The sequence below is a fragment of the Dipodomys ordii genome, unplaced genomic scaffold, assembly GCF_000151885.1.
Source record: "Dipodomys ordii isolate 6190 unplaced genomic scaffold, Dord_2.0 Scaffold186, whole genome shotgun sequence".
In the NCBI taxonomy this organism is placed as follows: Eukaryota; Metazoa; Chordata; class Mammalia; order Rodentia; family Heteromyidae; genus Dipodomys; species Dipodomys ordii.
The window spans coordinates 1,163,849-1,232,032 of NW_012267402.1; the positions used below are offsets into that span (position 1 = coordinate 1,163,849).

The window sequence follows — 68,184 nt, forward strand, 5'->3', positions numbered from 1 at the left end:
GCTGTCAACGTGGTATCTAATCAAACAAAGACTGTACAAAAAATTAAAATAACTTCACAACACAATAATCAAGAGCTTGCTCATCAATTGGAAGGTATCCAGCCAGCCCTGGGGACACTGAAATGTTGCACAGGAAATTCTAAACAGTTGTCACCATGTCCCTCTCCCCTAGTCTTAAGTGCATAGTTAAAACTGTGAGTACAGGTTGAATGTTGTGGTCATGGAATGGATTAGACAATGTGCTGGTCTGGAACTTTTCTGCATCCACTTGGGGAAGACAAGTTAAAATACTTCTGAGATCTGTTGTTGCCCACCTGGGTCTCTGGTTCCATAGCATTTTACATCCCAGTCACACAACACTCCACATAGGTCATGTCTTCTCATTGGGACTTTTTATGATAGTTCTTATATGACAGAAATCCGTATCTGTTTATAACTTAAAATAATAGAGCACTATGAATGAATTACCTAAAGTAATATATTTGTCGCTTATCTTTCACTGTTTCTACTTTGTATTAATTTTTAGCTGTTAATTTGGGAAATGGATTCTTATTAGTCACTCCCCAGTTTTTACTATTTAGTTTCCAAATTCTATTTAAATCTCCTTGATTAGAAACAATGTATCACAGTGCAACATTTAATGATAAATGGTTAAATCTGCATGCCAAATACACATGTTGACTAAAGCTCTTTTTAGTCAAAAGCTTATGTTACTCTAAACACTTGCTAGCCAGAGAATCTCCCATTGTACCATTAATGTAGTCCTGGCATCTTACTGTGCTAATTCTGTACTGTTTTCTGGGACTTAAGATTGAAGGTTAGTGAAGAATCTAGAAAGTTCTTAATTTGCTAATGGTAATGTGTATTCCTGCTGCAAGGCAAATTACCCAATTTATCAATGTATTTCAACAATTAAATGTTTTTATCTTTCAAAAAAAAAAGGAAAGAAAGCTTTATTTGAGGTCATGGTTCAGAAGTTCTACTTGATTGTCTGTAGGCCTCATGGACTTTGGACCAGTGGTGGATCTATACGTCCTGATAGGGGACACTCTGTGAAGCAAAGCTGCTTGCTAGGAAGCAAAGAGAGAGATGAAGAAGACATTGGAAGCCAACATTCTCCTTCAAGGGTACACCCCAATGACTTATCTTCCTCTCACTATGCCCCTACCAGTCAAAGTTTCCACCTATTACAACAGAGAGCTAAAACTCACATTTGTTATCTCAGCTATTCAAGATATAGAGAGCAGGAAGATGACACTTTGAGGCCAGCCTAGGGGAAAAATGAGCAAAATCCCATCTCAATCAATAAGCTGGGCATGGTTAGGCAAGCCAATTAATCCCAAGTACATCAGAGGCCAGAGGCCATAAGTAAGAAGAGTGCAACCAGAAGCCTGCCCAGGCAAAAATCTGAGACTTTATCTGAAAAATAAAAAGAGTTGGAGGCATGGCTTAAGTGGTAGAATACCTGCCTAGAAAGTGTTAGGCACTGAGTTCAAGCCCCAATACCACAGAAGGAAGGAAGGAAGAGAGGAAAGGAGGAAGGGAGGGAGGGAGGGAGGGAGGGAAGGGAGGGAGGGAGAAATTCCAATATGGTCTTTGTCCACTTCAGTGGATTCTCACATGCCCTGCAATATGTGTGCTCAGGCTTAAAGACTGACTTATAACAGAAGGATATTCCATGGTAGAAAGATAATAAGCCCCTGGAAAATTGAACAAAAGAAGGAAACACTTCCACATCTCCTGGGAAAAAAAACAAGAGCCCTAGAAAGACCTGGTAATAAAACTGCCTTCATCCATCACTCTAAATCTCCAGGTCCTTTGAGCTTAGGGAAAAAAATAAAAATGCTTGATTTCCTTCTCTATTTCTTCCAGAGGATAACACAAATCCAGCCAAACATGTATCATGCTGCTCAGTTAATCCTCGGGCTTACAGCCTCATTTAAGAAGCAATGGGACACAGTCCTGTTTTCTCGGAGTTATGCAGTTCATCAGAAGGAATGATGAATTGTTAACTGGGTCTAAGAATTTATAAAATGTTAGGATATTAAATTTACATTCGTAAGCATTCTCCCACATTCAATCTTTGTACTTAAAGATGGAGGCAGTAAATGGTCCCCACTCTGAGGTATTGCATTCCTGGCAGCAAAGAACACTTACCATCAATTAAACATGCTGTTGTGCCTTAGGTGAACATTCCTGATCTTCATGGAGCCCCTCAGGGAGATTTCATTCATCCGTTTCCACAGATGTAGAAAATTAGACTCAAAGGATTCAAGTGAATAGTCCAAGGCCATGACATCATTCAATACATAGATACAGGAGTAGAGAGGGTACTCTCTGGAGACACACTTTTTGGACATCCATCCTGACCCTTTCTTATTATTGGTATATACTATAGTATGTTTGGAATCATACTGTTTGTATAATCCTGAGCAGACTATTTACTGTCTTATTAAAGCATCTTTGCCTATAAAATGGTCAGTGGTATTGCTTACCCTTAAAGTTAAGATCAGTTCAAGTAACCAGATACCAGTGGCTCATGCCTGGTATAATCTGAGCTAGTCAGGAGGCTAAGATCTGAGGAGAAAAGCTAGAAGCCATCCCAGGCAAGGAAATCTGTGAGACTCTTATCTCCAATTAACTAGCAAAGAACCAGAAGTGGAACTGTGTTTCAAGTGGTAGAGTGCCAGCATAGAGCAACAAGGCTAAGGGATAACACCTAGACTCAAGCTCCAGTACTGGCACAAAAAAAATTAACAAATAAAAGATTAGTTTAAGTGCATAGGCCCCTGAAAACTCCTGTTGTCATATGCCGTGCTAGTATTTAATAAGTACCAGCTGTGATGATATTGATGCAGATGGTGTAAAGTGTCTAGAATATAACAAATGATCCAAATAGGTGCAGCTTGCCCCATATCAGTAATTCATATCCATAGCCCTCCTTCAGGATTAAGACTTCAATTTAAACTAAAGTAGCAGCTGATCACCCAAACTGCAAAGCATTTATATAGAAGCCTGGTGGTATTTGGATATAAGGCAATCATCTTACTCATAACCATTTTTCCAAGTCTGATCAATTCTTCCTTAAACCAGTCCATCTCAGACTTTTCTCTGAACAAAGCAACTATATTCTTTTTCTTTGGAAACCCACTTAATGCTCTGCTATAAAGGTCTGTTCTAAACAATCCAAATGCTTTAGGAACTAAAGCACCCAGCACATTTAGAGGGCTTGGTGATAAATCTTCCCAGAAAGACGCATGAAGAACCGTGATGGTGTTTCACTCCATCACTCTCTTACACCACCCACAGACACTAAGGGAAAAGGTAGTGGCAGCATTTTGTAGCACAATTTAAATATTTTGGAACCTGTTGGCTTTGCCGTGAAACATAACTTTCCTAACACTTTCACACTTGTGTTTCATGTCGTCCTATCTTGCAAAACAATAACAAAATAGTTTGAGTGAACAATAATATTTCTCATACAAGTACACCTCCTGCCTTCTCTAGTGTATGTAGGGTTCCATGCTTGGAAGAGCCAATAACCCATTATGCATCCAAGTAAATCAAAGATGTACTTATATCTTCATAATAAATCACAGCAACAGAGAGAAGCTCTCTTCATAGTGAGACCTGAAGATGGTAAAAGAAACAAATACGTGCCTTCTGAGTAAAAAATATATGTGAGAGAGAAGAGAGCAAGGGAAGGGGAGAAAGAAAGGAAAAAGGGGGAAAGAAAGAGGGACACGGCGAGGGAGAAAAGGGAAAGAGGAAAGGGAAAAGAGAAGAGAAAGGAGGGGGAGGGACAGAGTGCATCTTGGACACTATCAAAACACTCTTGTGCTTCTTTTCCTTCTTAGTGTTTTCATAAATTCATATATTTTTTATATCCCTGACTTCCCTTGAAGAAATATAGACTAATTGGTTTAATAAAAAAAAGAGAGAGATAGAGACAATGTAATAAAAAGCAGTGGCTCTCAAATTTAATTGTATCCCAAAAGCACTTGGAGCTAGTTTTGACAGATTTCTGTCTAAATCCAAAACTTTCTGTGGAAGCAGAAACTCTGCATTGTTTACAGCTAAAGCTGTTAATGCTGGTGACCAGTATGAGAAACAGTACTAAAAAAAAGATGGTCATTAACTTCCCTTGGAGTCACAGAATCAGTGTCACACCTTGACAATGCATGGTACTTGATCTCTCTGGATGAAGTATCTCAATAGTTGTGTTAGTCAACTTTTCATTGGTATGCCAAAATACCTGAAATTATCAATGTATAAGAAAGAAAGCTGGGCCGTGAGCTCTGGAGCGGGGTGGGCTGCGGGAACTCCACTGCCACCAACGCGGGCGCAGGCCGAGGCCCTACAGGAGCAGCTTAAGATATAACTGAAGAATCAGTAACAGAAGATGACAAGAGAAGAAACTATGGAGGAGTGTATGTTGGCCTGCCATCTGAAGCTGTCAACGTGGTATCTAATCAAACAAAGACTGTACAAAAAATTAAAATAACTTCACAACACAATAATCAAGAGCTTGCTCATCAATTGGAAGGTATCCAGCCAGCCCTGGGGACACTGAAATGTTGCACAGGAAATTCTAAACAGTTGTCACCATGTCCCTCTCCCCTAGTCTTAAGTGCATAGTTAAAACTGTGAGTACAGGTTGAATGTTGTGGTCATGGAATGGATTAGACAATGTGCTGGTCTGGAACTTTTCTGCATCCACTTGGGGAAGACAAGTTAAAATACTTCTGAGATCTGTTGTTGCCCACCTGGGTCTCTGGTTCCATAGCATTTTACATCCCAGTCACACAACACTCCACATAGGTCATGTCTTCTCATTGGGACTTTTTATGATAGTTCTTATATGACAGAAATCCGTATCTGTTTATAACTTAAAATAATAGAGCACTATGAATGAATTACCTAAAGTAATATATTTGTCGCTTATCTTTCACTGTTTCTACTTTGTATTAATTTTTAGCTGTTAATTTGGGAAATGGATTCTTATTAGTCACTCCCCAGTTTTTACTATTTAGTTTCCAAATTCTATTTAAATCTCCTTGATTAGAAACAATGTATCACAGTGCAACATTTAATGATAAATGGTTAAATCTGCATGCCAAATACACATGTTGACTAAAGCTCTTTTTAGTCAAAAGCTTATGTTACTCTAAACACTTGCTAGCCAGAGAATCTCCCATTGTACCATTAATGTAGTCCTGGCATCTTACTGTGCTAATTCTGTACTGTTTTCTGGGACTTAAGATTGAAGGTTAGTGAAGAATCTAGAAAGTTCTTAATTTGCTAATGGTAATGTGTATTCCTGCTGCAAGGCAAATTACCCAATTTATCAATGTATTTCAACAATTAAATGTTTTTATCTTTCAAAAAAAAAAGGAAAGAAAGCTTTATTTGAGGTCATGGTTCAGAAGTTCTACTTGATTGTCTGTAGGCCTCATGGACTTTGGACCAGTGGTGGATCTATACGTCCTGATAGGGGACACTCTGTGAAGCAAAGCTGCTTGCTAGGAAGCAAAGAGAGAGATGAAGAAGACATTGGAAGCCAACATTCTCCTTCAAGGGTACACCCCAATGACTTATCTTCCTCTCACTATGCCCCTACCAGTCAAAGTTTCCACCTATTACAACAGAGAGCTAAAACTCACATTTGTTATCTCAGCTATTCAAGATATAGAGAGCAGGAAGATGACACTTTGAGGCCAGCCTAGGGGAAAAATGAGCAAAATCCCATCTCAATCAATAAGCTGGGCATGGTTAGGCAAGCCAATTAATCCCAAGTACATCAGAGGCCAGAGGCCATAAGTAAGAAGAGTGCAACCAGAAGCCTGCCCAGGCAAAAATCTGAGACTTTATCTGAAAAATAAAAAGAGTTGGAGGCATGGCTTAAGTGGTAGAATACCTGCCTAGAAAGTGTTAGGCACTGAGTTCAAGCCCCAATACCACAGAAGGAAGGAAGGAAGAGAGGAAAGGAGGAAGGGAGGGAGGGAGGGAGGGAGCAGAGGAGAAGAGATTCAAAAGAGAATAGAGGAGATAAAATTGGTTAGAATACATTTATACATTAATAGTAATGTTATAATGTACCTCCTCGTGCTAAAAAATAAAATAAAAAAGATTTTTCCAACACTATGTGCCCCAGGGAAGGAAGGCCAGCTGGTGTGCTCCTTTTCCACCAGGCACTGGAATTCTCATGGTTTTGCAAGGCTTTTTAGAAGTAGCAAGAGCATTTAAATAGGTAGCATCCTATTTCCAAAAGTAAAATTCTAAAAGTAGTTTGCTCTTCTTCCCATGTGTAGTAGAAAGAGAAAATACACAGCGGCTTCAGCATCCTGGACCACTCTTCCTGGTGTCAGTAGCATTAATAAAAATAGTAATAATAAAAAATAAAATAAAATTTGGCATTTATCAACTATTGACACTGCAGTAAAGCATGCATAGTCATTGCTGGTTAATCTCCACACCATCCAAGTAAGGTATTAAATATTGTCAGGGTCATGTTAGGTAATGAAGACATACTCAAGGTCATGTTAGGCAAGGGAGAGCACACCTAAAGCAATTAGCACACCTGAGATGCAAATTCAATTTCATTGAAAGGTCAGTTTTATTGATTCCATGATGACAGCTGAAATTGCATAGAATGTGTGTAATTGTGAGTGTATAAAATATGTAGCAGTGATACTCACGAGACACTATGTTGAAAATGAACTATACAACTTGTGTGGGAAAGGATTGGGGAGTGGAAAAATTGGGAGAAAATGAAGGAAGAGGTGATATTGTTCAAAAAGAAATGTACTCATTACTGACTTGTGTAACTGTACCCCCTCTGCATATCTCCTTTACAATAAAAATTTCAATTGAAAATAATACAAAATCCTAAGCTACTGCAAAGACATTCAACAAAGTATTGTTCCTGAAGAAAAAATGTGCTCATTACCTAACTTATGTAACTGAAACCCCTCTATACATCACCTTTATAATAAAAAATCTAAATTTGAAACATATCTGGTTCAAGCTTTTTGGATGAGAGGCACTCAATCTGTATAGCTCACAAAAATAAATCATTCTGTATTTCTTAAAAAATAAAATAAACTTTAAGCTCATATACAAACATTATACACACATATGGATATATGTATGGGTTTTAATTGTATTTTGTACACACACACTTTTATAGTTTATAACATAAAATTATACTTGCACCCGAAGATGAAGTCTCACCAAAGGATGGGATAAAGGAGTGGGAGAAGGACAATGAGCATGAGACTATGATCTTCTCCAAAAGGATGAGATCAAGTACCAGCATCCAGTAAGGACAGGAGAAAAGCCAGAGGTCCATGACCAAGGTTTGTCATTGAAGAAATAGAAGCTGAAATCTGAGCAGATTTAAAACACAAAAGGCACAAATGCAGTTAGACTCAAACCTAAGGCAGCTCATAGATATCTGGAAAGAGGTAGGAACTGGAATGCAGTAAGAGGTGATCCAGTGTGGTTCCTGGAAGCAGACTTATTAATTCTGAAGGAGAGAACCCATTTGTCTGGAGAGGCCATCCTCAACCCAGGATCCTCACCCCAGCTTGTCACATGTGCTCCTCCTGCAACAAAATGAAGTCAGTAGTATACAGATACTATGTTAATTCTCCACAGGTTATAGTCATTCCAAATGCTGCTGAAAACTGCCCAGATTTTTAAATAATTTAACATGGAAGTCATTTTCAATACCAAATAAAATTAAATTGTTAAGTTTAGAAGACTGGAAATGACTTGCTGGAAACCTGTCCATCTGCAAAGCCCTTAGCACATTTATTACCCCTGCCAAGTCCTCCAGCATCCCAGGCTCCAGGTTTGTTAGCAACCCCCACCATTCCCTCCACTAGAACGCTAAATGGTTCCTCACACCACTTTCGGGGGGGTGCACAATTACCTGCCTTGACAGTAGAGAGTGTTTTCATTTTTAACCTCCTATGCCTCCTCAGCATAAGGATCATTTTTCACCTAGAGGCAAATTGAGATTCAGTCGCTACAAAGAAAACCCTTCCCTGAGATTCCCTCTTCTGGACAATGAGGATGCCCATAAATCAACACTCCTGGAGAACCTTTAAACACGAGATGGACATCTTTACCTCTTGATTTTTCCCCATTTTTTTTCTCTTCTCATCACCAGCTGTCCTCAGAAGCCCAAAGCCCTGTTCCTTTGTCATATCTTCTGCTGAGAGGCTGCAGGAGCCCACCTTCTTAAGCCCCTTTGAGTCACTTACCACTAAGTTCCCTCATAGATGCTCTGCACTGAATACCTTGACAATCTGTTTTTCTCTTGTGAATCTGTCCTTCATCTGTCTAATTCATAGGGTTTACTGTTCATTTCTTCTACCCTAAAATGAATGGAAGAAAACCCTTTTCATGATACTTAGGGACTGAGAAAACTCCCCCCTCATTGCCAGGCATTACTGATAGTTCACACCTGTAAACTTAGATACTCAGAGAGGCTGAGATCTGAGGATTGCAGTTCAGTCAGCCAGAGTAGCAAAGTCCACGAAACTCTTATCTCCAATCAGTCACCAAAAAGCTGGAAGTACCTCTGTGGCTCAAGTGTAGACTGCTAGCCTTAAGCAAAAAAGCTAAGGGACAGTGCCCAGGCCCTGAGTTCACATCCCAGTACCAGCACACACACACACACACACACACACAACAACAACAACAACAACAACAACAACTTCCCCCTCAAGCTGCCCTGTTGGCTTCTGAGTTACTTGACGTTCTGAGGCTTCCCTTACTTCCACAGATCGAGTCACAGATGAGTTCCTCCAAGCCCTCCCCAACGGCTCACAGATATATGAGGTTGATAGCTGTTTAAATGAATAGCTATACAGGAAGTAGAATTATGCAAAAATCTTTCTCTGAAAAACACCTGTTCTACTTTATCCCATTTTCTCCATCTCACTAGACAATCACCTAAACATTTCGTGCAATGTTTATAGTGTTTATCTAAAATTATTACCACCATACCATAAAGAAGTACAATTGTTAACTCCATTTTATCGGTGAGCAAACTGAGGAGTGGAAAAGTAACCTGTCCAAGTCTATACAGCTTAACCAAGGCAGAGCCCAGGAAATCTGGTGCCATGACCATTGTAGAAGTTAGAATCTTTTCTGTCCACACGGTTACTTGACGTAAGAACCACCATTTTAAAGATGGTCCATCATCATCTTACAAGAAGCCATATTAGGTGAGCATATCCCTTGTCTTCCTAAAAAGTTCCTGCTTTGGCCAGGTTTCTTGGTTTGGTTCATTGTTTAGAAAAACTTTTATCTTCTTTCAAACTAATCAGTTATGCAAGATTGTGAGCCTAAGTTCCAACCAATCAGAATGAGGGGCAGTTATACACTAGGGATAAATTGACTTCCTCTCAGTAGCAGAAGCAGGACCTTGCCTTACTGAGTTCAAGTTGGTGTCCTTATTCTTATACAACACTCAGACATTTCCAACACCATCATCTTGCTTGCAGTACACTATCCATCCAAACGGAAGCCCCATTATAAATGGCCAGGCCCCATCCATGGCTACTCTCTTTCTCTCCTCTCAATTCCATCAATATTCAAAATAGATTCAATGTGGACCACCTCTCACCCTCCCCTGCCATTACCCTGGGTTAAGCTACCATCCATCCTGCCTCCCTTGGGCTGTCACAAGAGCTTTCTGACCAGCCTCTCTGCTGGGTCCTGGAACCTCCTCACTGTGTTCCCAACACAGCAACCATGAACTAGACCTGGCCTCAGAACCCCGAAGTGAATGCAAGCTCAGAGACAAAGCAAGTTCTGTCCCAGAGTCCTAGTGTCCTGGAGGCTTTGTTCCTGCTCTCAACTGTTTCACAAACTGAAAATTTCCATAGCTGAAGTACACCCAATACAATGAGCCTGCCCGCTGTCCAACCTGCAGGATGCCCTGCAAGATGTCTGCGTTCCCTCATGGCTGACAGCTCATCTCCTGCTGCCTGCAATGCAACAGAGAACCTCCTCACACCTCCCTGTCCTGGAGAAAGAGCTAAATTCAAACCTCATCCTTTCTATGAATGCATATTGCTTTTGCTCTGCTCGAAAGTTGAACCATTACATTGAGATGGAGACTGATTGAGATTGCATTGCTGTCTCCTCCACTCTGCCCCCCACCTTATGCTCCACATGGACCTCTCCACCCCTCTCAAACTCACCTTCCACTCCCTAGCTACAACTAGAGAGTCTTGACCTTTTCTACCCCAGAACAAAAGCCTGAAATACTGACAGACACTGAAATTATGAGTCTTTCCCAACCCTCAGTTTTACTGAGAACTATCAAAGGACAGAACCAAGAAATAACAGCCTGGCACCATTCAAAGCAGCATCTTTAAGCCCCTCCCATGTGCTGGGAGAAAACACACCTATACTGGCTCACTCGGCCTGCGTGAGCCCAGGCATTGAGTGAGGGTGTAACTTTGTTGGTCTCCAAGTCACAGGGAACCAAACTGCTGATCTCTTTTTTGTATGTTTTTGTGTTTGTTTTTTTTTGGGGGGGGGAGGGAGGAGTGTTTAGAAGGAGTATATATTAATTGTATAAAGGAACGGTTTTCATTGTAACATTCTCTTATATGATTATGAAAAACTTTGGTCATATTCACCCACCCCTCTACTCAGTCCTCTTATTCCCTTACATGTCTCTGACAGTCCCCTTAACAATGCTAACATCTTTTTGAGTAGAGATTTCAGAGAGCAATACTTTATTTGCTGTTGAGCTTTGTTTTCTCTGTTTGATTACAAAATGCCGCCTTCCTGAGTATATGAAATCTGACTAGGAGGAAGCGACTCTGGAGCTAGCATATCCCAGAAACCAGTCCTCATTTTATTTATTTCCATCCTTTCTTTTTCTTTTCCTTTCTTTTTTGTACCAATCCTGGGGTTTGACGTCAGGGCCTGAGGTCAGTCCCTTAGCTTTTTCACTCAAGACTGGCCCTATTCCATTTCCAGCATTTTTGGTAGTTAAAGAAAGGAATTTCATGGACTTTCTTTAGATTTGTTTCCTTCTTTTCTTTTTCTGTTATCCTTAAATAGTTAGACAAAGGGGTTTCCATTCAACATGTCAGTTTGTGAGTACAATGCATTTTGATCAACATTACTCCTTCCTTCATTTCCTCCCATCTCCCCCAACACCACCAACTCAAGTTACCTGGCTCTATTTTCACATACCTCTATTGAATATAATGGCTGTGTTCATCCACTCTTCCTGTCTCCATTAGGCCACACGCACACACCCCTCCCTGACCTTGGCAAAACATGTTTCAGCATTCTCACTCTGTTGATCTTTTATTTCATGCACCAGTGTGATCAAAGCCACAACAGGATGAACCAAAAGGCTCTCAGCAGACATAGCCCTTCCATCTTAGATAAACTTCAATTGTTTATAAAGTTCCTAGTCTTTGGTGTAGTTACAAAAGCACATTGTATGTGTTTGTGACTTTAACCAACTATCACTCTCCTACAATATGGTGAAATTTGTGAAATTTATGTAATCACTTAATCTCAATAAAATTTATTCTTTAAAAAAAGCACATTGTCTCACCTACAGGGAAGAATTCAGAACAATGTTTATGCTTTGAGGTGTCAAACATCCTAAACTTTGGGTATCAGTGGCAAAGAAACCAGATGCTACCAAGTATGATTGATTCACTTTAAGTTCACACAGGTCTTTTCACGTGAGTTTTCCTCCAGTTTGAAAATCAATGGAATATAAAGGAGCACAATGCTGGTCTCAAAGGTACCAGGCACTTTCTCAAGGCCTATTGCCAAGTCAAACCAGAGGGAGAGGCAGTTTGGAGAACGATGCTGTAGTTTCTACTGAATTTCACAATGTGTATTTCATCTAACCTCTGCAGACCGACATATTATTCCCTGCACTTCGGGAATTCCTAGAAACACTTCAAGTCCTGCATAAACCAGTATGAATCTAACTTCATTGCAATCTCTGGCTTAGCTTTCCCCTGTTACTGTAAGGGAACCAAAGGACAGTGGATACACATAAAACTTCTTACTGTAGAAAGGTGATCAAATTTATGGTGTGGTGCCAAAAGACTGAGATGTTGAAACTATGAGAAAGTAGACTTGAAGCTCAATAGATTTTTTTTTTCGAACTAGCAAAACTTTCAAAATTGTAATGAAAAGTATTTGAGGTAATATCTTGATTATTTCACACTGTTTACAGTTATCAACACATTACATTTCATCCCATAAATACATATAAATTATTATCTGTCCACTAAAAATAAAGTTAATTAGCATACAGTAATTGCACAAAGGGACTTTATTATGATATTTCCATTGCTGCATATAATATACCTTGAATAAATTTACTCCCTCTATTATACTCTATTATACTCTCTTAGCTCCTTCTCTTTCTATGTTCAAAATCAATCTTTGTGAAAAACATGTTTGCCCTGAACTAGTCTGGAGACTCAGGTCTGCCACCTTACAACTGATTTCAACAACTCTTAGGCTATCATTACTTCTCTAACAGCCTAGAATCTACTGGAAACTTCTCACCTGTGACTCACATTACCACCTCATTTCTGTGCATATCTACATTAACATACAAAAAAAATAATAAAGCTTAGCCTTAAAAAAATTCAAAAAGAGGGACTGGGAAGGTGGCTAAGTGGTAGAGCGCTTGCCTTACATGCATGAGGCCCTGGGTTCGATTCCTCAGCACCACATAAGCAAAAAGAAAAAAGCCAGAAGTGGCGCTGTGGCTCAAGTGGTAGAGTGCTAGCTTTGAGCTGAAGAGCTGAGGTACAGCACTAGGCCCAGAGTTCAGGCCCCACAACCAGACCCCCCCAAAAAAAATTTTTTTTCAAAAAGAAAAATTAAAAGCTTCATACTTGCTGTGTAATTTCAGCAGTTGAATTGTTGAGGTAAACAAATTGCCATGTAACTGCAAGAACTCTAGAGAAACTGCAGACAGGCTCTTCCACTATGGATTTTGAAGTCAGCTTTTCTTCATTCTAGTGATTGCAAATTAATAAGTTGGTCTATTTACCTTTGAATTTGCACAGCCACTCAAAAGAAAAAAACTGCAAACACATGAGGAGTTATATCACACATAGTAATAAGTTATTTATTCAATTTCAAGTAATTTCTCAAAGAACACTTAAAGGAATGTTAAATGTTATAAAAGATCAACCTTTCAAAGGAAATGGAAAGACTTGGAAAAAAATCATACTAAGGGAAGTAAGCCAGACCCAAAGTAATATAGGTCCCATGGTTTGCCTTATTTGCAATAATTAGTATATGCTTAGGATAATCTTAGCAGATGAGCAGAGTAGCTCAATAGCTATGCATATGTTACCATATAAGATGATGCTAAGAGAAATGAACTCCAAGACATGGACAAAAGAGGTTTTGCTTTGTTGTTGTTTTTAATGTACTATGTGATTTTTTTTTGTTTCCTTTGTATGTTCTTCCCCCTATACTATATCCCCTGTTGTTACTGTGTTTGATTTTGGTACCCTGGTATTGTATATACATTTATTTGAATTTGGGAAGGGAAGGGGAACAACAAATGGTGAGACAAAGGACAAGGGGGAAAACAATGCAACAACAATATACACAAGACAATATGTTGAAAATGATCTGTACAACTTGGGAAGGGGTTGAGGGAGGGAAAGTAGGAGGAAAATGAGAGGAAGGGTAACATGTTTGATAAGCAATGTACTTATTACCTTACTGATGTAACTGCAATCCCTCTGTACATCACTTTGACAATAAAAATATTTATCAAAAAAAAGAAAAATTAAAGGCGCCTCCTAGTGCCCAAATTTCTGCCTTACAATAATTGGATATTGCCCTCACAAAGAAATTTTGACAATCTTTAATTTTCTAGAGGAAAAAAAAATAACAAGGTGTTATTTATTGTAAGGCAAGATCTGGAAAACTTTTCCGTGTAGGGGAGGTGTTACCAATTGTTACTGCAGAGCTTGTATAGTCTTTCTCCATATTTTCTTTTTTTAGTTTTAACAACATATTAAATTATAAAGCCCATTCTCAGTGCATTGACCATAGGAATCTAGAATTTACTGACCCCCATGAGGGATGTCTTTCACCACTGAAAACTACATAATTATTTGTTTTCATTTTTAATGTGTTTACTAATTTGTTAATTATGCATGTCTGTCCGCATATGCTTATATCATTATGCTACAATTCACCTTTAGAGGCAAATACCTATAAAGTAAAATGCCTTTTAAAAATCTTTGTTTTTAGCCTGGCACTATGGCTTATGCCTGTAATCCTAGGATTCAGGAGGCTGAAATCAGGATGATTATGGTTTGAAGCCAGCCTGGGCAGAAAAGTTCATAAGACTCTATCTCCAATTAGCCAGCAAAAATGCAGGACTGGAGGCATCACTCAAGTGATAGGACACCTGTCAAGCAAGCAAGCATACGCCCTTGCGTTCAAATTCAGATACTAGAAAAAAAGATTGTTTCTAATGTTTATGTTTAGGTTCAAACTCAAAAGGCCCCTAGAAATTTTGAAGATATTCAATTTCCAACCTCTACCCTCACCCCTGCAAGAGGTCCATGCATGTGGGATTTTGAGAGAACATAACCAACTCAAATCAGCTGCAGGGCTAGTCTTGGAATTAATTGTTGTCTGGGGCATGACACCTGGCTTGGCTCATTACCACCCTTGTTGCAGTGGGTAAGACACCAACGTTCCCTGAACTAGAGAAAAGTAGAGTGTCACAGGGTTGAATCCAGGTGCCACAATCACACTAACAGAGTTAAAATCACAATTCCAACTCCACTGCAGTTCCTTATGAGCATTTTCTCATCTATAAATAAATGTAACACTCGCATCGTATAACATGGTGCTTAACACACTTGTTGGAGAGTACACAAAATATTCAGTACAGGCTTATTGGCTCTAGTATGTCATGTAATTTGCACATGTAATTTTTCCTGGCTAGTTAACATTTCACCAAACATTGTGCAACAAGCCAGGTGTGGAGAATCACACCTGTAAACATAGCTACTCAGGAAGCTGATATTGGGAGAATTGCAATTTAAGGCTAGCCCAGGTTGGGGAGTAAGGAGGAGAGAGGAAGGAAGTCCATGACATGCAATATGAGCCAGTGAAGTTGGGTTTGGTAATATGTGTCTACCATCTCAGCTATGGTGGAAAAAAATAGATCACAGTCCTGAGAACAAATGCAAGATCCTATTCAAAAATCAACTAAAGCAGAAAGCATTGGAGACATGGCTCAAGTGATAGAATACCTACCTAGCAAGCATGAGGCCTTTAGTTCCAACTCTGATATTGAAAATTTTTCAAATCATCATCTAAAAATGTTTTTTTCAGTTTTGCCATTTTAATTTAGCAATACAATAATAACCTTTATCTCTAAATACATTAAGATTTCTTTCCAGACATACAATTACTGGGTCAATGAGCTTAAACTCACTAAGTCTCATGACATTACTCATTTGTTTTCTACAATATTTTTAACTATGACTATGTAAATGAATCTTAAACAGTATTGAGTTATAATGTTTTCTAAGTTTTTGCTAATGGGGATGGTGCATCAATCACTCTCTTTTTAAATAGCAAATACCCTCTCTTGTAATGATTTAAGATAAATGGAGAACATTTTTCAGAAATATATTTATCCGTATTACAGCTTTGAGAAGGATTCCAGGAAAAATAAGTAAATAAATAGATTTTTTTCATTTTTACTGGAATGAATTTAACCACCATCCTTGAATGGTTTCCTAGCTCTATTTAAATGGGTAGCATCATTTGCACTGAGCAATCTTTAATAGTCAGCTGAATCACTGTAAAAGAATCCATTCTAGAGCATTTCCTTCCACAGATGGCCTGAATTGCTATCATTTCTTTCTCTTTGGATTAAGAAAGAAATAATTTTTAAAATATAACTGATAAAAACTCTGAGACAATTCCAGTCATTTTACTCCTCTCCCTGTGTACAAATTATTCTAGATTAAATACATTCCTATTTAAGTACATATAATATGTATAAATAAAGATCTATGATGTAAATCCTATATAAAACATTTAATAATGGTGTTTGAAAACATTAAAATTCAAGTAGAAGAAATTACCAAATACTACTATAGATTGCATATACTAAACACAGTTTGGTTTGGTTTGGTTTGGTTTGTTGTTGGGGCTTGAACTCTGGGCTTGAACGCTGTCCCTCAGCTCTTCAGCTCAAGGCCAGCGCTCTACCACTTGAGCCACAGCACCACTTCCAGTTTTCTGAGTGGGTTATTGGAGATAAGAGTCTCACAGGCTTTCTTGCCCTGGCTGGCTTTGAACCTCGATCCTTAGATCTCAGCCTCCTGAGTAGCTAGGATTACAGGCATGATCCACCAGCCCCCAGCACTACTAAACACAGCTGTAAAAGCCAAGGATATCTTTAAATTTTTGTAATTTATATCATGCACATAGATAAGTGTGAGACTCAACTTATTAGCCTCTAGGAAAATGCACAGCAGAACCACAGCTACACACCACATCATACACAATGGGATGACTGTCATTAAAGTCACCGATGACTCATGCCTATAATCCTGCTGTGATCTGAGAATCACAAATTAGAACAAACCTAGGCAGAAAATATCACGACACATATCTTCAACTAACCAGCAAAAAGGTAAAATGACAGCTTTAAGTGAAAAAGCTAAGTGAGAACATAAGGACCTGAGTTCAAATCCCAGTTCTGACATTAATTAATTAATTAATTAAAAGTGCATGTTAGTGAGCATATGAAGGAACTTGAATCCTTATGTAATGACACCTCTGCTTCAGAAAATAATTTGGCCATTCCTCAAAATGTTAAAATATACCATATTCATATGATCCAGTAATTTCATGCCTAAGTATCTATCTAAAATAGAGGGGGGGAATTGTATGTTCAAAACCAATTTAAACACAGATGTTCACAAAAGCATTATTCATAATTGCCAAAAATTCAAACAATGCAAATGCTTAGAAAGTGATGAGTGGATGAACAAAATGGGACACACAAACATTTAGGCAGTAAAAGCAATAAAGTATTAACTGGACACCAGTTGCTCATGACTATAATCCCACCTACTCAGATCTGAAGTTGGTTTGAAACCAACCTGTGTTAAAAAAAAAAAGTCTGCTAGATTCTTATCTCCAAGTTACCAACAAAATATACAGTAGGCATGGCTAAACTAGTAGAGCACCAACCAAGAAAGCCAAGCAAAACCACAAAGCCCTAGATGAGCATGCACATGCAAACACACACACACACACACACACACATACATGTACACAAAGAAAGAAAGAAAGAAATGAAATATCCATAAATGCAAAAACATAGATGAACCATTTAAACAATATACTAAGTGAATGGAGCCCGAAAGAAAGCCCCACATATTCTGATTCTATTTGTATGAAATGTTCAAAATAGAAAAGCTGGAGAGACAATAAATGTGTGGTCTCCAGGATGAGGAGATGTGATGGTCCCCACCAAACTTAGGGTATTTGAGTTACTGTTCACTGGCAGAAATTTCCTTCTACTGTCTAGCCTCAGTTCCTCTTGCTGCAGGAAACTCACTATCTCCCCTAAGCTCCCTTCTCTTGGAAAAGGAAGATATCCATAGAAATAAAATGTGAAATCAGGCTGGGAGCCAGTGGTTCATGCCTGTAATCCTAGCTACTCAGGAGGCTGAGATCTGAGGATCGTGGTTTAAAGCCAGTCCAGGCAAGAAAAGCCGTGAAACTCTTATCTCCAATAAACCACCAGAAAACCAGAAATGGTGCTTTGGCTCAAGTGGTAGAGTGCTAGCCTTGAGCTGAAAAGCTGAGGGACAGCGCCCAGGCCCATAGTTCAAGCCCCACAACCAACAACAACAACAAAAGTGAAATCAGAATACAGAACAAAATTATCGATTAAGGGCAAAACCCCTCAGTGGAGAGAAACTCCAAGTGAAATATCTAGTAGTGATACAGGTGGACCTGTTGCAACAATGAGAAGTACAAGTTATCATGTCAAAAATGAGCTTTACAACGTTGGTGGGGGGGGGGGGGGAAGGGGGGGGGGGGGGGGGGGGGAGGCTGGGAAGGGATGTGAAGGGTAAACAAAGGAGGAGGCTACAATGCTTGATAAGAAATGTACGCATTATCCTGCCCATGTAATTGTAACCCCTCTGTACAGTTTGTTCACAAAAAAAATAAAAGAAAAGAAATATCTAGTAGTCAGCCTTAGCCTCTTACCTCCATGCTTTTTAGCTTTCCAGGCTGACAACTTTGCAATTTATCATGAATTTTGCTGAAGACTGCAGACAGCCTTGAGGTTTATCACTAACTGTGCTAAATTACTGTATCGGCCAGAAGTTTGCCCTCACCCAAGGATATGTTTTGACTTCTGTAATCAAGTATCCATAGTATTGATAGTACCAGTCACACTGTCCAAGTCAAGATTATGTTTTGTGTCTGTTGTTGCAACTCAAGGCTATATTTTGCCTCTGTAACTTTGCTTGCTTGCTTTGGCAATCACCACCTGCATATGGCTTCTCTCTATAAAAATCCCCCATGAAAAACTAACAGGGCTGCACTCTGAAACTCTGCGAGCTGCTGGCATTTGCTGAGCAGCTAATCAAAGGCTTCTAGCCCAATTGACTAAGTGCTGACATATCTTACTGGGAGACTGGAATACTACAGAGAAGTGTGTGTGTGTGTGTGTGTGTGTGTGTGTGTGTGTGTGTGTGTGTGTGGAGTGAGATATTCTGAAACTACACAGAGATAAGAACTATGTGACCCTCTGAATATCGTAAAAATTCTGAACCATATACTTTAAATGACAATTTTTAAGACACTTGTATTACTGCTGTATAATAGCAGTGACTATATTACAACAACAAACAAAGAAAAGTGATAATCCCTCAAGGAATGACTCCATTAAACCATGTAAACAGCACCTACATCAGGATGGAGAACAGTTTCATTATGCCAAAGGCAGCCAGCCTGCACTTTCTTGGGAAATACTTCCATGTTCTCTTGAAAGCATGAGCTAATCTTTAGCCATGTTGGCTTTCAGAAGGTATTATGAAGAATGTGCTCTTTTGTGTCTGACTTCAATATAATGTTGAATATGTGTGTGTGTGTAAATATATGTCAGATTCTTCCATATTGTTGTTATATGGTTGTTTTATTCATTCTCAGTGCTGAAATTTACCCCACTGCACAAATACACCAAACCATGCCTTCCCCTCTTGGTGAATATTTAGGTTGTTCCCGGAGTGACTACACACAATATTGTGGTGTCTTTATAAACACATGAGGCATTTTGTGATCAAGTGTGTGTGTGTGTGTGTGTGTGTGTGTGTGTGTATCTACTGGTTATGTTCTTGGAAATGGAATTCCTAGAGTTCAAGATCCACACATGTTCAGGTTTCATAAAAGTGGATTCAGAAATTTACGCTATGACCAGCAGTGAATGAAAATTTCAGTTATTATACATCCTTGTAATACTTTTGGGTGTTAGTAGTTCCCATTGTAGGTTTATCTGCATTTGCTTGCCAAATAATGCATATTATCTTCTACTTAACTATTCCCACTTACATATAAATCTTGGGAGCAATTCATCAATTTATAGACAAACATACACACACACACACACACACACACACACTATCTAGAGCAATTTTAATTAAGATCTCATAGCATTTGTTTCCAAAACTTGTTATCTTGGGCTGGAAACATAGAATTGCTATCTTGCCAATATTCAGTCATCAATAGTTAACCCTCCTTAATTTCTTTCAGTAATGTAACAGTTAATACTATATCTTTTATGCGTTGATTTCTAGGTGCTTAGTATTTTAAGTAATAACATTCCTTTCTGAGAGAACATATGTCTGTCAGGATTACAAAAGGAATGAGAGGGCAGACTCACCTTCAGATAAAAGAATCCGTTTACAATGTGATTAGATTTGGCAGTATAGGCAGGTTTAGGGCACCATGAAAGAACATTCAGTATCTGGCATGAAGGAATGGTTCCAGGAATCAGGTAGAAGGATTCACTATAGGAGGAGAAACCTTTAGACAAGAGATGCTGAAGGACTTCTTTTCTTGCTTCTTCATTCTAACCTCTTCCCTCATTTCATTGTCTAGCAGGTTTTGGTTTATCAACTTATTCTGCCATTTGCAAGCAGTATAGGCCACAAATCCAAGACTACCTGCTTTTCTACAAACACCTAGCACTAATGGGAGGTGATGGAGCCTTTAAGAGATGGCTCTAGCTGGAGGAAATTAGGTCATTGGAGATACCAGGACACAGGCCTCTTCCCCTTTCTCTTTGCTTCCCAGCTTCTGAGGTAAACAGCCTTCCTTCATCATGGATTCCTATCACCATTGTGCCCTGGGTCATCACAGACTCAAAGCAACTCAACCAAGGGGCCAGGGAATTAAACATCTGAAGTCAAAATAAAATTTTCCCATTTATAATTTTATTTATCAGTTGTTTTATGTCAGCAATGGAAATCTTACTGACACATTATCACTAGTTGTTAAGGAAAATAACTTAAAACCAAATGAAATACCAATTCACCTGCATTAAGGTTAGACACCATTTAAAATGTAACAAATAACGAGTACTGAGGAAGAGGTGAAGAAATTGAAAACCTGATGCCTTGCTAGTCCAGTGGACATGTAAAATGGTGCAACTGCTGTGGAAAAGAGTTTGGTAGGTCCTTGGAAGAGCAAATACAGTACTACCATATGATATAGAAATTCCACTTCTATGTGCATACCCCAAAGAATTAAAACCAAGGACTCAAACATATACCTTCATTGCAATTCATAGCAGCATTGTACACAGTAGCCAAAAGAGAAAAAAATCCAAGTATCTATCAGCATATGAATGGATAAGCAAAAGTAGTTCAACTGAAACACTACTCACTCATAAAAAGGAAGAAAGGTTGGGCACTGGTGTCTCGCACCTGTTTTCCTAGCTACTCAGGAGGCTGATATCTGAGGATCTTGGTTCAATGCTAGCCCAAGTAGAAAAGTCTCCATGAAACTCTTATTTCCAATTAACCACTCAAAACTGGAAGTGATGCTGTGGCTCAAGTGATAGAGTGCTAACATTAAGCACAAAGAGGCTTACACATAGCGCCCAGACCCTGAGTTCAAGCCCCACAACAGACAAAAAATAGAGGAAAAAAGTCCTGATACAAGCTACATGTGTAACCTTAGATAACACTACACTACATGAAATAAACCAGACCCCAAAGTACAAGGATTATATAATTTCATGTTTATGAGTTACATAAAATATTCAAATTTATAAAATAGAAAGTAGAATAAAAGTTATCTAGTAACAAAATGAGGTAATATATTTAATGCATTTAATGATGTAATTGCACACTTAAAATTGTTACAAAATTAAATGTTATTACATTTTACTACCACTTAAAAATATATGCAGTCTTCCTAACAGCCATTTTCGCTCCTGTACCTTTGCTTGCTAAAAACTCTGCTAAAACCTTGAGGAGTGGAGTGAAAGAGGCAGAAAACTGGACTGCCCTCAAAGTAAGCAAGCACTCCTGAATGAATTTATTAAAAGGCATGGAGTAACATTAATGCTTAATGTAATAGAAATTAGAAGTTATGATTACTAACCGCTCATTTTTGTTTCTGTACAAATTGCTTTGTGCTAGATGATTTTATGGTTTTTGTATGATTTTAACTGTGACTGGTTTTAGTTACTTAGTAGTGGAATGTGAGCCTGGGAGCCTAGAGTTGCTTAGTAAAAGACTTCAAAGGGTTTACAGCCCTGACCAAGGGTGCAAAATCCTCAGAATTATCCCCACAGCTGCAATGCCCCTCCTGGAGGCCGGGGCAGTAAGGCCCTAGGGAAGAAATATAATGTTTTAAGAAACCTAAGCAACTCCATTTTTGTTTAACACTCCATCTCAGTTCTGCGACTTGACTCGTGATCCACTTTAGCCCCAATGCTAGGAATTTATGACAGAAAGCCATGCACAATTCTTGGAGCCATAGATGGTGTTTGCTTAAGGCAGGTGTTAGCCCCCAAATGGTGTTGCCCCCCCCAGCCAATATATATATATATATATATATATATATATATATATATATATATATATATATATATATATATATATATATATATATATATATATGCAGTCTTTATGGTTGTTATAGCACTGCTTAAAAAAAACAATTTGAACTTTCAGAAAAATAATATTTTGCTATGTTAAGTCTTTGTCTATTCCTAAAACATACTGGTAATAATTGCATGTTGTTTTGGAATATAACAGAAAAGTCTATAGACTGTATAACTATACAATATTAGGTTGTAATTGAAGTACTGGCTTATTTAACCATGTGTGTTTCTTTTGAAATTTGTTTCCTACGGACTCTGGCCATATAGAGACAAAGTGAACTCATAAAACTATTATGCATTGTGCCAGTTATCAAGAAATTTCCCCTAGACTCTAAATTCACTCTTTCTACTTGCTCTGCAAAAATGAACCTGGATGTTTTGAATGTTTTTCCTTCAATGGCTTGCTGGTACATTGAATTGTCAGTAGAGGGCACTGGAGAGACAAGGCAGGAGGCCAGAGCTTTGCTTCCTGCTCAGGGTGTTTGCTGGCCAGGCAGCCTCAGTCCTTCTTTGCTATTGGTGTCTTCTCCAGGTCTGGCTTCTGTAGTTGATGTGGCTCCCCAATGAACAGGCCTTGCAGTGTGGGGATCCAGCAGATTCCTTAGCATCCCTCTCCCCCCTCTCTGCCTGCAGCAGCTACTCCTTGTATCTGCTATTTCTATTTCTCTGCAGTTTATTTCCCCCCCACTAGCTAATCTCCATTACTCCAAACTCTTGTTATAGTTATTAATTCTTTTTATTATATTTTACCAGTTCAAATTACTTTGATTCATCTGTCCTTTGTTAAAAGCAGAATAATACATATGTCAAGACCCTGGGTGAATATTTCCAATGTTTCTATGTGTTATTTTTTTCTCTGTGTGCATGTGTGTGTGCTGTGGTGGGGGGTGGGGGGGGTGCTAGGGCTTGAACTCAAGGCCTGGATGGTGCCCTTGAGATTTTTTTGCTCAAGGCTAGTGATGTACCACTTGAGCCACAGCTCCACTCCCAACTTTTTGGTGCTCAATTGGAGAGAAGAATCTCACAAGCTTTCCTGCCCAGGCTGGCTTTGAACTGAAATCCTCATCTGACCTCCTAAGTAGCTAGAATTACAGGTATGAGCCATCAGCACTTGGCTTCTCTTAATACTTACATAGATTTGGTCATATTTTCTAATGTCAATAAATGTATTTCACTTGAGAAGCATTTATTAAGATCATTTGCCTGTATGTTGATTGGGTTATACAAGTTTTTGACATTTATTGATCTCTTTATGTATTTGGAATTTTATTCCTGTCAGCTAAATAACTGGCAAAGATTTTTTTCTTGTTCTGTAAGTTGTCTCTCTCCTCACTCTGCTGTTTATTTCATTTGTTGTGTGTGCAGATTTTCAATTTAATAAAATTCCACTTGTCAATTCTTGCTCTTATTTCCTGAGCTATAATTGAGAAAGGGGTAACAAATTAAGAAACTTAGCTCCTTTGGTAGACCATTAGTTCAGCCCAAACCAAGTACTAAAAACAAAAACTTTCTATTTTGTTTAATGGATTAGAGTCACTTTAGACTACTACTAGTAGTGTTGCCACTAGTACTTGAACTGGAGCTTAGTGCCAGTACTAGTAGTAGTACCTGAGCCTCTCACTGGCTCTGCTGGCACTCTACCACATGACTCGTATCTCCAGCCCAGATCTTTGCTGTTTAATTGGAGATGGACTTGTAGACTTTTCTGCCTGGGCTGCCTATGAACCACAATTCTCCAAGTTACAGCCTCCTGAAAACCCAGGATTACAGCTGTTGACCAAACTTTACTCTTATTCTTAAAGTAAAAATATATAATGGGGCTAAAAGGTAATCCCTTTGCTTCCTTCTAATTAAAAAAATCTTTCTAGTCCTTTTAGACATTGGAGCTATAAGACATAGAAACTTACCTAGATATGACTTGTAATATCTTAAGATGTTAAAACTTAAAGTCCACATTCAGTTTGCCACAACAAATAATTTTAGCAAAAGTATTCTAACCTAATTTTTATGACAAATATTCAAAAGCAGGTGTACTGACCCCAATCTTTTCCCAAATGAATAAAAGGGAGGTCTGACTGAAGGTTACTGGATATAAGGTCCTGCAATGTAGCTCAGACTGGCCTTAGTCTTGCAATCTTCATGCCACAGCCTCCTAAGTGCTTAAGTTACAGACTTGCACTACGGCACCCAGCTTCAATGACTTGCCCTACTAACACCCAGTCCCCAGTCTTCCTGGGTGTCAGTCAATAATCCTAGCAACTCAGAGCCATAAGGCATCCAGAAACATGTTCTGAAAGACACATCAGTTTGGGTTATAGCATATACCCTTTCTTCAGACAGCCAACAGAGAAGAGAGCAAGTAATACAGGCCTCCCTGTGATATGGAAGGCCCCCATACTAGAACTCACCTTATTGAGCCACACACAGGTGAGTGGACACACACCTCTCCCAGGAGCAAACCAAGGCTTTGGATTTGCTAACAGACATCATACATGATCCAAAAGGGAGTTCTGAAGCAACTAATGTAAACAAACATTGACAAACTCAATCAAAATTATTTTAAAAAATTAAAAGAAAAAAATGCCAGATGTAGAGCATGAAAAGTTGTTGGTGGTTTTATGTTTATCGATTGTAATTCAAATAGACAAAGGAGTTGATGGTTTTATGTTTATTACTGGTAATTCAAATGGACAAAGGAGTTAATGGTTTTATGTTTATTATTGGTAATTCAAACTGGACAAAAGAGTGTAAGGTTTTTGTTTTGTTTTGTTTTGTTGTGGTGTTGTCGGTTGTGGGCTTGAACTTTGGGCCTGGGTGCTGTCCCTGAGCTCTTTAGCTCAAGGTTAGTGTTTTACCACTTTGAGCCATAGTGCCACTTCCAAGAGTTTAAGGTTTTATGTTTACTATTGGTAATTCAAATTAAACAAAGAAGTTGGTGGTTTTATGTTTCTTTTCCTAGGTGCTAGGGTTTTACTGAACAGGTTATGAAGAAGTTTAGTTTAAAAGTTTATCTTGTAGATGGGGATGAGAAGAAAAATCTGGGAGAAGGCAAGGGAAGGAGAGAGACATGATTCAAAAAGAATTACAATCAGCCAAGCGCTGATGGCTCACGCCTGTAATCCTAGCTACTCAGGAGGCTGAGATCTGCCAGCCCAGGCAAGAAAGTCCCTGAGATTCTTATCTCCAGTAAACCACTCACAAAACCAGAAGTGGTGTTATGGCTCAAGCAATAGAGTGCTAGCCTTGAGCTGAAAAGCTGTAAGACATCATCCAGGCCCAGAGTTCAAGCTCCACAACAAACAACAACAACAACAAAAAGAATTGTAATCATTACCTGATTCATTTTAACCATAACCCCTCTGTATATCACCTCTACAATAATAATAAAAATAAATTAAAAAAAATAAAAGTCTGTCTGGGTGCAAAAGCTCATGCCTGTAATCCTAGCAATTCAGGAAGCTGAGCTATAAGGATCATGGTTCAAAGTCAGCCCAGCAGGAAAGTCTGTGAGACTTTTTATGTTCAAGTAACCACAAAAAAACAAAAGAGGAGCTGTGGTTCAAGTGGTAGAGCACCACCCTTAAGCAAAAAAGCTAAAGGTCAGTGCCCAGGCCCTGAATTCAAGTTCCAGTACCAGCACAAAAAATAATAATAAAAAATAAAAATAAATAATTTATGGAGACATGAGATTAGAAGAAACAAAAGTTTATTAGTCTGCCATTAAAGAAAAATGGCAGAAGTCAAGCAAAGGAGGTCACCGCTGCTGTCCCCACTGCTCCTCCTCCTGCTGCACCCACATGGATCAGGAGACAGGTTTCTATAGGTTTAGAGGGAATTCTACTGATTGGCTATCTCCCTTTTTGTGGAACTTCTCTTTTTCAAACCATCGGTTGGATTTAACACATGTATAGGCACAACTTAAGAAACAGTTTTCATATCTGCTTGCTATCCAGCCTAAGTGTGCTTGGTTTACCGCTCCAACCATCATGGCTCCTGACATGGAGCCTCCTCCATAGCAATTATACTCTGTGTGTGTGCATGTGTTGGTACTGGAGCTTGAATTTAGGGCCTGGGTGCTATCCTGGAGCTATTTTGCTCAAGGCTAGCACTCTACCACTTGAGCCACAGCTCCACTTCTAGCTTTTTTGGTGCTGACTTGGAGATCAGAGTCTTACTGACATTCCTGCCCAGGTTGGCTTTGAACCAAGATCCTCAGACCTCAGCCTCCTGAGTACCTAGGATTAGAGATATGGTACCCAGGAATCATACTCAAGGTGACTATCAGATCTATTTAATATAGAAGAATACATAAATCTTTCCCTCTATCAGATATAGATTTTTAGTGTTTTATTTAATAAATTCTTGTAAGGTTCACAGTAAGGTATTTTTTCCTGTACCATGTCTTAGAGGTCTTACAGTCTTACTTTCTTTAACATTTATGTTTCAGCCTGGAGTTGGATGAATTTGTCTAATAAGGGGTTTCAACCAAAATCCTATAGCAAGCATCATCTATGAAAACTCTAAAGACCCTTTGAAGTACAGAGCAAGACCAAGGAAGCCTGCTATGCTCAAGGGGGATGGATTAAATAAGTAATCATTTTTCCAGGCAAGACAATGTGCCAAAGATTTAGTTACACAGTCATGAATTAGAAGTATTAAGAAGCCAGGTGCTGGTAGTTCAGGCCTGTAACCTTAGCAATTCTAGAGGCTAAGATCTGAAGACTGAAGTTCAAAGTCAACTCAGGCAGGAAAACCCAAGAAACTCTTTTTTTTCCAAGAAACTCTTATTTACAATCAACCAGCAAAAGTTCAAAAGTGTGGCTCAAATATTAATGTGTTAACATTGAGCAAAAAAGCTCAGGGACAACAAACAGGCCCTGAGTTCAAGGCCCAGGACTTGCACCAAATAAATAAACACATACATACATACATACATACATACATACACATACATACATACATAAAATTTTTAAATGTGGAGAATTTCAGGTACTAGTCTATGCTTTTTGAAGCTGTTAAAATGAAAACATGCTAAAATGATCTAAAACAAAACCAAAGTATGCATAGTTATTGGGTCATGTGGAGCAAAACAAAGAAAGCACAGGAAAAGACAAAGGACTGGCAGCAGATGAACAAGGCACCCTGAGGCTGAGTCCCTCCCTTAAGCAGGAAGTCAGGGCAAAGTAATGCTGTAGGACTTTTTCATGAGAATTATGGACCACCATCAGCCATCAACAGTGCTGTTGGCTTCACTCTATCATAACAGTGTGACCATGTAACCAACAGACCAGCACTGATCTCTTAGCCAAAGTCATCTTATACCTTGATAGCTGAAGTCATTAGCAGCCCCTTGGTGTTACTAGGGCTCTGCAGTGAAGTTTGAAGTCTGGAATTGTGACACTTCCAGCACATTTCTTTGGAGGGGGAGGCTCATGATAGCTTTAACTATTCGGGGGCCTTTAGTGGTTCCAGATAAATTTTTGGATTATTTCCTCTCTCTGTAAACAGTCACATTGGGGTTGTCATGGGTTTTGCACTGCATTTGTAGATCATTTCCATTGGTAGACTAGTCATTTTCACATTATTGGTTCTACCAATCTGGGAACGTGGATGTCTTTCTACCTCCAAGTATCGTCTTCAATTTCTTTCTTCAAAGTTTTGTAGTTTTTATTTCAGAGGTCCTTCACTTCCTTGGTTAGGTTTATTCCTTGGTACCTTTTTTAGGTCATTAAAATGGAGTTGTTCTCCTATTTTCCCTTTCTATCTGCTCGTTGTTGCTAGTTTTTGTGTTGATTTTATATCCTGCTACTTTGCTGAAGGTATTTAGCAAATCTAGGAGTTTGTAGATGGAGTCTTCGGATACTTGAGATATAGGATCATGTCATCTACAAATGGGGATAGTGTGACTTTTCCCTTTTATAAGGATTCTTTTTATATCTTTTTCTTGCCTTAATGCTATGGCTAGAAATTCTAAACTGGAGGGGGGGGAGGGAGGCGGGAGGGAGGAGTTGGGGAGGTTGGGAGGGAAGGGATAGTAGGGGAAAATCAAAGAAGGAGGTAACAATGCTCAATAGGAAATGGACTCATTACTTTCCTCATGTAACTCTTACACCTCTGTATAGTATCTTTACAATAAATAAATATATATATATATATATAAACAAAGACAAAAAGAAGAAATTCTAAACTACATTGAATAGGTGTAGAGAGAGAAGACAGTCACAAAGTATCTCTGAATTTTCGCTCACATTATCATCCCAAGAACTCAAAGCCAGTGAACATTACCCATCAGGAACATTGCTTGTTCTGTCTGGATACTGTTGTAAGTGTTATGTGTATGAAGTCGCTTAATGCTTGTACCCAACTTGCCAAGGAATAATTTAAACCTAGCAACAGACAATAATAGAGATGTAAGAGGCAATTAAAAGCTCTTGCAAGCAGGGTCCTGGTTCCTTACTCCAGTAGCCCTAGCTACTCAGGAGGCTGAGATTTGAGGATTATAGTTTGACACCAACCCTGGGTCAGAAAAATCTGAGATGAGGGATTCATGGCCTTATCATATTTCAGATCAACATAAAGTTTAAAGTGAGTGATTCTAGGGGTAGGAGTGAGAACTACTTAACTCATAATCCAATTCAAACTCTCAATACTTTAGATCAAATTTCACCTAATACCAAAGCCTAAGGAGGAATCCATGGACCGCTTCCTCCTAAGTTCTTACAGATGTTTGTTTATAAAACTGTTATGACTCAATTCAAAATTGAGTTACAGGGATATTTCAGTTTTTGTATATGTAAAACTACACTTTTCAACAATCAAACTAAGGACAAGAAGGAAAACTAAAACCAGAACCAATGTGGGGTGCAAAGCCAGAAACTCTGGAGACTGGATCCTCCCTCCCCACTGACAAACGTAGGTAGTCACAAGAATTGCACTAACTCCAACACACCAAACACACATGAGCATATACACATATTGGGAACTGGAAGATTTATGGTTATGCTACAGGCTTTGTGATAACCTGAAGTGGATTTTCTCCTCAACTATTTCTTTTTTCGTGTGTGTGTGTGTGTGTGTGTGTGTGTGTGTGTGTGTGTGTGTGTGTGTGCCCATACTGGGCTTAAACTCAAGACACTATCCCTTAGCTTTTTCACTCAAGGCTGATTTTCCACCACTTGAGTCGTAGCTCTACTTCTGGCTTTTTGCGATTGTTAGAGATAAAGAGTCCCATGGATTTTCCTGCCTTATCTGGCTTCAAACTGGGATTCTCAAATCTCATCCTCATGACTAGCTAGGATTACAATCATGAGCCACCAACACCAGGGTTCTCACCCAATTCCAACAACAAGTTTGGGGAAGAAGGAATAGAATGTGTCTTCCACAGGACCAAAAGGGTTGAGTTAGAATACTGCAAGTTCCTATTCTGGAACTGAGCTTAAAAGTCCTTGTAGACTTTGATCTACAATGTATGTGAGGCTGCCCCCATCCAGGATGTCAGTACGATGAAGAAAGGATTATTGGGTTTTCATTTTATTAACTCATATTAGTTACACAAGGAGATATGTTATTGTTACATGTCTACTCATTTACAATATATTACAATATTGCATATAAAACAATAATATATAAAACAATTTCAAAGATCTCATTGCTCTATTTGCATAATTGCAAGCCATCTATTTCAAATGCATCCATCCTCTTCCATTCTCCTTGTCGGTCCAGATGCCTCGCTCTAGTAACCACCTCAAGATTTTTTTTGTTTTATTACCTTCATTATATCTTCCCGCTTGCCCTCCTCCAAGCTTCCTACAGATGGCTAACCTGCATCACTCAACTTGGGGTTTGCTGTAGACCAAAGTGCTAAGCCAGAGTTATAACTGAGGAAATGATTAGCACCTAGTCATGGCATAGCAGAGTGGCCTAGTACAAAGTCCTCCCAAGGGCAACCACCACCCCAAGGCTTTAAGTCATCTTTCTGCTCTACCCCACCCTGTATCTGGCTTTAAAAGCCCTGCAGAGCAGCAGTTGCCTCTGTTCTGAGCTCTGACTTGCACAGGGTGCCTACAACTTGACTCTGAATTTTTATCGATCTAAATTTTATCAACCTACGACCACTATCTTTGACCAGTGAACTGCAAGGTAAGCTTGCCAGCTCTGAGAAATGTCATGCTGGACTTTTCTTCCATAGAGGCATAGCAAAGAGCAAAAGCATTCAACTCTCACTAGTGACTGTTTTTATTTAATGGCTTTAGGCTTGGGATCCTCAGAATTGGATGCTGGAGGGATGTCCCTCATGGCTAGAGCTTAAACTGAGAGTAATGGCCAAGATTCCCATCTTAGATCTGTTGGTTACTAAAGGACTACTTAAACATTCTAAGTCTCACATCTGTGAAACAGCTACTTACTTGGTAAATTTATTGTAAGAATTAAGAAGAACTTCTTGTCAGGTCCCAATGGCACAGGGCTGTAATCCTAGCTACTCAAGAGGCTGAGATTTGAAGATTGCAATTCAAAGGCAGCCCAGGCAGACAAATCCAAAACTCTCTTATCTCCATTAACCAGCAAAAAGGCAGAATTGATAGCGTGCTAGCCTTTAGTGGAAAAGCCAAACAAGTGCTCAGGACCCTAAGTTTGAGCCCCACTATGGCTCAAAAATTTTTTCAAGGTGTTTATTAAAATATTATTGAAGGGCTGGGAAGGTGGCTCAGTGGTAGAGTGCTTGCCTTGCATGCATGAGGCCCTGGGTTTGACTCCTCAGCACCACATAAATAGAAAAAAAATAAATAAAATAAAATAAAGTATTATTGAAGTCAGTAGGCAAGATAGCTGTTTTAAAGAACTTTGCATTATTTTGTTTCAGTTTTCTTTGTCAGTCATGCAGTTTGAACTCTGGGCCTGGGTGCTGTCCTTGCACTCTTCAGCCCAAGGCTAGGGCTCTACCACTTGAGTCACTTCTGGTTTTCTGGTGGTTTATTGGAGATAAGAGTCTCACAGACTTTCCTGTGTGGGATGGCTTTGAACTGTGATCCTCAAATCTTAGCCTCCTGAGTAGCTAGGATTACGGGTGTGAGCTACCAGTGCCTGGCTTATGGTTATTTTTAACTATTTTTAACTTTTTGTGCCAGTACTGGGACTTGAACTCAGGTCCACATGCTCTTGTTTGGTGTTTTCTGGTCAAAGTTGGTGCTCTACCTATCACTTGAGCCACCATATCCATCTCTTTGCTGGTTAATTGGAGATAAGAGTCTCTCCAATGTATCTTCTTAGGCTGGTTTTGAACCGCAATCTTCACATCTCTGAGTAACTAGGATTATAGACACTGTCACAAGGGTAAAAAAAATTTAGTGTATAACATGATGATTTGAAATACACATACTTTGTTCTTTCCCCAAGAAATCAGCTGAATAATTGTACATATTTTTAATTTAACAACAATTCCCAATATGTTAGCGCCATCTCTTTACCCCAAGAAATGGCAAGACAATTAAACACTGCGGCAAGAGACTGCAGGATTCTTACCTGGATTTTTCATCATCACCCTCTTTTTCACAAGTCTTTTTTCTCTAGCAACTTTTGCCCTACTCATTGCATTCTCAAATTTAAACCCAGTGTTTGGCAAAGTGTAAATTAAGATAAATGGAAAGGCTAGGTGCTAATGGCTCAGACCTGTGTAATCCTAGACATTAATAAGGCTGAGATCTGAGGGTCACAGCTCCAAGCCAAGCCAAGCAAGGAAGTCCATGAGACTCTTATCTCTTATCTCTTAACTGTGGAGCTTGGATCAAGTGGAAGAGTTCCAGCCTTTAGCACAAAAGCAAAGAGGCAGCACATAGGCCCTGAGTTCAAGTCTCCATACCAAAAAAAAGATGAATAAATTAGAAAAGAAATAAATATTTCCAGAGGGAAAAAAGAAAGAGATTTCTGTTACTAGTATTTGGTCATTTAGATTATCTTCACAAGTTGAGTGTAATTCTCATCTTTAGTAACTATTAGTTTATATCTACTGAAGCATTGGCCAATAATAACCTAAACTTCTTCATCAAATAAATGGAAGTATGATATTTTATGAAACTCCTTTGAGGATTAAATAAATATGATATATAGAATAACTGATCAATATGCTTTTATAATAGGTTTTATTATATAATTCAAACAACAGTATGATAGAAATACTTTATTTTAAATAAGGTTGGCAGTATCAATTCATGATGGCACAGACTGAGAAGACTGAAGAGGAGTCAACCCTAATCAACCTTCTAGAAATTGATGGCGTCATGTTGCCAGTAATATCAAAAGAAATATGGGCTCGAGTTTGTAATTTCCAAGCCAGGCCTGATGATCTTATTCTAGCAACTTACCCAAAGTCAGGTAAGTATCAAAACCTTCCAACATGAAACTATTGGATCATCTGTATTGATCAAGGATATATAATTGGGATTTGAAAAGGAGCAATTCTTCATTTGGAAGATCTACTTTTTTTGTTTTATCAGACTTTTATCATCTCTGGACTGCACCAGTTTTTCATGACATGACTCCTAATTAACAAAACACATTTCCAAATGCCTTGGAATAGACCAGATAATACCTTCATTCCAGAATCAATAACTTAGATAAAATATCAATAAATCAAAAAATATATGATTTTTCCTACAGTATCAACTTTCATTCAGAGATTTCTATTAAAACAAGTTATACTACAGATAATTAAGATCTTGTTGTCCAATTGTCCAAAATTCCTGGAATATGTCAATGAAGACCTTTTCCTCTGTCCCAGTTAAATCTCATTCAGAGAAGCCAAAAGAGTTGACATTTATTTAAGATACACTGAACTGAATATTCCTAAGAAACATAAGTATATCCCTTATGTATAGAACTTGGTTTTCAAACACTCTTCCTCACCTAAAGGATCCAAAGATATTTGGAGAATCTTAGTTCTAAAGAGAGACTGTATGGGAAGAGCCTAGGATATCTTATTTTCCAGAAAACATGTAAATATTCAAAAATAATGGGTCAGAAGAACTTTAGAGCCAGTTTGAATAGGCTCACAATGGCCAAGGGTTAAATAGTTTTAACATCTAAAATAATAATATTGTTAACCTTTAACTGTTAACTTTAAATAAAATCTTTCGGACCAGCAATGATGAGGCTCTAGACTAGACTTGTACTCTAACCATAAGCAATTAGAAAACTGGACAAAAGATATGAAACTATTGTTTGCCAACATTAGACCTTAGCTTCTAGTAAGAAGACACTGTGAATGGAGTGTGGTAGCAGGCAAGTGAGGAACCACGTGTAAGAGTTCTGTGAGCTGTGATGGCTTCATTGAGCAGAGTGGAATGCTAGAGAGGAAGAAATTGCACAAAGAAGACTCATCTCCAATTAACCAGCAAGGAGCTGGAAGTGAAGGTATGGCTCAAGTGGTAGAGCACTAGCCTTGAACAGAAAACTAAAGAACTAAGGGACAGTGCCCAGGTCCTGAGTTCAAACCCCAGAATTGCTGCACATATGCAGACACACACACACACACACATACACACACAAACACACACACACACACATACACATACAAGCTAAAGCTAAAGCTCCTAGGCCCTAGTTCAAATCACAGTACTAGAACAAAAAAATAGAAAACATATGTTAGCCTTATTTAAACATTATGCAATCTATGAGAGATATATTGAATATATTCTGTTAACATGTACTTTTTGTGTTTTAGTGTTGGTTAGAAAATGATTTTAGTATTTTAAATAATATTAAAGTCTTAAAAGAAAATAGCAAAACATTTATTTATAATATTTATAATTTATATTTATAAATATAAATTTATAAATAAATTTATAATATAAATAAATATAATACATAGCTGTACCATAAACATATAATGTGTGTATATCCATATATGTATGTGTGTATAGGTAGAAATGGGCAGACAAGCAGGCAGACAGACAGAGACAGACAGGCAAACAGACAGACAGACAGACAAACAGACAGATAATTTAGGTACTGGAAGTGGAGCTGTGATTCAAGTGATAGAGCATTAGCCATGAAGTAAATAGCTAAGGGTCTGTGCCCAGGCCTTGAGTTCATAATGTAATTCTCAGCATGATGAAAAATAAATTCACCTGAGAAGTTCCCTGGCAAAAAATGTTTTACTTGAACCTAATCAAGATCAAATTTCCAGATTATAGAAACAAAAGCAAGAAAAGAGTAGATTAGTTACTATAAAGAAGTAATCAATACATTATAAATACATTAAAAACAATAGCAAGAAAGAAAAAACCACTTGTGTTCTTATCTTGGGGTTCATTTCACTTAACGTTATCTTATATCATCATATGTACATAACTTTTTACCTCTTCTGCTTGTCCTAGACATACACCATGGGACCTATGTTTCTTTGGGCCTGGCTTACTTCACTTAATATAAATTTTTCCAAGTCTTTTCATTTCCATAACCACATGTTCTTTGTTTCTTTGGTATGTTCTTCCTCCATGGTAGTCACCTGTTGTGACTGTATTTGATTCTGGTGCCCTGCATCTTGTATATAAATTTTTCTAAATTGGGGAGGGGGAGGGAAATAAGAAAATGTTTAAATAAGGATACAGGTTGACCCATTGTAACAATGAAATGTACAAGACACTATATTGAAAAAGAATTTTGCAACTTTGGTCGGGGGAGGGATTTTAGGGGAAAAACAAAGGAGGAGGTAACAATGCTTGATAGGAAAGGTACTCATTATCTTACTCATATAACTATAACTCCTCTGTACAGTATTTTTACAAAAAAAAAATTTAAAGAAGTGATCAGGCACATTCAAAATGCTAGACATACTACTAGACAGATGACTGGTTGTGCAAAATTCAACATCATGAGAAAAAAAAAAGTAAAGATGGAATTAGGCTAAGATACAGGACCTCAAGACCAGTCCATGAGCCAGGCACCCATGGCTCAAGCTTGTAATCTTAGCTACTCAGGAGGCTCCGATCTGAGGATCATGGTCCAAAGCCATCCCAAGCAGAAAAGTCCCCTTGAGACTCTTATCTCCAATTAACCACTCAAAAACCAGAAGTGGATCTGAGGCTTAAAGTGGTACAGTGCTAGCTAGCCTTGAGCAAAAAGAGCTCACATAACAGTGCCCAGGCCCTGAGGTCAAGCCCTACAACTGACAAAACAAAAGTCCTTAAACTTTAACCACAAAAGATACAAATGACAGTGTTTAGCAACTGGGAAAAACATTTAATACAAAATGAGCCCTTCACAACATTAGGATTTATAAATTAGATGCAATGAGAAATATGGAGGAAACATGATAGAAGAAGGTCATTTTTTTAATGTTATTATCTTTAAGTAGTTGTACAAAGGAGTTGGCATTCACCAAAGCAGTTTGAGAATACAGTGCATCTTGATCAATATCACCTTTTAGAAAAGGTCACTTTTAGGCATGAAAGTCATCACAAAGTTACTCTGAAATGATTCCTTCAAACTTGATAGCCGATGGATTAGATAAGATAGTTAAGTGATTGGTTGATACACACACACACACACACATATACCTAATACTTATATGTATGTGAGACAGAGGAGAAAAGATGGTACATAAGTCAGTTGGTACATTTTTAGGTAGATGATAGATAAACTTGATACAAGTAAGAGCTGGTAAATAATAGGTTAGATGAGAAAAAAATCTAAGAGAGCAAGTGGTTTCTTATTTTAATTTTCTTATCTTTAAGTGGTTTTGCAAAAGGTTTCAATTCAGCTTATCAGCTGATGGGAACAGTGCATCTTGTTGTTAATTTTTTTATTTACTTTTAAGTAGCTGTACAAAGAGGTTTCAATTCTACAAGTCAGATTAAGAGTATAATGCATCTTGATCGATGTCACCCCTTGCATCATACCCTCAGCTCTTCCAATTGCAAACATCCCCTCAAGTTACCTGGTTCTATTTTCATGTTTGCACATTGGACATTATGACTGTATTCACCACCTTTCCTTTTGCCAAAAAAAAAAGTTTTATAAAAGAAAAGAATTCTTTTCCAAGCAACTGTAATGCCTACTACTAAGAATAAAGATGGTGAACGTTGCAGTTGAAGGCCAGCCTGGGTAAAAAGTTCTAAGAATCCATTTCCTAAATATGGAAGTAACCATAGTAATCATAGTAATCCATGCCTGTACTTAGCCAGGAGGTAGGTAGGTAGATAGATAGATAGATAGATAGATAGATAGATAGATAGATAGATAGATAGATAGATAGATAGATAGATAGATAGATTTAAAAAGATAAAAGTCTGATGGCAGCCCATAAAAAAACTCAAAAACACAAAACTCTACTGAGAATCTGGAGCCGTGACACCAATGGTAAAGCTCTTGCCTAGCAAGCACAAGTCCCTCAGTTCAAACTCCAATACCACCAAAAAAACTTGACATTTTGAAGTATTCTTTATAACATTATGTTCTCTATGTATTTATATATTTCTGACAAAATTTGGAACAAAAGCTTCAAGTTGTATCACAGGAAATTTGTGAACACCTCCCCATGAAGGGAAGGTACACTAAGGAAGCAGTCCCTTCCGCCGCCTCACCATTAATCTAATTTCAAAGTGCTTTCAAGTTGCTGTCTCTCTTCAAAATACTTGATTACTTAGGATATCTAAAATCAAAAAATATCTGTTTCTAATTGTTTTCAGGTACAACCTGGACACAGGAAATTTTAGACATGATTCACAATGATGGTGATGTGGCAAAATGCCAACGAGCCACTTCTACAGAAAGACACCCTTTCATTGAGTTAACATTTACCCATAAAGAAAAGCTTGGTGAGTAATATGCAGCAAGAAGGGAAAGGCTTAGGCTAGAAGGTACCAAGGCTATGCTCAAAGTCTTAGGCAGGATTTCCCTGGATGCCTCAACTAGTCTTGTTTTCCATGGGCAACTTGCTCCCTGGTGAAGAAGTCAGACCTTAGATTTGGGCAGCAAAGCCTCCTCATGTTCTCTTAGCTGTTGAACTATACCTTCCCTGCAAGTTATTCGTTCTACTTCTTGTTCTTCCCAATGAATTGATGGAGTCCACCACCTTTTCCTTTCTACTTTCCATGTTGGAATTAGTGGGAGGGATGGAAATTCATGCTTAGCTTATGAAAAGAATGGAGATTATTTCTGAATAAGAAAGATGTAAGAGAGCCATGTTTAATAGATGTCCACAGAATTAGCTGAGGATGCTAAAGACTTCTGAGAATGTAAAAGCCCCTAGAATGAGACTGAATAACAGAAGGCTTAGCAGGAGCCAAGCACAGTGGTACATGCCTGTATTTCTAGCACTGGGGAGGCAGAGGCAGGACTGTCATGAGTTCAAGTCCAGCCTGAGCTACATAACAGATTCTATCTACAAAGAAGCAAGGAAGGAAGGAAAGGAGGGAGGGAGGGAGGGAGAAAATTTATATGTTCTTTTGTATACAACTATTGTCTCTTAGGGAAAAATAAAAAGCACCTACTAGATTACTACAGGAATGCAAGTTCAAGGACTTCCCAAGAATGGCAAGAATGAATGGAGAATATGGATTGTGTTTTTCTTTCTCTAGATTTGGACTGGGCTAATGAAATGCCCTCACCACGAATGTTAAAAACTCATCTTCCCTCGCATTTAATGCCACCAAATATCTGGAAACAAAACTGCAAGGTAAAGAGAGCTAGTTTCTCCTGCTTCCCTTGGATTGGCTACCCAAATGACATAAGTGAAGAAATTTTTCCAAATAATATAGGTACCACTGGGCATCAGTGGTTCACACCTGAAATCCTAGCTATTCAGGAGGCTGATATCTGAGGATCACAGTCCAAAGCCAGCCCTGGCAGGAAAGTCTATAAGACTTATCTCCAAATAACCACCAGAAAACCAGAAGTGGTGCTGTGGCTCAAAGTGGTAGAGCACTAGCCTTGAGCAATAAAGCTCAGTGACAGCACCCAGGCTCAAGACTGAAAAAAAAATAGGTGCCATTTCTATTAAAATCAAGGATTATATACATTTGAAATCTGTAGATATCCATGATTCCTAACATTCTGTTCCTAAGAGCCTATTTCTTTTTTATGCTTTTTTATTGTAAAAATACTGTATAGAGAGGTTACAGTTACAGGAGTAAGGTAATGAGCACATTTCTTATCAAGCCTTGTTACCTCCTCCTTTGTTTTTCCCTAACATCTCTTCCCTCCCCACCTCCCCACCTCCCCAACTCCTTCACCCCCAAAAGTTGTAAAGTTGTAAAGTTCATTCTCAACATGGTGTCTTACATACTAAGAGCTTATTTCATATCATGCTTTGCTCACCTTACCCAAAACAAAACTCTATGTTACTGCAAGCCAGAAAGTAGAAGGAAGCCATAGAATGAAAGGAATAAAATTAAATTTTTAACCCTTTATCTCTGCTCTGCCGAAGAGATGATCTCATCTGCGAAGCACAAATGTGAAGTCTATCCATCAGCTATACTTTCATACCTCCTCCACCCACATGATGAGCAAGTTCTAACCCAGTCATCATGTTTGCCCTCCTTGTTCTATATCTAATCTCTAACAAAGTCTAGTTATTCTTTAACCTGTTTGTTCTTTTTGTTTTGTTTGTGCCAGTGCCAGGGATTGCATTCGGGCCTTATGCTGTCACTCAGCTTGATTGCTTACCTCTGGTGCAGTACCTCTTGAGCCATGCTTCCAGCCCAGCTTTTGGCTGGTTAATGGAAGATGGAATCTTTTGGACTTTTCTTTCTGACCTGGCTTCAAATTGTAATCCTCTGGCTCTCAGCCTCCTGTAGATAGGATTACAAATGTGAGCCGTCAGAACCCAGCAATTTAACCCTTTCTAATCTGTCACTATCCTGTGTTATTCCACCTGTCCTGAAATCTTAGTCAATGTTCTCTTTTGAGTCCTAATTTACCTGTCTGCCTTGTCTTCTTACCACCTCCAAACTCTGTAGCCAGTAATTTTCCTAAAATGCAAATCTTCCAAAATGCAAATGCACTGCTTTAAACACTTCCAGAGGTAGAGATCAAGTTCAAGTACCATGACTTTCCCTACCTTTGACCTACATTAGCTGCAGATCATCCTTTTTACATTCCTTTCTCACCACACTCATGCTGAAAATACTACAGATCCATCATACATACAATGGAATATGTGTGCTTGTTGTATTTATGTTTCTTCTGTTGTACGTATGTTATAAATTTCTCTCTTCCGGCCTCTCTGGTAGACTGTAGTTCATTGTGGGAAAGTGACTTAGTATTGCTTTTTTTTTCATTCTAAACAGGGCCTGGCACACAACAGGGCTTCCTTATCTTCTATGCATTTGTTGAATGATTGATGGATCCTAAATTTCCAATCATCTAATTAGCAGGCCACTCTCCTTGGTTGCATGGATTTCTAGGAAGAAGCCAAGGGTAATTCAAGTGTGGAAAAAAAAAGAATAGCACATTAACAAAACCATTCTAATCATTGGGAAACCACCTGAGACACCCCCTCAGAAGGTGTCTTGTCACTATGTCTGCATTACAGGCAGTTCAGGACTCAACGCCCATTTCTCTGTTCTAAGCCTGACCAATCAGGCACCAGCCCTATAATAGCAGGAAGTCCCTCCAATTCTAAATCTCAGTTCACCAATTAGCAAAGGGAAATACCTCCTTCTCATTAGCTAGCACTGATGAGTCAAATGAATGATATGAACAAAATGCTTGCTCTTTCCCTAGCCTCTCCTCCATTCAAAGTGGATGACTGGCTTTTCAAGTCACCTTCTCTTCTAAATGTCAGGAATGTACAGTTTCTTCTCTGATCATTCACAGCACCATCTGACCTGCTTCCTCATGCCTATAATCTTTGTATGAATGGGGCACTCTTGTTTTGTCTCTAGACTCCTTTTGTCCATCAGAGTTGCAAGGTCAAAGAGGCTCATTTGTTTTCATTAAGTTTGTGTTTTTATTTGTTTTTTAAGACAAGGTCTTGATTGGTAGCCCAGGCTGACCTTGAACTATTGATCTTTCAGCCTTCATCTCCTGGTTATAGGCTGGAATTACCAGCCCGCCTAGTGTTTATTTCCTTTAGGCTGACATTGGATGAAGCACTATATAAGCTATATAAGAAGATGGAGCTACTGATTCCGAACACTCTCCTGCAGCATTTCACTCCATCTTATTTTTCTTGGGCTTCCTTCCTGCTCCTTGACTTTAGGTCATCTATGTGGCCAGAAATCCCAAGGACTGTATGGTGTCCTCCTACTACTTCCACAAGATGACCTCAATGCTGCCTGACCCTAAGAGCTGGGAGGATTTCTTTGAGAAGTTCATGGCAGGAAAAGGTGAGTACAACAGGTTTCTAGGTGCTCTGTCTTTTTGGAGGTTCCAGCAATAGGTGCATCTAGAATCTGGTAGAAAGTGGTATGAGGTGAAATCCTGAGCAAGCTGGTCCTGTCTTGAAGACCTAGGACTGGGAAAGCCAAGTAAAGGGATTTTTCTCCAAAACTTGATAAGAATGTAAATTGGAATCCTCTGTATTAGGGCAAATCCTAGATGTAAGCTTCAAGAAATCTGCAGAAACAAGGTGGAGAGTAATTTCATATACAAAGACCTGGAGGGATGGAAGCTCACAAGGTAGTTTCCTCTTGCCTTGATCTAACAATGTTGTAAAGTGTAAGGCCTCCATGTGCACTCACCGAAACATTTCATACTACAACATGTCTTCCCCATCAATCAAAATGTGCAATCATAGGAAATCTCCCTTACTATGGTAGTGCACAGCTATAATCCCAGCTCCTTGGGAGGTAAAGGCAGATCATAGGTCTAGACCAGCCCAGACACAAGCATGAGGGGAAAAAAATCTGAAAAACAAACTAAAAGCAAAAGAGAACTGGCTAAGCAAGTGTGAGGCCCAAAGTTCAATACACACACAAACATGGAAGGAAGGAAGGAAGGAAGGAAGGAAGGAAGGAAGGAAGGAAGGAAGGAAGGGAGGGAGGGAGGGAGGGAGGGAGGGAGGGAGTGTGGGGGGAGGAAGATGCCAGGTACCAGTGGCACACAGTTGTAATACTGACTACTCAGGACACTGAAATTTGAGATCACAGTTCAAGCCAGCCTGGAAAGACAAAACTAAAAGATTCTTTTTGCTGTTGTTCTGGTCTTGGGGCTGGAACTCTGGGCCTGGGTGCTGTCCCTGAACTTCCTTTGCTCAAAGCAAGCTCTCTACCACTTGATCCACAGCACCACGTCTGGCTTTTTGGGGTAGTTTATTGGAGATAAGAGTCATGAAATTTCCCTCAGGGACTGGCTTCAAACCATGATCTTCAGATCTCAGCCTCCTGAGTAGCTAGAATTACAGGTGTGAGCCGCTGGCACCTGGCTCCAAAAGATTCTTATCTCCAATTAGCCACCAAAAAGCCAGAAGTGGAGCTTAGCTCAAGTGGTAGAGTGATAGTCTTGAGTGAAAAAGCTAAGGGACAGCTCCTAGGCCCTGAGTTCAAGCTCCACTACAGAGAGGGAGAGAGAGGGAGGGAGGGAGAGAGGGAGAGAGAGAGAGAGAGAGAGAGAGAGAGAGCTTCTCCATCAGAGTTCTAAATTTGAATTAACAGTATGGTCTTTCTACTGAGGAAATTGTGCTTCCACAACAAAAACGGACCATTTATTGCCTCACCTTTCAAAAAAGCTGATGAACAAAATTGGCCAAGTGTTAACTCAGCCTAATAGGAATCTCAAAACCTTCACTGAAGAAAATGTATCTCAAGAAACTAGGGATGAAAAAAAAAAGAAACTAGGGATGCATAGACAAATCAAGATGGTTTAGATGTTTGTCAGAGCTTTGATGTAGAAGCAGATGCTAGTATTTCATCATAGCTATGTGGGCAGTACAGACAAACAGATGGGAGTGGTGTGGTATCATTTAATCGCAACATCCAAAATACTTAAACCTTTTATAAACGAAGTATCTATGTTCTGATGTTGAGACTTCTTTGTCCTTGGGAGCTAGTATTTGTCAGGGAAATGGACAAAAGGTTATCAAATTAGGAAGTGATGTCTGATGACAATTGCCATCTCTTCCTGGCATAATAATAAACACAGGACAGAGGCCTCTCCTTCTGATGATACTGCATCCGCTTCTGATGCTGCTGCATCTGCTTCTGATGGTTCAGTATCCCTTTCTAATGCTTTGTTTGGCACATGGGTGAAGTGAGAGCCACAGAAGGACCCCATGATTTAGCTGCCTTTATCAGTAGTTGAATTTAAAACTAAGCAGCATTTACCAGGAAAGGTGAAATGTTTCATCTCTTAAATGTTTAAGGTGAGTACCAGGACATAATATTTGTGGCCAAGTCTCAAGTTACAACTGTACATTACAAATCACTGATTGTAAACTCAGACAGCTTTTACTAGCAGAAAATTAATTCACTTTTGTCACATAAGCTAAGTAAGAGTTAGAGAGTTTACTTCGAAGAGATGCTAATTTATCTCATTGCCTTGGGTTTAGCCCTGGTCCTGAAAACTAACAATTCTCCTGCCTCTTCTAGTGGTTTGTGGGTCCTGGTATGACCATGTGAAAGGGTGGTGGGCTGCAAAAGACAAGTACCAGATCCTCTACCTCTTCTATGAAGATATGAAAAGGGTAAGTCATATTGAGCATGCTTGCTGGACCCAGCAAAGCCTGTAGTGATGTCATTCTATCCATTATGAGGACTCCTGCCTGATGAGCTGTCTCTTCAGTAATCAAATTCCTTTCTTATTTCCTTTTGTTCTAATTCCATCTTCCTCCATGATCAGAATCCAAAGCGTGAGATTCACAAAATGTTGGAGTTTTTGGGGAAAACTTTGTCAGAGGATGTGATAGATAAGATCATCTACCACACTTCATTTGATGTGATGAAGGAAAATCCCATGGCCAACCAAACTGGTGTACCTACCCATATCTTTGATCACAGCATCTCACATTTCATGAGGAAAGGTTGGTGACATCTCTTTTATTTAACTCAACTCTAAAACAGTATTCTGCCTGGAAAATGAAAATAATTTTTTTGCTGCTACTAGGGCTGGAATTCAGGGCTGGAATGCTGTCCTTTAACTTTTTCACTCAAGGATGGTGCTCTACCACTTGTGCCACAACTCCATTTCTGGACTCTTTGCTGGAAAGACCATTGTCTCACAGACTTTCATGCCTTGGCTGGCTTCAAACTACAATTCTCAGATCTCAGCCTTCTAAGTAGCTAGGATTGCAGGTGTGGACCACTAGCTTAAAAATCATTTTAAACCTAGTTTTCAGTAAGAAGTGAGATGGCTCAGTTCAATGTGGACTTCTGCCCTGCCTGTTTAGTGAATGGCAGTCCCACTGGTTCCAAGTACACATTGAAGTGTAATCAGAAATCTTTGAAGGACTTGATGTTGTGTTGACTGCTAGAACCCATGCCCAAACATCTAACTCAATAGGTCTTTAGTGAGTTCTCAGTTAATGTAGATGCTACAAGTCATTTGAAGACTACCTGTAGTCTTCTACAACCATGAAACCCAGATAAATCATAACCTCTTCTCAATGTCTCTTTCATCCTCTGCTCAGCCTTGAACACTCCCTGTTTAGTCAATCACTGTTTTTGTTTAGAAGGTGTCACTGTACAGAAGAGAAAATCATTTTCAGTTTGGTCTAGCTTGTATTTAGTACAGAATGTTATTCCTGCTTTGGAGCTGTGAATAAATACCATCTGAAAGAGAGTGAAGAGAGCATGAAGAAAAAGGAGATTGTATCCTCAAATGGTTAACAGAACTGACAGGGAGAAACAGACAAACAAAAAATTGACAAGAGAGTGAATAGGAAGCTCTTTTAGTGGGTCCCTGATAACAGTCCACTCAGATGAATCAAAATTTAATGTCCAGATTCTCTGGCAACATTCCTGAAGATTCTAATTTGTTATAATCCATAATTTTATATTATTGACAACCACTTTGGGCTAAATCTTTTTGCAGAAAGGTGAGAAAACACTAGAAATAATGCCATAGGAGATTGTAGAAAAGCAATTCATTCATTCTACATAGGATGGACTACCAAGGTACAGAAGTTGGAGGAACATCATTGATATCCACAGGTCACTTATGAGGAAAGAAGTATCTTCACCTAATAAGAATGATGTTATCAAACAAAATAAGTACTACTTTGTAAGACATTTCACTATGTCTCAGACAACAAAGTATTAGGGCTTGAAGTCCACTAGTAACCAGTTATAGACTTGTGGTTTAATATATCAGATGTGCCAATAGTGGTTACAAAATAGAATAATCCATCCCAGATGGGACACCCAGTGGGGCTGCAGGAATTTGAAAAAGAGGGTTATAAATGTGTTGTATGTTTTATAAGGGAGGTATATGAGGAGTAGAGCTAAGAGAGTGTCCATAAACCCAGGGAGAGGGATGGAGAATCATTCTGGAAGAGAAGTTCAGGTAGAATGGGCTAATAAGCCATTCATGGTGGGAAGAACCAGTAAAATGAACTGAAGAACCAGCCATATTGAGTAGGTCAGATAGAGAAGCCATCCATGTTGAGAAAGTCAGGTAGATTGTAGAAAAAGCAGGTGGAAAGGGCTGAGGGACTATTCATGAACTTCTTTTGATCCTTCAGGAATGCCTGGTGACTGGAAGAACCATTTTACTGTGGCTATGAATGAGACTTTTGACAAGCACTATAAGAAGAAGATGGAAGGGACCACTCTGACCTTCTGTACAGAGATATGAGAAGAAAAAATGGAGGGAGTATTATGTCCCCTTCCAACAATCTACTGGGCATGGGGAAATACTGAATGTTTGTTTGAAATTTGTCTTTTTCCCCCACAGAATCAGCTAGTCTGACAAAATACTAAAATGTAATTTCAATATTAATCAAATGGCTTCTGTACTAAACAAAATGAGTGAAGATCAGTGTCTCAAAACAATAGGACTTTTTTGAAATGCAAATATATTTTATTGTATGTGACAGACAAGGCAAAAACAAATAATTGCATCATTCATTCATATGTGTAATATAATATGGTCTTCACAAAAAAATAAGAGGGGGGAAGGGAGGGAGAGATGGGAAGGTGGGAAGGGATGGGAAGAGGAAACAAAGGAGGAGGCAACAATGCTTGATAAGTAATGTACTAATTACCTTGCCCATGTAATTGTAACCTCTCTGTACAGTATTTTCACAATTTAAAAAAAGTGATCAATTCTGAAATTACTAGATTTGTAAGTTGGATAGTTTTACTTAACCAATTTTGGCCTTAGTTCTTTTTGTAATCTGTGGTTGTAATTTTGTCTGCTTATGTAATTGCCTTAGAGCTTAAATAAATGCCAAGCATATAATAATTATTCAATTGGTATTCATAATTAACTAACCTATTCATTATTAACCCATATAATCTATTTGTGTAAAAATTAAATAATTTACTATGAAAAAAATAAGAGGTAGATATCAAAAGCTCCATTAAGAGAAAGGCCGGTGCCTAGGCATTTCTGTACAAAGAATCATTTGCTGTAATAACAGCAGTAATATGGTGGCATTGAAGTCTTATATATCCTTCACTCTCATGGAAACACCAAAGAAACACCAGCACTTGAATTAAAAGAAAATCAGACAGAACCCAAATTAAGATTCCTGCTGAGTGCTGGTGGCTCATGACTGTAATCCTAGCTATTCAGGAAGCTGAGATCTTAGGATTTTCGTCCAAAGGCAGCCTGGGCAAGAAAGTCAAAGAGAGTCTTATCTCCAATTAACCACCAAAAAGCTAGAAGTAGAGCTGTTGTTCAAGTGGTAGAACACTGGCCTTGAGCAAAAAACTCAGGAACAGTGCCCAGGCCCTGAATTAAAGTTCCAGGACCAGCACAGAAAGAAAGGAAAGGAAGAAAGAAGGGAGGGATGAAAGGAAAGAGAGAAAGAGGAAGAGAAAGAGAGAGAGAGGAACAGGAGGAAGAGAGAGAGAGAAGGAAAGAGAGAAAGAAGGAAGGAAAGCGAAAGAAAGAAAGAAAGAAAGAAGAAAGGAAAGAAGGAAGGAAGGAAGGAAGGAAGGAAGGAAGGAAGGAAGGAAAGAAGGGAGGGAGGGAGGAAGGAAGGAAGGAAAGAAGGGAGGGAGGGAGGATTCTTACCCACTAGATAACTGAGAAAATACCCAAATGAGTAGGAAAGCAGAAAAATGTTTTCACACCTACTCTACTCTGAGCATAGTGCCTTACACTCAAGAAGGAAAGTAACTTCCAGTTCCTTTCTGAAAGTTAAGAAGCTTTTATCATACATTTTGTGCTTGTATTTGACTGTTTTCTATTAGTATTACAAAATACTTGGTGCTTTGAAAAGAAAGAGGTTTGCAGTTCTGGAAATTCAAAAGCCTGATGCCAATTTCTTCTGTTGAGTTCTAGTGAGGGTCTCGTGGTTGGCAACAACATCATGGTAAACAAAACAAAAAGAAAAAAGAAAACATGGGCAGAAAAGATAAGCAGCACATACACATATAAAAGAAGGATTCAGGAAGATGCCAGACTTGCTTGAAACAAGCTACTCTTGCGAGACTAAAAGTGAGAGGACCCTATCCCCACAAGGAAAACTTTAATACACTTAAAGACCTAATGGCACCCTACAAGGACCCACCTCTTAAAAATCCCACCACAGTTCACCAACACACTGATGACTATGTTTCTGGAAAGTGAACCATTGGGATGACAAACCCCAGGCATGCCACTGCAGGGCCCACACTTAAGACCAGTCTACTAACACTTGGAGATATGATTCTCTTATCTAGTATATATAAATCAACACACAGTCAAAGAAGATAAAAATGGAGGAAATACATTCTGAATGGAAGAATAAGATAAATGCTCAGAAGTCAACTGTATTCATCAGCTTTCATTGCTATAATAAAATGCCTAACACAGGCTAATTATAAAGAAGATATCTATATTTAAGCTCACAATTTTGGAGGCAGAAAGTATCATGGTGCTGGCTCTATTGAGAGTCCTCTACCCTGGCTGCTTTGCTCCTGGCAGGTGGCTATGGTAGGAGGAAAAGTCAGTCAGATTCTCATTTCCAGTTAACCACCAAAAAGCTGAAAGTGAAGCTGTTGCTCAAATGGTAGAGCACTAGCCCGGAGCAAAAAAAGCTCAGAGACAGTGCCCAAGCCCTGAATTCAAGCCTGAAGACAAGCAGACACACACACACACACACACACACACACACACACACACACTCAAAAATCCAATCCAAGGGAAGGATCTGAGGAGAGTAGCGCATGTCTATAATTCTAGCACTCATGAAGCTTAAAGAAGAGAATCATTGGTTTGAGACCAACTTAGGATACACAGTAAGATTTTGTAGTAGTTTATTGGAGATAAGAGTCTCACAGACTTTCCTGCCCAGGCTGAATTTGAACCCAATCCTCTGACCTCAGCCCCTTGAGTAATTAGGATTACAGGCATGAGCCTCCGGCGCCCAGCTCACAGTAAGACTTTCATAAACAAACAAAAAATTCACAAATATGTGGAAATTAAACAATATGCTCCCACCAGGTGCCAGTGGCTCATGCCTATAATCCTAGTTACTCAAGAAGCTGAGATCTGATAAGGGAGCCAAAAAAACAAGAATGGAAGAAAGACAGTCTCTTCAGTAAAAGGTGTTGGAAAAATTGGTTAAAAACCTGTAGAATACTAAAGCTAGATCATTATCTATCACCCTGCACCGAATCAATGCAAAATGAATCAAAGACCTCGAAATCAAAGCAGACACCCCGAAAACATTACAGGAAGGAATAGGAGAAACTCTAGGGCTCCTTGGCACAGGCAGAGGTTTTCTTAATAAAGACCCCAAAACACAACAAATCAAAGAAAGGTAGGACAAATGGGATTGCATGAAATTGCAGAGCTTCTGCATGGCAAAAGACATAGCTAGCAAGATCAATAGAAAGCCCACAGACTGGGAGAAGATCTTCACTAGCCATACAACAGACAAGGGTCTCATATCTAAAATATACCTAGAACTCAAAAAGTTAAGTCACTCAAAAACAAATCCTCAAAGAAACAACTGCCCAATTAATAAGTGGACTAAAGACTTAAGGAGAGACTTTTCTGAAGAGGAAAAATAGTGGCCAAAAGACACATGAAGAAATGCTCAACTTCTCTAGCTATAAAGGAAATACAAATCAAAACAACCTTGAGATTCCACCTCACCCCAGTTAGAATGGCTATAATCAAAAAATCTAATAATGACAGATGCTGGAGGGGATGTGGACAGAAGGGAACCTTACTGCATTGTTGGTGGGAATGTAAACTTGTTCAACCACTTTGGAAAGCAGTATGGAGGTTCCTCAAAAGACTTCACATAGACTCCCCTATGACCCAGCAATCCTACTTCTGGGCATTCACCCAAATAACCACAAACAAGGCACACTAAAGCTATCAGCAGAACTATGTTTATCACAGCATTATTCACCATAACTAAGATATGAAATCAACCCAGATGCCCCTCAGTAGATGAATGGATCAAGAAAATGTGATACACACACACACACAGACACACACACACACACACACACACAGTGGAATTCTATGCTTCCATCAGAAAGAACATCACCCCATTTGTTAGGAAATGGAAAGACTTGTAAAAAATCATATTAAGTGAAGTAACCCAGACTCAAAGAAATTTAGGTACCATGGTTTCCCTTATTTGCAACAATTAGTATACATATAGGATAATCTAATCAGATAAGCTGAAAAGCTCAAAAACCATGTACAAATGATCATATAAGATGATGCTAAGTGAAATGAACCCCAAGATGTGGACACAAGAAGTCTGTCTTCATTTTTACTGTTTAAACTTCTTTTTTTTTTTTGTCGGTTGTGGGGCTTGAACTCTGGGCCTGGGCGCTGTCCCTCAGCTCAGGGCGAGCGCTCTACCACTTGAGCTACAGCACCACTTCCGATTTTTACTGTTTAAAATGTACCACGTGATTTTATTTTGTTGTAGTTGTTTTTCCTTTGTATGTTCTTTTCCCTATGGCATATCCCCTGTTGTCACCGTACTCAATTTTGATACCCTGCATCTTGTATATACATATGTCTAATCTGGGAAGGGGAAAAAAATTGCAAAATGCTGAAACAAGGACACAGGATAACCCATTGCAACAAGGATACCCAAAGCACATTATATTGGAAATGAACTTAACAACTTTGGGGGGGGGGAATGGGATGGAGAGGGAAAGGATAGTGGGACAAAAACAAGGAAGGGAAGGGGTAACAATGATCAACAAGTAATGTACTCATTGCCTTACTCATGTAACTGTAACCCCTCTATACAGCATCTTAACAATAAAATAAAAAATAAATTAAATTTAAAAAAAATAAAAAAAGAGGCTGAGATCTGAGGATCATAGTTCGAAGTCAGCCAATGCAGAAAATCCATGAGACCCCAGTGAACCACCAAAAAGCAGAAGTAGAGCTGTGGCTGAAGGGATAGAGCATCAGCCTTAAGTGAAAAAGCTAAGGGACGATACCCACGTCTAAACTTACTTTGTGAGATGAACATTACCCTGATGACGATGTTAGCTATGGACTTTTCATATATTGACCCTATTGTATTGAGATGTATTTTCTATTTTTGAGGGGGGTTTTAACCGATGGTAAATTTTGCCAGATGCTCTAAGATGGCATCTAAGATAGCCATGTGGTTTTGGCCCTCATTCTTGTGTATTATCACAGCTATTGGCTTATCTCTGCTGAATCATCTTTCATCCAAAGGATAAATCCCACTTTATTATAGTAAATTATTTTTTGAAGAATGGTGTTTAAACTGAAGACCTTGTGCTTACCACATGAGCCATGCCTTCCATCGCTTTTGTAGTTTTCACTTGCTTCAGGTAGGATCTTGCTCTTTTACCTAGAACTGGCCCGAAGTGCAATCTTCCTACCTCCACCTCCCAAGTAGCTAGGACTACAGAGTACCATCACACCTAGCTTGTTTTTTGAAATAAGGCCTTTTGAACACTTTGTCCTGACCTAGGCTGACCTCAAACCATTATCCTTCGATCTCTGCCTCCCAAATAGCTAGGATTAGCGATGTGTGCCATGATACCCAGCTTTTGAACAAAGTTCTTAATGTTCTATAAAATTACTTTGCTCATAGTAGGTTAAAGATTTTTTTCATCTGTGTTCATCAGGGGATGTTGGCCTGTGGTTTTCTTTTAACATTGTCCTTGTCCAGATTTGGCTTCAGAGTAATGCTCATAAAACAAAATAAAAATTACCATATGATCCAACAATCCCACTACTGGGTAAATAGCCAAAGGAATTTAACTTAGGATGCTAAAGACCTGTCTGCCCTCCATTGCATTTCAGCATCATTCACAATAGCCAAGATAAGGAAATGATGTTAGAGTCCAACAACCTAAGAGTTCAATCATGGTAAAAAAATCTCCTTAAAAAGACATCATGTGTGAAACTAAAGAACATTATGCCAAATGAAATCAGCCAAATCCAGAAAAATAAAATATTGTGTGTGTATACTTTTATTTGGAACTTAGAAAATAATCTGTACAAAACAAGAGTAGAATGTAGTTGCCAGAAACAGAGGCTGAAGTTGGAAGGGGGAAAAGGAACAATGTTGATGGAAGATGTAGAAAGCTTCCGTGACATTACAGGAATATGCTGCAGTGCTCTGAAAACTGTGTGATGTGCAGTGAACAGCAATGTACAGTGCATTTCAAGATGGCTAAACGAAATCACAATGTATATACAAAATGTGTACATATATAGATATAATGTTAGAGTATACTAGACTTTGCCAGAAAACGACGCAGACATCCAGGTACAAAGAACAAAGAAAGGTTTATTGCCAGTAAAGGGACCAGCAAGACTCCTTCTCAGAAGAGAAGAGTAAGTCTTGGCTATTGTCTGGGGTGACCTATATAACCTACTGAGGCTAGGAGGGGCTAGAAGGGGCTAGGAAGAGGATACCCTGGTGTAGATGTGTGGACCAGGGTCTCTGCCATATCAGACTAGAATTTATGGCTGCTGCTCAAATAGTAGATAAAGGATATTGCAGCTGCCCAGACCTGAAGGTCATTCTAAGGTGCTCTTGTTGCCTTATATGATGGTAGCTGCCCCAGAGGAGTGCCATCTCAAAGTAAAGGGGTGTTGGAAGCTGATTATTTACTGCCTTTACTAAATGGACCTAGTATTGCCTAGGAAAGAAGCATGCTAAGCTGTGGAAAGGGGAAGGAGCATGCTAAGCCATGGGAAGGGAGCTCATTGGACTAGCATACACACACACACACATATAGGTGGGTTTGAACTCAGAGCCACCTACAACTAAGCAGACACTCTACCACTTGAGCCACAGACCTGATTATAGAGCTTCCAGGAAGCCTTCATGTCATATCATGGTGGCCAAATGACCAATGCCAACTTGGAATCCCACAATCTGGGCAATTCTGTCTATCCAACCACCCTCAGCTAGAATAATGTGTCTCCCTTTGAGAAAACATGAACCCATTTCAATCCCAGGTCTCTTCCTAATACCCCTAGGTCGAGAGGCCCTTCTCTCAGACACTGCCCTGTTATCACCAGCTCCAAACGTGTGTCTATAACAGGTACTGGGAAAGCTCAGACTAGAATTCAGCTCTACATCTCAGGAACTTCAGTCTTCATTGAAGAGTCAGTTGTGGAACATCAAATGTCCTAAGGTTTGGACTTCATCTCAGAACGTTTAGTCCTCTTCCCTTGGTAATTTTTCAATGGCTTATTATTTGTTTGTTTCCCAACACAGACTTAACCTTAAATTATAGTTCTGTCCCTTTCTTCCCCCAGCAAGGAAGAAGGAAGAGGAGGTCCTGCTAAGCCTTGCCCACACTGCCCAAACCACTGTTCACAGGTTCTCCACCATCAGGTAAACAACTCCTTAATCCCTTTGTGATTGCACACGAATGAGCTTATCTCCATCAGTGATGAAATCTCATTATGACTCCAGATAACCAAGCTGGGAATACTGCTGTCCCTGAAAACCCTTTGTGGACAGAAACAAATAATCCTTACAGGTGCCCAAGAGGTAACCCAATACACTGAAACAGGTGTTTCCAATGAAAGGGGCCAAAAAGTAATGCAGCTGGGATCCGTGACTAGTTCTTTCCCCATGACTAACTTGGATCTGTAACAACACTGAATTTTATTAGCCAGAATGCATGTTCCCATAGCTATTGCCAACCCTTTAAACTCAAAGCCTACCTACAAATCACTTGCCATTTTGGCATCACTCTGAGTAATTTTCCATGAGCAATTATTTGACTGATTGCAGAAAAGTTTCTGAGCTGATCTCACCGTTGGCATTCTTCTCTCTTATAAATTAGTCCCCAGCAGAAGTCCCTCCTGATATAGAATAAAAACCAAACTCTCTCCCAGTCTCCAAACCTTCTTGGTCTCCTGGCTAGCTGCCTTTCAGTTCACCCTGTACCACTTGCTCCTCTTGAACACAGATTCAAGCCTCCTGTGAGTCTGGGAATAGGTGGAGTCATGGTTTTAGAACTCAAGGCTCCTCTGCCTGAACTCCCTTGCCAACGCTTTTGCCAGCCAAGCTCTTCAGATCTAAATTCCACCTACCTTGAAATATTTTAACCGCTTCTTGACCACATCCCAAACATCCCAAACTTCTTTATTTTCTTCACTGCAAAACACCTGCTAAGACAGTAGTATTGTTACTTGTTCCCTTGCAGCAGATTGGAAACCTCTCTCTTCCTCCCCCACTCTCTCTTTCTCTAACATCAACACTTAAACCCTGCCTAGATAGAGAAGGTGTCCAGTCATTGCTGTATGGATAGGTGGGTGGCTGGCTGGATGAATGAAGATCTCCTATATACCTGAAACTAATACTATATACAAGAAACTAATAATGAGTGTCTATTCTCTCATTTCATTACATGGTACCCATAACCTCGCTATTTTCAAATATGGTGATCCAGATGTAAGTGGTAGTCTGGCTTCCTTCAACTATTTCTCCCTTGTGATCCCTACTCTGGGTTAGTCCAGTAACAAGTCCTACAACATTTGCACATGAGCAATAAAAATCAATACAATTATTAAAAGTTTTATCAGTGATTCACAACTAAACATACACCTTTCAGATAACTAGCACTTACATTCTAAGTGTGGACCTCAAGAATTCGTAAATATCAATAACATTGCTGAAATTCCAGAACACAGAGTTTCTAAACGTTGTCAATAAGGAGAAAACATATTATTTCTCCCATTTCACTATTTCCTCCACTATTTGTATTAAATTAAGGTCTTATCACTTTGGAGAAAGCACTTTTATGAGACAACTGACTTAAAATTCTTCAAAATGTTTTCATATACATACCTAACTTAGTATCCCTCTATCTTTATTTTTAACATATAAAAATTTAAAGGAGCTGGGCACTGGTGGCTCACACCTGAAATCCTTGCTACTCAGGAAGCTGAGATCTGAGGATCACAGTTTGAAGCCATCCCAGATAGGAAATGAGACTCTTATCTCCAATAATATATTCAAAAAAGCCAAAAGTGGTGCTGTGACTTAAGTGGTAGAGCACTGGCTTTGAGCAAAAGAAACTCAAGGACAGTGCCCAGGCCCAGATCTGGTTCAAGCCCCGGACCAGAAAAAAAAAACAAAGTGAAGCAAAGCCAACTTATATAATTATATGTTTGGTGATTTTTTTTTATGTTCAAGGTGAAAATTGACATGGAAGCCTACATGAGGTCACAGGAAGAAAGAAGCTCATCATCTGCAAGCCTAGGAGGGGGCTTCAGAAGAAACCAACCCCACCCACACATTGATCTCAGCTTCCTAGCCTCCAGAACTGTGGAGAAGTAAATTCCTGTTGCTTAAACAAACAACCAAAAAAAGAGAGCATCCAGTTATGCCATCATCTTTGTAGATGAGAGAAATATATAGTGAGCACAAATCAAATATGTATTCTTATCCTGAGTAAGTCATATCTGATTCCACGTGAGTGATTGATGCTCTCAGATTCCTTACCTGTAAAATGGTAATGATATCACCTGTAAATATGATCGCAGGACTATGGTAAAGACATTTAAATTATAGTAAGATATGTAATGATCTCTGAAATTGAGCCTGATGTGGGTTAAACCCTAAGGAATGTTAGGGGCTTATTGTTTGGCATATTTTATTCAGAGGCCCACAAGTACTTTGCATAGTGATTTCACAAGCAAGAGCAACATGTAAATCCTCACAAACATAACTTTTAATTTTCCTGATGCAATGTAAATTGAAAGAAGAACAAAAAATATTTATTTAATAACATTAGGGTAAATGTAGCTATAGCTTTATGAAATAAAGAAGTATCAATTTTAGCAAAGAAGTATCCATTTTTATGCAAAATACCCATGCAGTTTGTCCAAAGGACATTTTATAATAATAGAATTATATAAGGCAGCCAGATAAATAAAGCAAAGAAAACAAACAAAATTCTTAGTGGCAATAATTAATAAATTCTAAGCAAGTAATTCAATGTAATTTTAACCCTTGCTTTTATTCCTCGAGATTTTATGTGCATTATAAACTAAGGATGGAAAAAAGTCTTTTTTGTGTGGGATGAGGGCTGGTCCTGGGGCTTAAACTGAGGGCCTGGGCACTATTTCTAAGCTTTTTTTTTTTCTGTCAGTTGTGGGGCTTAAACTCTGGGCCTGGGCGCTGTCCCTCAGCTCTTCACCGCAAGGCTAGCGCTCTACCGCTAGAGCCACAGCGCCACTTCTGGTTTTCTAGTGGTTAATTGAAGATAAGAGTCTCATGGACTTTTCTGCCCAGGCTGGCTTTGAACCATGATCCTCAGATCTCAGCCTCATGAGTGGCTAGGATTACAGGCTATGAGCCACCAGCGCCGGGCTTCTCTGAGCTTTTCTTGCCCTATCACTTAAGCCACAGCTCCACTTCCAATTCTTTTTTTATTTTTTATTTTTTGTAGTTAATTGGAGATAAGAGTGTCACCAACTTTCCTGTATAGGCAGATCTCAGCCTCACGAGTAGCTAGGATGATAGGTGTGAACCACTAGCACCCAGCAAGCAGGTCTTATATTGAGCCCAACTCATATCCATTGGAAGCTGCTCTCTGGAAAACTATGTTAAGAAGGAAACTGAGGACACATCAGGGTTCATTATAAAGACTTCTCTGATCATTTACGGATGTATACAGTGCAGCTCAAGGCAAAAAAAAAAAAAGTGATACAGCATGTGCCAACATAAATACTGCTCCTTGTCATCTCAAACTCTTAGATCCAAACATGTAACAGTAGCCTTAGGACCAGACGAGTTTGGATCCAAGGCCAAGCCATTCTCGCTCCTCCTCCTCCCATTGTCCTACACTGTAGCCTGATCCTCTGCCCGCCTTAAGTAGGTCCTATATCTAGGGAAGGGAGGGACAGGATTAATAACAGAAGCTCTCAACAGGGTTCGTCTGCAGGAAGCACACGTTCAGGCCTCAGAACTGGTAAGCAACCTGGAGGAGGAGACAAGTCATCACAGGTCAACAAGCAGGAAGCAAAGGTCAAGATCAAAGATCCCCTCGCCTGGAGTCTTGTGAGTACTAGCTGAACATCTTTCTACTAAATTAACAGACTTGTCTCCCTGGGGGACAGATAGGATAACCAGGAAGAGAGGAGAGGTGGTCATCTTTTCCAATACCAAAACTTCAGTGTTTTAAAGATAGGATGGAGAAAAATGTTTCCACACGGAGCTCCAGATTTCCCAAGGTTTCAGTCCACTAGGCCCATGGTGGCCTTATTAGATTCAAGACTAAGTCTTTCTTCAGGAGTTAATTTAAATCTCCCCTGAGCAAACTACTGCCAGCCCCTTCCCCTCCTTGGCCTGGGTGCATAGAGGAAGTTTCCCAGCATATGTGCCTGAACTAAATAGGGCCAGGATCTCACCAATGTCTGTATAGAAACGTCCACATAGTGGATGCAGGAGTCCAGGACAGCATCCGGGTCAGTGACTAGAGGTATGGGTTTGACCAATGGTCTTCTTTCCTCCTCATCACATAACTACAGAGGACTCAGATCACAGAACTGCACATACTCAGGCTGACAGCCTGGCTTGCTTTACTTAAGTAAAACACTTCATTAGGCTCCATTCCTCACCTGGCTTGCTTTAGTTGAGTAAAACACTTTTGGTAGGTTTAATTCCTCGCACCACACGTGGCTTGGGCCAGTATAAGCTTTGTGCTAGCTATATTTGGAACTACAAGTTTTTAGGGACATGAGTCCCTTCCAGGCTCCAGCTTTCTAATAAAGGCTCCCAATTCAACCTCTTGCAATGTGGCTTCTCTGTACCTCACTGATGAAATTCTCATATAACATTGTTGCCTGGCATGATTGAGTTAAAGGATTGTCTCATGACCTGGCATTTTGGGGGGGTCCACAAGAATAAAAACCTCAGAGCTGAAGGCCCTCCTTCATGTGGCTCAGAAAATCAGCACAAGGGACTAGGCCCCCAAATCCCTCTGTAGCACAGTGGGCTTCTAGGCCCTTCACCTTGCCTCAGTGCCCAGAAAACTACACGAGAACACAGTAAAGAAATAGATGGAGAGCAGGGTGCCAGTGGCTCACACCGATAATCCTAGCTATGCAGGAGGCTGAGATCTGAGGATCGTGGTTCAAAGCCAGCCCGAGCAGGAAAGTCCACGAGACCTGTATCTCCGATAATCCACTAGAAAACCAGAAGTGGCTCTGTGGCTTAAGCAGTACAACACTCACCTTGAGCTGAAGAGCGCAGGGACAGCGCCCAAGCCCAGAGTTCAAGCCCCATGACTGAAAAAGAAAAGAAAGAAATAGATGGATTGTGGAGTGAGACACCATGTAGCATATTTACTTTCCATTGGGCAAGTAGCCTGGACCCCTGTCCTTTACATGGCACCCCTCTTACTGGGTTCCGAGGTAAATTCTTTGTCACTCATATAGCTCCACAGGCTCAGTCATGGTAGAGGCTCTATGGGGTTAGAACTCCAGTGGGAGCCTGCATGGAGCCCTCTCTTCCCAGCCAGCCATGTGTTGATCTCTTTTTCTCCCATGGAAATCTGAAGGCTGGAGCTGGATCTGCAGTAATTTGTGTGACTCATTAGGGCTAGGCAAGAATCAAGTTGTAATCTGAAAACTATGCCCTCTATCTAATGGGAAGATTAGTAAATTCAAAGTCAGTTAATAATAACAGAAACCTGGTTGCTCTGAGTTATCAGGCCAGCTGTAAGAACCTGGAGCTGCACAGATGTTCCTGGTTCCTAGTTCCTGTGGTCAAAAGTTGAAACTATTTTCTTTACAGATTCCCAGAGCAAAGTTTTCTGGTCGCTGTTTTGATTTTTTTCTAAGCCATAGAATTATTTTTGCTAAACATAATACATTAATGTGGCTTTTAATTTAAGTATTTCTTTTTTTAGGTAAATGTTTTTTAAAAAAAACTGGGTATAAGAGCTGTTTAAAACTAATTTCTAGGGTGCTCTTCCCCTTTACAAAATAAAGGATTATTACTTAAGCCAAAAATAACAGATTAAGGAACTTCAGTTCTGGTAACAAAACACTATTAGAATACTTGAGAAATCCTCCCAAGACAAACACCAAGAAATTCTAGATACAAAGGTCTTTAAAGGTGGAGCTGAGCACTGAGGGAGAAAAGCACATTGCAATGTGCCGGGAAGAAGGGGTATAGCTCTGGCATGATGTGGCTGATTCAGTGGCCATATCAGGTAGGGTAGGTGAAGTGCACCTGTGTGAAGATCATCACACTAAGCCTTCGCCTTGGGAGGGAAAGGAGTTGGAAAAGAATAGTCTAATACAAACTTAGGTTGTTCAAAGGTTTCAGGAGGAAAGCGGTCCCATACAGAGAAAGACTGTTGTCATCCTCCATTGTAGATTACACAGAAGTCTCTCTTTAGACATGCGCAGCATGGAACAGTACAACAGATCAAATAATGGTGGGCTCACCTGGCCCAGAATCCACAAAATAATAATTACCATTTTAAAAAAATTCCTGGGCTACGTGGGTTATGTCAAGGAAAAACTAAAAGAAAAAGCAATGGTAGAAATAAAGATAGAATTTCATAATGATAAAAGAAAAAAAGCCAGAAGGTAAAACATTTTTTGAAATAGTATATGGCCATTAACAGACTCAGAGTTATAAAGCACAAAATTGGGAGAATTAAGCCAACCACCGGTGGCTCATGCCCTTAATCCTACTCAGGAGGTTAACATATGAGACTCAAGGTTTGAAACCAGTCCAAGTAGACAAATCTGTGAGACTCCACCAAAAACCTCCACCAAAAGCCAGAGTGGAGCTGTGACTAAAGTGGTAGAGTTCCAGCCTTGAGTAAAAATGTTCAGGGACAGCACGTTGTCCCTGAGTTTTAGCCCTAATACAGGCACAAAAAAATATTTTTAAAGGAATTATTAGAAAGAATGGCCAATCGACACATGAAGAAATGCTCAACTTCTCTAGCCATAAAAGAAATGCAAATTAAAACAACTTTGAGATTCCACCTCACCCCAGGTAGAATGGCTATAATCAAGAACTCTAATAACAACAGATGCTGGAGGGGATGTGGACAGAAGGGAACCTTACTGCATTGTTGGTGGGAGTGTAAACTTGTTCAACCACTTTGGAAAGCAGTATGGAGGTTCCTCAAAAGACTACACATCTATGACCCAGCAATCCCACTTTTGGGCGTTTACCTAAATGATCACAAACAAGGCTATACTAAAGCTACCAGCACAACTATGTTTATTGCAGCATTATTTACCATAGTTAAGATATGGAACCAACCCAGATATCCCTCAGTAGATGAATGGATCAAGAAAATGTGGTATATTCATACAATGAAATTCTATGCCTCCATCAGAAAGAATGACTTTGCCCCATTTGTTAGGAAATTGAAAGACTTGGAAAAAAATTATATTAAGTGAAGTAAGCCAGGCCCAAAGATACATACATAGGTCCCATTGTTTCCCTTATTTGCAATAACTAGTATAAGTCCAGGACAAGCAGAAAAGATCAAAAGTGATGTACATATGACCTTATAAGATGATGTTAAGTGAAATGAACACCAAGATAAGGACACAACTGGTTTTTTCTTTCTTGCTATTGTTTTTAACATATTTAAAATGTACTATGTGATTTTTTTGTTTCTCTTGTATGTTCTTTGCCCACAGTATAAACCCTGTTTTCACTGTATTTGATGTCGGTGCCCTGCATCTTGTATATACATTTTTCTAATTTGGGGAGGGGAAGGGAAATAACAAAATGCTGAACTAAGGATACATGTTGACCCATTGTAACAATGAGATGTACAAGACACTATGTTAAAAATGAACTTTACAACTTGGGGTGGGGGAGGAGAAGTTGGAGAGGTGGGGAGGGGAGGGATGGTAGGGGAAAAACAAAGGAGGAGGTAACAATGCTCAATAGGAAATTTACTCATTACCTTACTCATGTAACTGTAACCCTCTGTACAGTATTTTTACAATAAAAAATATAAAAAAGGAATTATAAGAAGTTTATAACTTTTATTACCACTTCAGCTTTTCTATGCTCCTATTCCAGCAAATAAAGAATTAAACAGAAGGAATATGGTAAAGGTACTAAAGGCTTTAACAGCACAAATAACAAACATCATTATATAATAAATCACAATACAGTGATCAGTATAAGTGAATTCTATATAAACAAGATATTTTCTATATGACCAGTTTACAATTAAACATGCATTCTCCAATCCAAAGCTCCAGGGTGCTAAGAATATTTCCCATGGCTTTTATTTTATTGGGATCCAATCAAAATATTTGGTTTGTCTCTCAAACCTCTTTCATCTATAACAGCCTCCCAGACTCTTGTGGTTTCTGGTTCTATTAACCTTCTTAAAGAGGTCAAGCCAATTGTCTTACAAGATGACCCAAATTCTGAATCCTATGATTGTTTTCTCATGTTTAGATTAAATATTTTGGCATGAATACCATGAGGGCTCTGACAGATTTTAATCACATTAATAAATCTTAGAAAATACAATGTTAAGTGTTAAAATCAAAAATATTTTATAGGACACTTCCATGTAAAGTCTTTTTTTTTCTTACTTTTTGGCTTTTTTTTTCTTGAGTTGGGGTACTGAACCCAGGGCTTCGCACAAGCTAAGTATGTGCTGTATCCCCCTTCCCAATAGAATATTTAATTCACTGCAAGTATTATTTATCATTTACTATTAACACAAATTTAATTAATTAAAAATCATTTCTAAGAATGATGTATACTCAATTCCGAATTATAGTTATGATGGATTATATGATTTCAATTTCCCCTGTAAGGAAAGAGGAAAAGATCACTCAAGGACTTTAGCTATCTCTGTACTTAACCAGGTAAGTCAACCTATTACCCACTGAAGTGACAGTTTCCATGATGTTCTTTTGGCATACCCATTTTGTTTCATGATTAATCATTAAAAATATAAAATATAAATAAACAAATATTCCATTAGTTGCTGCAATGGGGGAAGAAAAAGAAAAGTGCAAACATGGTGCTGGGAAGGTGGCTCAGTGATAGAGTGCTTGCCTTGCATGCATGAGGCCCTGAGTTTGATTCCTCAGCACCACATAGGCAGAAAAAGCTGGAAGTGGAGCTGTGGCTCAAATGGTAGAGCGCAAACCTTGAGCTGAATTGCTGAGGGACAGTGCCCAGGCCCAGAGTTCAGGCCACACAACTGATTAAAGAAAGAAAGAAAGAAAAGTGTAAACATATATCAAGTCAAATTAAAAGTAACCTTCACTGGAATCTTGTTGGGTTCTTAACCAAGCCTTCCTTACCTGGCTGCTCAGCCATGTTACTGTATGATTAATGTGATTCTCCTGAACATCCTTCCTTGGGGGTGGGGGGAAGTTAAGTAGGACTGGAGTGGGTTTTTTTTTCCTCCTATTCAGACACTATCCTGGACCAGACTGGATTTTCTCAAGAAGGGAAATGGCTAGCCAGTTTGAGATCATTCTGACCTAAGAGGGAGTCACCTGTCACAGCAGCTACATCTGAAGAGGATGCTCACAGAACATTTACAAAAATGCATAAGGCAGATGCTAGTGGCTCACTCATTTAGTCCTACCTTCTCAGCAGGTTGATATCTCAGGTTTGAGGATTAAAGCTAGCCTAGACAGGAAATCCATCAGACTCACTTCCAATTAACCCCCAAAAAGCCAGAAGTTAATCTGTGGCTCAAGTGGTAGAGTGCTAGCCTTAAGTACAAAAGCTAAGGGTCAGCTCCCAGTCCTGAAATCAAGCCCCAGGACTGACACAAAATAAATCCATCCCTTTTGTGGTATAGGTGAATCCACTTTCTGTAACAAACACTACATCTTCTGAGTAGAAGCCATAGCACTTCCCAAGTGCAGGGTCTTACTGGGGTGGGAAGGTCTGGCCTGTCTTCTGACCCACCAGCCCTGTCCCCAGAAAACATTTGTTCTACCCAGATGGCACCTTCCAGATGCTTCAGGGCCATGGTCTCTTCCTATTTCTTTTCTTTTCTTTTCTTTTTTTGTCAGTCATGGGGCTTGAGCTGTGGGCTTGGACACTGTCCTTGCACTCCTCAGCTCAAGGAGAGTGCTCAGCCACTTGAGCCACAGCACCACTTCTGGTTTTCTAGTGGTTTACTGGAGATAAGAGTCTCATGGACTTTCCTGCCCAGGCTGGCTTTGAACTGCGATCCTCAGAGCTCAGCCTCCTGTGCAGCTAGGATTACAGGTGTGAGCCACCAGCACCTGGCTGGTATTTCTTATTCATCCTTTAGATCCATCATTTTAAAACCATAGCATGCTCTGGGGTCCAAACAACAAAAAGACAATGAACAGGAAGGTAGGCCTGCGTTCAAGACTTCTCTGTGACCTCCACAGAGGACCTTTCAGTCCTTTGGTACTCACTGCCATGTCCAAAACTGGAAAAGTATGTCATTTTTTTAATAATTCCAACCCAAACCTAGATTACATCTAAAGAACTTGGATGGACCAAGTTCTTGGTCCTGGGATGGACTCTTCCATTCAGGTATGTGGGCAAGTGGACTGCATGAACCTAGCACCTTCAGAGCCCTCACCCCACCCCCCATGTGCTTTACCTGCTCTGACCTTTGTCATGCTTTCCCAGGAAACTTGAGCACACTGTCAGCATGGACTGCTTGTAAGAAGGGAAGAACAGCATCCTCAAAAAGATCATTGTCAACACTTGTTTTGTTGTCTCTAGTTTCTAAGCCCAAAACAGAAGGTTATCCCAAAACATCCAGTATTCCCAAAGCAGCTGCAGCTGCTGGTAATGGTTGGCCTTGACAAATGGAAACCAAGGTTGTAAACAGAGAATAAGAGAAAGGAGGAGGGCTGGTGAGAATAAAGTCCTACTATGGGACATGGAGACTGCACACGGATATGATAACTAAATTTTGTCACATGCACAGCAGCCCATGGCAGATAACTGTAAATGGAGACCCAAGGAAGTCATATAGCTTTTATAAACTGAAAGACCACTGTTGACTTTAGACCTGTAGCTGAGGAACATGTTATATGTTAAACATACTATTAGAGTATATTAGATATATACATGATATATCATAAGTTTTATGTAGAAATGTTTTATAAGTTAGTTGTAACTTAACTTTTGTACCTTAATTAAGTCACAGGAACTGAGAGCGTCAGTCTGATCTCATACTGGCAATAAGAAAAGCAAAACTCAGACAGAAAAAGAATAGAAACTCTTGACTTCCTGGCCTTTCCTCCACCCAAACCCCTCTACTAGACATCAGAGGAGCTGAGGAATAAGATGTTTCCCACCTAATTTCTTTAATTTAGCTTTTCAATATAGTTATTAAAATTCCACTACATATTCTAAATTGCTATTTAATGTTCTCTTCTTCAGCCTTCAGTAACAACAAAGTCCTACTTTAATAAATCTCATAAATGTGGAAAATTAAAATTATGAATATGCTAACTCAAATACTCTTAAACATTTATAAATTTGGCAAAACGGAATGAAATTTCAATCTAAAAATCCCAAGTTTATGTACTAAATTCTTCAATAACACACTAACTTCTGACTTCAAGGTTCACTTGTCAGATGTTCCAATACACAAAATTCTTTTTTGGGGGGGCGGGGGACATCCAGTCGTGGGCCTGAACTTTGGGCTTGGGTGCTGTCCCTCAGCTCTTCAGATCAAGGCTAGCTTGCTACCACTTGAGCCATAGCACCACTTCCGGCTTTTTTTTCTGCTTATGTGGTCCTGAGGAATTGAACCCAGGGCCTCATGCATGCAAGGCAAGCGCTCTACCACCGAGCCACCTTCCCAGCCCCAAAATTCTTTTTTATATGACATGCCAAGATTATCCTCAAATTTACAACAACTTATACTGTGGTTTGATTTATTACGTTCTATAATAATTTTTTAGTCAGTTAGGGAGACGAGGAATCAGAATCTCACCATGTAGCCCAGGCGGGCCTTCAACTCATAACTTCTGAGTATGGGGATACAAACATTTGCCACCATACCCAGCTTTACAATAAACTTCTCAACAACCTTAGGATTGAAACAAAGCCATCAGAGTTGTTAACCCAAGTAAACTAAGGTTATCTCCTGAACTGACTAACTGCTCTTCAGCCACAGATGTAGGGTAAGACACAAATCTGGAATTGGAGCTGTTCTGGGAGATTTCTGTGTCACTCAAAGTGCTTTGTTGTGACACGTGTGTGTGTGTGTGTGTGTGTGTGTGTGTGTGTGTGTGTGTGTGTGTGTGCTGGTTCTGGGGCTTGCACTCAGAGCCTGGGCACTCTTTGAGCTTTTCTGCTCTATCTCTTGAGACACGGCTCCATTTCTACCTTTTTGGATTAATTGAAGATAAGAGTCTCCTGGACTTTCTTCTCCAAGCTGGCTTTGAATCAGGATCTTCAGATCTCAGCCTCCTGGGTAGCTAGGATTACAGATGTGAGCCCCTGGTTGTGACCTTTCAATGACCACATTCCAATAAAAGACCTCAGCAGGCATTTGATGAAATAACTTCTTAAGCTCAGTAGCTGAAGAGGTCAAAAATAGTAATTAAGCCCCTCTTCTACCCCTACTCCAGTTCCCCATTGTTAGAGTAAATTAGACTTTACCAGAAAACCACACAGACATCCAGATACAAAGAACAACAATAAAAAAAAAAGGTTTATTACCAGCAAAGGGGTCAGTGAGACCTCTTATCACAAGAGAGAAGCCCAGGTTATTGTCTCAGGTGACCCTTAAAATCTGCGAGGTTTAGGGGATCTTGCTGCCTTATATGGTTATAGCCATCCCAAAGGAGTGACATCTCAAGATAAAAGGGAGTAGAGGCTAAATATTTACTACCTTTACTAAATGGGCCTAGTGTTTGCCTAGGGAAGGAGCATACTAAGCTATGAGAGAAGAGAATATTGGGCTAACACCCACTCTTAATCCCTCCTACTTGGACTCTACTCTGTACTGAGTCCACTGGAGAGTGCTGCTCAGAGTTGACAGGCGCTCTGCTGGTGTCTGAGGCCTCAGACCAAGCCAACTGGAAGGAACTGACACTAAACAGCCAATCTTCTGAGTTATTTTTTCCCCTGGCAACTGTCTCCCTATGTATTTATCACCTACATCTCTGAAGAGGAACGCAAAACACTCCAAGAGCCAACTGTTCTGACTTTTCTTGCTTAAATGAATCTTAACCATAGAACTCAACTTCCATCATGTATCTCACACAGAGTAGCTTTTTAAATCTTTATTATGTATGTTAGGATATAAAGAATTGAAGAATAATGTTTTAAGTATTAGAAATGACACAAGTTCATCTTTCCATTTAAGCTCCCGTCAAACCTAGGTACTAAGATGTCCTTGGACAAAATGAAAGATCTCCATCTGGAGGGAAAATATATAAAACCAGAAACCAAAGAAGTGAATGGGATCCTCATGACCAAGTTGATAAGTGATAACTGGGACAAAATCTGGAACTTCCAAGCAAAGCCTGATGATCTCCTTATTGCAACCTATGCAAAGGCAGGTGGGTATCAGCGCTGGCTTTCGTGATGCCACTTTTAGCAGAGGTAGGCCTCCTCATTTTAAACACTCAGGATTTCAGCAATACCTTAGAAAAATGCAAACTAGACCTGTTCATGAGTTCCAATGTCCAATGACCTTCCCTTTAATGTGGGTCCCTGGAAGAATGGTAAACCAGAAAGAATTACTAAGTGATGGAAGAGTGTAAGGTCTGAGAAACAATGTGCCAGTCCGCAGACTAAATCCTGCCAGCCACATGCTCCTTGTTCCCCTCTGCTAACTTTCCCTGGACATCCTGCAGTCCTCAACCCTAGAACCCCATCCTGGTAGCAGGGACAGATATGGAGTTAAGTGCTCCCACTCCAAGGAGAATAGCTGGTCAAAACCTATGGCAGATGCATCAGGGGAAAGTAGATGTTGTTTACTGGAATCATAGAAAATGAACAGGAGTTTGTGGGGAAAGCAAGAGTCAGGAATGCTATGGGCATTGAAGACTTTGTTCAGGGCGGGGAAATGGTAAATAGTACCCTTAGGGAGATAGTAATAAATGACTAATAATCTCTTGGCTTCTCTACCATCTCAGGGTCTCTCTCATAACTTAGGTCTACCCCCATTATCTTCCTACATCTCCCTCTGAGAGGGCAGAGCAGGCAGGAACTTCGGTCCTCCACATATTGCCTCAGCTGGGCGGAAGTCTCTGCATGCAGATAAAACCAGCCAAGATCTGTGAAATGAGACCTTGGAAAACAACCCCTTGTGGGAACAGAGGGCCCTAGAAGGTCTTTCTTCCCAAGGGAAAGTCTTTCAAATAAACTCTTTCATATCCTTGAGCCTATGTGGTTGTGAGGCCTTGGCCAGGTCCTAAGATGCCCTCAAGGCATTGTCCCATCTCTGAAGCTGAGCTTTACTGACCCCTTCAGCAGTAAGTCCCCCTTCCTCCTCTGAACTCCCACACACTTTGTGTACCTTCAAGGGCCTGCCAGTACACTCCTTCTCTTTCTAGCTGTGTGGTTTTCTCACTTGTTAATTAGCATTAACTTTGGCTACAAGACAGAATAGGAAAAAGGAGAATGGATAATTAATGGAAAATTACCATGCTCTGCTATTGTTCAACTTTTTATCGACCTCTATGTCTATACTTTTCTCTGTATAAAATAGAATTCACTTTAGGGAAAAGGAACAGAAAGCCCAAAATAACACAACATAAAAAGCCATCTCAGTCCAGGGAAGAAATGGTAGCCACAGAAGTCATCAGTGACTCTGGCTCCTTTTAACTTTCTGCTCTACCACCTTCAAGTGTGCCTTTAGATTTCATGGTCCAGTATGACTGCTAATGCTCCAGCCAGCACATATACATTCTAAATAATGGCAAGAAAATAGGAAGGGAGGAATAAGATCATGTAACTTTCTATTCACTCCAACTTCCCAGATATGAATGGCTTGGCCTCATGTAGTTACAAGAAAAATGGAAATAATAGAGCCTTTGTCACAGGCTATATACCCTACCAAAATAGAGGGTCTCTTATTTGAAAAAGAATAGATGGTAGCTAGACAACAAGCAGTTTCTGACACCTCTGAGCTTATAATCTGAAAAAGATCATAAGCTCATTAGCATGTGTACACTGGTTAATTCAACTTTATATTTCCCTTACATTCAACTGCATCAGTTTTATATAGCCAAGCTACATCAAGTACCAGGTGATAAGAACAGAGGGGTACAAGGAGGCTATATTATAGGGAGCTGATGGCAGTGAACCCAAAGGACCAGTGCTCACCCTGCCCACCAAGGGCAGCACACATAGTTTATGACAGCTGAGCTGATTCTGCTCAACCTTCAGCAAAAGCAGACTTGACTAAATGCATGCATGATTGAGGTAACAGGGCCGGATTGTGCCTCAAGTGGGTGGGGGATGACAGCAAGCAATACTTCTAGGTACCACCTGGACACAGGAGATTGTGGACATGATCCAGAATGACGGGGATGTGCAGAAGTGTCAGCGGGCCAACACGTTCGACCGGCATCCTTTCATCGAGTGGACTCTGCCTCCACCCCTCAACTCAGGTAAGTTTGCCTACCTAGGACAGAGTAGAAGTGTCAGCTTAATGCAGGGTCTTTGGAAGGGGACTGTTTCTATGACATGCCTTCTAGAAAACATTTCCAGGTAAAACAGAGGAGTATGTTTTTGTGCTGGAGTCTTCAGTATCCTCAAAGTTGCAGATGGTGAAGTCTTGCTCCCCAGGTAGTGCTAGTGGGGGGTAGCAAAGTCTTTAGGAGGTAGGAGGTAGCGCCTAAGACAGAGGTATCCCATGCCCTTCAAGTGCCCTTGATCAAAGCAGGCAAAAAAACAAAAACTGAGTGAAATTCCATTTCAACCAGCAATCTGGGTGTGGTAGTTCACATCTGTGTACCAACTACTCAAGAGATGAAAATAGGAGGATCACAGTCTAAGATGAGCCTTAGGCAAAAATATGAACCTCTATACAAAAACATAATAACTAAAGCAAAGATGGGAAGGGAGGGATGGGAGGGGGAAAACAAAGGAGGAGGCAACATTGCTTGATTAAGAAATGTACTCATTACCTTGCTCATGTGATTGTAACCCCTCTGTGCAGTGTTTTCACAATAAAAAACTTATTTAAAAAAATAACTAAAGCCAAAAAGAATCAGGATCATGGATCAGAATCATGGATCAAGTAGCAGAGTGCCTATCTAGCAAACAAGCACGAGGACCTGAATTCAAACTCCAGTACCACCCAAACAAAAAACAAAGAGAGAAAGAAAGAAAGAAAGAGAGAGAGAGAGAGAAAAAGACAGAAAGACAGAAAGACAGAAAGAAAGAAAGAAAGAAAGAAAGAAAGAAAGAAAGAAAGAAAGAAAGAAAGAAAGAAAGAAAGAAAGAAAGAAAGAAAGAAAGAAAGAAAGTT

At 39.5% G+C, this 68,184-nt stretch overlaps 3 protein-coding genes across 3 annotated transcripts in view; all 3 read left to right on the forward strand.

Annotated features, from left to right (window-relative positions):
* LOC105999281 overlaps positions 1-2,001 on the forward strand; it is a 101,411-nt gene extending 99,410 nt beyond the window's left edge. Inside the window, 3 exon segments of the mRNA XM_013034256.1 lie at positions 1-94; positions 943-1,127; positions 1,873-2,001. The exon segment at positions 1-94 is cut by the window's left edge and continues 172 nt beyond it. Coding sequence (XP_012889710.1) covers positions 1-94; positions 943-1,127; positions 1,873-2,001 — 408 coding nt within the window.
* A 28,198-nt stretch (positions 2,002-30,199) lies between these two features.
* Sult1c3 (sulfotransferase family, cytosolic, 1C, member 3) lies at positions 30,200-45,195 on the forward strand. The gene is made up of 8 exons (XM_013034266.1): positions 30,200-30,349; positions 32,399-32,578; positions 36,895-37,023; positions 37,786-37,883; positions 40,410-40,536; positions 42,736-42,830; positions 42,986-43,166; positions 44,826-45,195. Exons 2-8 carry the CDS (start codon positions 32,416-32,418, stop codon positions 44,936-44,938), a joined length of 906 nt encoding a protein of 301 aa, XP_012889720.1. The 5' UTR covers positions 30,200-30,349; positions 32,399-32,415; the 3' UTR covers positions 44,939-45,195.
* Positions 45,196-65,091: 19,896 nt separating this feature from the next.
* Positions 65,092-68,184, forward strand: part of LOC105999286 (sulfotransferase 1C2-like) — a 47,103-nt gene continuing 44,010 nt past the window's right edge. The window contains exons 1-2 of the mRNA XM_013034265.1: positions 65,092-65,263; positions 67,193-67,321. Coding sequence (XP_012889719.1) covers positions 65,092-65,263; positions 67,193-67,321 — 301 coding nt within the window. The remainder of the gene's footprint in view (positions 65,264-67,192; positions 67,322-68,184) is intronic.

Excerpts from the sequence above, each read along its gene's own strand:
- Sult1c3 (XM_013034266.1), top strand. The coding sequence starts at position 32,416 with ATGATGGCACAGACTGAGAAGACTGAAGAGGAGTCAACCCTAATCAAC. Across the intron at positions 37,024-37,785 it reads TACCCATAAAGAAAAGCTTG|ATTTGGACTGGGCTAATGAA; the intron begins GTGAGTAATATG and ends TTCTTTCTCTAG. Across the intron at positions 42,831-42,985 it reads TCTATGAAGATATGAAAAGG|AATCCAAAGCGTGAGATTCA; the intron begins GTAAGTCATATT and ends CTCCATGATCAG.